General features: G+C 44.8%; 5 protein-coding genes, 1 long non-coding RNA gene and 1 pseudogene across 10 annotated transcripts; 4 read left to right on the forward strand and 3 right to left on the reverse strand.

Annotated features, from left to right (window-relative positions):
• Nucleotides 1-2,562: 2,562 nt before the first annotated feature.
• Nucleotides 2,563-6,010, reverse strand: LOC120658071 (atherin-like). Its single transcript, XM_039936280.1, has 2 exons — nt 5,602-6,010; nt 2,563-2,803 (listed from the first exon to the last, which is right to left on the reverse strand). The coding sequence occupies exons 1-2, from the start codon at nt 5,909-5,911 to the stop codon at nt 2,700-2,702; spliced, it is 414 nt and encodes a 137-aa protein (XP_039792214.1). The 5' UTR covers nt 5,912-6,010; the 3' UTR covers nt 2,563-2,699.
• On the forward strand, nt 5,976-8,579 carry LOC120662430 (pentatricopeptide repeat-containing protein At1g71490-like; the record flags this gene model as incomplete). The annotated part of the gene is made up of 2 exons (XM_039941577.1): nt 5,976-6,697; nt 6,781-8,579. Coding segments are annotated over 2 exons (2,034 nt in total), but the record flags the coding sequence as incomplete, so codon positions are not given.
• A 3,566-nt stretch (nt 8,580-12,145) lies between these two features.
• LOC120658069 (uncharacterized protein At4g15970-like) lies at nt 12,146-14,952 on the forward strand. 2 transcript variants are annotated; one of them, XM_039936277.1, is made up of 2 exons: nt 12,146-12,901; nt 13,898-14,952. In XM_039936277.1, exons 1-2 carry the CDS (start codon nt 12,458-12,460, stop codon nt 14,768-14,770), a joined length of 1,317 nt encoding a protein of 438 aa, XP_039792211.1. In that variant the 5' UTR covers nt 12,146-12,457; the 3' UTR covers nt 14,771-14,952. The 2 variants fall into 2 exon arrangements, with proteins under 2 accessions (XP_039792211.1, XP_039792212.1); XM_039936278.1 differs by having other exon boundaries at nt 12,205-12,901; nt 13,901-14,952.
• An 82-nt stretch (nt 14,953-15,034) lies between these two features.
• Nucleotides 15,035-19,272, reverse strand: LOC120658070 (nuclear pore complex protein NUP54-like). The gene is made up of 9 exons (XM_039936279.1): nt 18,678-19,272; nt 18,536-18,589; nt 18,380-18,439; nt 18,163-18,273; nt 16,255-16,320; nt 16,093-16,179; nt 15,876-15,977; nt 15,652-15,792; nt 15,035-15,578 (listed from the first exon to the last, which is right to left on the reverse strand). The coding sequence occupies exons 1-9, from the start codon at nt 19,167-19,169 to the stop codon at nt 15,441-15,443; spliced, it is 1,251 nt and encodes a 416-aa protein (XP_039792213.1). The 5' UTR covers nt 19,170-19,272; the 3' UTR covers nt 15,035-15,440.
• Nucleotides 19,273-42,735: 23,463 nt separating this feature from the next.
• LOC120658072 lies at nt 42,736-45,918 on the forward strand (annotated as a pseudogene).
• A 2,003-nt stretch (nt 45,919-47,921) lies between these two features.
• Nucleotides 47,922-51,766, forward strand: LOC120658073 (UPF0235 protein At5g63440). Of its 4 annotated transcripts, none has more exons than XM_039936281.1 (7): nt 47,922-48,341; nt 49,179-49,293; nt 50,232-50,385; nt 50,471-50,567; nt 50,763-50,851; nt 51,172-51,309; nt 51,395-51,766. In XM_039936281.1, the coding sequence occupies exons 1-7, from the start codon at nt 48,227-48,229 to the stop codon at nt 51,452-51,454; spliced, it is 768 nt and encodes a 255-aa protein (XP_039792215.1). In that variant the 5' UTR covers nt 47,922-48,226; the 3' UTR covers nt 51,455-51,766. The 4 variants fall into 4 exon arrangements, with proteins under 4 accessions (XP_039792215.1, XP_039792216.1, XP_039792217.1 ...); XM_039936282.1 differs by having other exon boundaries at nt 47,925-48,341; nt 51,172-51,240; XM_039936283.1 differs by having other exon boundaries at nt 47,930-48,341; nt 49,193-49,293.
• An 8,821-nt stretch (nt 51,767-60,587) lies between these two features.
• Nucleotides 60,588-62,264, reverse strand: LOC120658075. Its single transcript, XR_005668499.1, has 3 exons — nt 61,455-62,264; nt 61,037-61,365; nt 60,588-60,960 (listed from the first exon to the last, which is right to left on the reverse strand). It is a non-coding gene; the product is annotated as an uncharacterized LOC120658075 (long non-coding RNA).
• Between the last annotated feature and the right edge of the window lie 8,473 nt (nt 62,265-70,737).

Genomic DNA, 70,737 nt, shown 5'->3' on the forward strand with positions numbered 1-70,737 from the left:
CTTGCCTCTCCGGGGAAGAGCAGCCATGGTGACCGGCCTCGCGTTGGGCCTTGCTCAAGCAGAGGCAAGGATACAAGTAGCCTGGCTCAGGGAACGGCCCATCAGTGTTTTATGCGCCCGTCGCATTCACATTTTCGGTAGGAATTGGAATCCATGCACGCAACTGCCCACCGTCTCTGACCACTTCCTGTGTCGGGCCAAATTTGTAGGCGGTTGAATCTATACTATAAAAGTTAAAATAATTGAAAATATTTTTTACTAAAATTAGGCCCACCTTACCTCTCATGGAAGACCTACTTGTCAGATCCGGAGTTTTGACGAAAGAGGGTGAAGACCTATTTTTTTATAGAAGCAAAATGTTTCTACCAAAATCTTAATACTTTTTACACCACACTCTTGTACCCACTTATTACTTTCCATTATTTGTATACCAGACGACAATAATATTTTGGTAACACTTATTACTTTCCATTGTTTGTATACCAGTTGACAATGATATTTTGGTAAAACTTGTTCGACATCCTAAAATCTCTCTATTTCTTTCCTTTTGGTTGTGAGGTGATGACCTTTTATGTTTGACATCCTTTCAATATTTGCCTCATCAATTAAGGAAACATATTAGCAAGGGATTGGCTGGCTATGTAGGGATAAGAGATCGGATTTGTGTTAACTTTCCAATATTTATCCCATCAATTAAGGAAACAGATTAGCATTCATGTGTCATACATAGTGCAGGCGCATTTCTTTCAACTCCAAAAATTCTTGGTAGTAGTAGTAGAACATGGTTGCTGCCCTTGAGATGCCACATGATTCACGAGTCGGCTTGATCGTGGTTGTTGCTTCTATCGGCCGTGCGATCCCGAGGTGTTCGTTTGATCCATTCTTCACAAGAGAGATATATCTTATGGATTTCTAAGTTTGAATTTTAAATTTTTCTATGAATTATTATTGATTTGGGTATTAGGTATGTAAATAGTATTTTTTTTAAAAAATTGTATTATATTCCTACGCATTGTAACGGATTTTGACCAAACAATAGGTGCCAAACTCATTGATGCTGAACTCCGCAATAACTTCATGATGGTCATCGGAGTACTTGCCAATAGTGATAGAGGTGAATCAAATCATCACATTGCTGGCATTCAGTTCGTGTAATTTATATTTTATGAACTTTCCTTTAGCACACATATACTTTTTTTACACATAAATTGACCCATAATTCACGTCATTTTCTCTTCTGGAAGGATAATAATTGACATTATTGTTTATTAAAGGAAAATAAAGACGTGTATTAACGTATTACTTTCCTTTAGTATACACATAGTTTCCTTTGCACATGCGTTTACCCATAATTCACGATATTTTTTCTTTTACAAAGATAATAATTGTCATCATTGTTTATGGAAGGAAAAGAAAGACGTGTATTATTTTTAGAAGAAAAATAAATGGCATCATTGCTTGATGGTTTTGGAAGGATATTAATTGACATCATTGTTTTATAGAAGGAAAAAAGATGTGTATTATTTAAAAAAAATAATATTATTGCTTGATTGAAGAAAAATTAAATATGTGCCCGTGGCACGTACATCTTTCCTAGTTTAGCTAAAAAATAATTGTAAATGTTAATATTGGATAAATTTAGTCCTTAAGTGATTTTAAATATTGTTTTCTATTCTATCAAAATAAAAAATACTCAAATTCAAACTAAATATTTCTAAGTAATTTATTTTTAATTAGAAAAAATAGGTACCAACATTTTCTAAAGATGGATCCTAAATATTAGAATTATACTGGGCAGCTGAATAAAATTTTTCTATATTCCAAATATTTGTTTGTTTGTAGTTATATATATTATTTTAAATAAATAAATTCAAATACAGCATCAACATATAATATATATACTAAGATCTAAATAGTTTTATTATATTTTAAAAAATATAATATTATTTTTAAACCTATCCAAATAGTTCAATTCATTTTATTTCAACCGCTGGATAGTCTTTGTTATCCAATTTTGTAATTGATAGGTGAAATTGTACTATTATGCTAATTCAAAGGTGAATATTGGATTTTCCATTCCAAAAAAATACAAGCACAAATGACTCGAACCCTCGTGGGTAACAAACCACGCTTTGTTTGTGTTGAACAAATATTTTGTTTGTGAGGTATGCTAAGATAAATGAATGAATATTCTATATTTTATTTTTTGCATTCAGTTTTTCTATTTTTTGTTTATCCTTATAACTGTGTTCCACATCCTTATAAATACTTTAGTGCAGAAATGCTTTTAGTAAACTGTTTCCCACAATATCATGTAGTGTAATAATAATTTACGTCACTCGAAGCGATGCCCACCATCTGCTTCCCTCAGATGGAGTAATATTTGAGAAGAAAAATATTCGAAACAATTTTAGTCATTTCAGAATTTTTTCGTTTTTGAAATAAAACACTTGACCCTGTTTAGTTCCAAAAATTTTACTATAGCACCTATCACATCGAATCTTTAGACACATGCATGGAGTATTAAATGCAGTTAAAAAACAACTAATTACATAGTTTAACTGTAAATAACAAGACAAATTTTTTAAACTTAATTAATTCATAATTGAACATTAATTACTAAATAGCAACGAATATACTATAGTACCCATATCCAAAAATTTCCGCGAACTAAACAGCCATAGTCGGGTTCGGGCGTCTCACCAAGCAGGACCTGCAGTAATGTCCGTCGCCGCGTTGCTCTCACCACGGCCGCCGCCGCCGCTGAATCCTAGCGCCACCGACCGCGACGACTCTGTCAACTCTGTGACAGAACCGCCAAGTTAAATGGCTTAATTAAGCGTAATGGCCATCATTTGAACGCATCAGTCGCATTAGCTTAATTTAGTGTAACCTGACAGTCTATTTTCAACCCACAGGCCGATCGAAACACACCAGAAGTCTCGCGCGACGGCGAGCACAGACGGTACGAGCATAATATAATTTCACAAAAATAGATAATAACATAAATATTTACAAAACAACTTTAAATTTAGAATTTACATAAAATAAATGACAGCAGCGGAAGAGAATATGACCTGAGAGAAGTAAATTTGATTGAGAACCAATAAAACAAAACGATAACTATGAACACGTGAGGACGTCAAATCGAGCCCACTGATGCGAATCCTGGTTAGCTTCTATACCTGAAACAGGGTAAATAACAAACCCTGAGTATACTAATACTCAGCAAGACTTACCCGACTATGGGTATACATAGCCCACTATCTAGACATACACGACTTTTTGGCTGTGGGTTGTTTTGCGGAAAAGCATTTAAGAGTGAGTCTTTACTTTCAATATTTTAGCTCAAGATTAGGAATGAGTACCTATTTTCTATGGTTTGCATTTCTACACCAATCAGTGTGGAAAAACAATTGATTAGGTACAACCATATTGATCATTTCATTCCCTTCCATGTTCTTACTACGATGTGACTCGGAGATTAAGGTGCTCATGTCCGAGAGCGACTGACGGCGAATCGATCCGATTTAACCTTGCAAGGTGGACCTAACCAACACGGTATGTATTTGCCCCGTCGGACAATACGAACCAACCATTCCCCTCCCCGCCTCGAACTACAGAACCGCCCCACCTGCATATAGTCAACCGAGCCCTACGAGAGACCACCAAAAGTAAACATATGCATCCCAATTCTCCGCGGCCACTCGACTGCCCTAAGGGGTGGGTAGCAGTTCTGTACTTTCGAAACAAGGCAGTACTAGGCTTACCGGTTTCGACTACCTCCTACTCCCGGTATGCGGTTAGTACAATTCAAACATAATCAGCAGGGCCAACAACGGTACGGTCCTCAATCGACTCAGACAGAGCTAAGACACCCAGGAACCCTGTCCTGCTGCCATTCATATACATCATCATCATTCCCCGCTCGGTCTCATATTTTCATGTCAATTTCAACAACTCAGGTACTGTATATAAGTATATAACCTATATCTCGCGAGTAACCGGAAATTACTCGACTTCTAAATATCCTATATCTCGCGAGTGCAAAAAGTCACTCGACTTCTATCGATAAGTATTAAGCCTAGCATTTCTATCGTCCTATACATGCTAGTATAATTCAAGGAAACTTAAGGATCATGCAACTAGGGTTCCAACCAACTCCTGAAACGTAATGCACAAGTAATAAATACATATATAGGTGTCATAATTTCAAATAATGGGATGTGCACCGAGACTTGCCTGGGATTAACACTAAGTCAGTGTTAGTTAGATGATACTCGCTTGGCGAGCATCTTCCTTTGGTCATGCACATCGGGTTTCATCCATCCGTCTTCGGGATATATCCACCAACATCGTCTTCGGGTTTGGCTCCAGTAGCACGTCCTTCATATGGTTCATCTATCGTACTTAAATGAGATGCGACAATGCATATGTATGAATGCATGGAAGTGCAACACGCAAGGCATTCATAAAAGTACAACATACTAGCATAAACGCCTAGAGCTATTTAACTTAACCATCACTCAAGCATCTCATAGAAGATAACAAGCACATCAAGCATGCCACACAAATTAACTTAAATTAAACCACTGCAAGCATCCACCATTCAGGAAATTAGCCAAGCCTTCTAGCCAACAAAATTTAACATGATTCACCCAAAAATGACATACTTGATGTATCAAACCATGCAGAAAAGAATGGCTTAGCAATACTTTTGGAAAGTGAAAGATATAACTAGAAACTAAACAAATGTAAAAACTTAACTTGAGTACATGATCTAGCAACCAAAATTTACCAGCATGATGAGGTATTGATAAAGCATGCAACAATATTTTTCCAACATTTATTGACAACAGAAAATATTTAATTTAGCCCTAGCAAAACAAACAGAACAAAAATAGATTTACAAACATGCACATAGCTTCTGGTTCTGAAATTTTTACAGTGAACTAAACATTCAGAGAGTAAGCTACTGCATAAATTTCATAATTTTTAAACATCCAAAACTGCAGATATTAAATAGACAAGTGTAAACAAGCATTAACCATGATTAAATCAATACATCATGAAAACATTAAATAAACAGCATGTTAAATATTTTTCCTAAGTTCTACGTGCCAAATAAAAGTTAATCCAACTGGTTTTACATTTTTACCATTTTTCTACTATTTACTATGCATTTTCAAAACTTGCAACCACTTAAACTAACATTTAAACTTGAGCAAAAACTATTTAAAAACTGAAGATCAACCTGTAAGTAAAGTTGTAGATCTTAAGGCAAGGAATCCAACAAATTTTAGTTTGTATTTTTCTGATTTTTCTATGATTTTATACGAATTTTAGAAGTTAGCAGCTAATTTATGCATAAAAGAAAAGACTCCTTTACAGCAAGGCCCCTGAGTTTTTCTAGAATTGCGCAGCACTATTAAGAACTATTCAAATGAGTCACAGACTTTGCAAAGAAACCCCTGGAGTTACTCCTATTCTTGCGTGAGGCCCCTAGCATGGCCGGCGGCGGTTCTAGGCCGAAATCCGGCGAGCTCGCTCGCAGGCGGCGAGGATTAGGTGGGGGAGAAGCAAGAGGGAGCCACGGGCTACCTTGGGAGGTGCTCGGCGCGTCGGGAGATGGCCGGAGATGAGTTGTCCGCGGTGGCCGTGGTGGAGGCGGCGGTGGCGGCGTCGTTCTTGCCGTCGAGGCGAGGCGGCGGTGGGGCGGAGCGGCGCGGAGGTCAGCAGGGCCAGGGGCGGCCATAGCAGGTGACGGCGCAAGGCACGCGGGCAGGTGGCCGTGCGCGGGCTCGGCGCTGCAGCAGCAGCGCAGGCAGCAACAGCAGCGCAAGCGAGCGGCGCTCGCGCGTGAGAGAGACGAGGGAGAGAGAGGGCAGCGGTCGAGCAGCAGCAGCAGCATGTGACGCGCAGCGCGTCCCGCGCTCTGGCGGTGCCGTGGCTAAATTGGTGACGGTGTCCAAAAATATCAGGATGTTACAAACTCCCTCCTCGCCTCCCTCTCCGACCCGTCCGCCCTCCTCCTCCTCCCCGCCCCGCTCCTCGCGTTTTCCCGCCTCCGCCTCCTCCTGCCGCCCGCCGCCGCCGCCACCCACCTCCTCCTCCGGCCCGTCGCCTCCCTCCTCCACCTCCACCGCCCCGACCTCCGCCTCGGCCTCCAGCTCCACGCGCTCTCCCTCTCCCTCGGCCTCTCCCGCCACCCGCTCCTCCTGCCCCGCCTCGCCTCATTCTACTCCCACCACCCCTCCCTCCTCCCGGCCGCCTCCTCCCTCGCCGCCGGCTCCACGTGCCCCCAGCCCTACAATGTCCTCATCTCCGCCTGCCTCAGCCATGGCCTGCCGCGCCACGCGCTCGCCGCGTACCAGGAGATGGTGGGCAAGGACGCCGTGGCCCCGGACGCCTTCACGTACCCCTCCGTGCTCCGCGCCTGCGCCGAGGCCGGAGACCTCGCGCTCGGGCGGGCGGTGCACGTGCGTGCTGCGGACGCCGGCATGGACGGGCACTTGTTTTTCCAGAACGCGCTGGTGTCCATGTACGCCAAGTGCGGGGACCTCGTCGCCGCGCGCAGGGTGTTCGATGGAATGGGCCACAGGGATGTAGTGTCGTGGAACTCCATGATCTCTGGCTACGCTGCATCTGGGCTGTGGAGAGAGGCGGTAGAGCTGTTTAATCGGATGCGGGCAGATGCGTAGCATGGCTTCTTTTTTTTTTTGCGGGTTGAGCCAAACACAAACCTGCCGTGCCTTCTCGGAACTGGTCGTCCATGGCAAGGTTTGATTTCAACTCGGTGACATGGAACACAATTGCCGGTGGTTACATTCAGATGCGTGATTATAAGGCGGCAATTGGGTTGATTCGTGATATGGTAAGAGGTGGTGCTGGGGCCGACTTTGTGACTCTGGTGATTGGATTGAATGCTTGCTCACGAGCAGGATGGTTGAGGCTTGGAAAGGAGATACATGGGTTGGCAGTCCGCATGCACTGCGATGGAATTGAGAGCGTGAGCAATGCGGTGATCGCGATGTATGCCAGGTGCAAGGATATGGAGTGTGCTCTTATGTTGTTCAAAATGCTGAGGTGCCCAGGCCTGGTGACATGGAATACGATGATAGCTGGTTTTGCGTTGTCGGATGATGCAGAAGAGGCTTCTAGGCTTTTCCGTGAAATGGTATGCAGTGATGTGGAGCCTAATTATGTTACTGTTGTTACCTACCTTGCACTCTGTGCTCGAGTTGCTAATCTGCAACATGGGCGGGAGCTTCACACCCACATCGTTAAGCATGGGTTCAAAGGGTATCGTTTGTTGTGGAACTCTCTTATAGATATGTACTCAAAGTCAGGGAGGCTCTGGGTGGCACAAAATGTCTTTGATACCATGGATGACCGTGATATGATATCCTACACTTCAATGATCGCAGGATATGGAATGCAAGGAAAAGGGACAGTTGCCCTACGCCTTTTCAACCAGATGATTGACAGTGGGATCATGCCGGATGCCATCATCATGGTTACTGTACTCTCTGCTTGTAGCCACTCTGGGCTTGTGGATGAAGGAGAAGAGGTTTTTGATAAGATGGTCAATTCATTTGGTATAAAGCCCCAGATGGAGCACTATTCTTGCATGGTTGATCTATATGCACGTGCCGGATTATTGGAAAAGGCAGAGGAATTGCTTAATCAGATTCCCTTCCCTCCAACATCCACAATGTTGGCAGCATTAGTGGGAGCTTGCCATGATCAAGGTAACATAGTAATTGGTGAAAGATCAGCAAGGAGGCTCTTAGAGATGAAGACAGAGAATGCTGGGCACTATGTTCTGGTTGCCAACATGTATGCAGCTGCAGGTTGCTGGAATGAGCTAGCGACAGTCAGAAAACTGATGAGGGACCTGGGTGTTACAAAAGCTCCTGGGTTAGCATGGGCCGATCTTGGTAATGGGTTTACCCCCTTTCTTGTTGGGGATAGATCCAACCCCCTAGCTCCAGAAATCTATGAGGTTTTGGATGAACTAACTGAACAAATGAGGAATATGGATGATTGCAGTGATCTGGACATATTATCCACAGAGGAACTAATGGAGTAAAGTGGTTATTGCAGGACAAGAAGGAAAGGTTCCTGCTTTGGTGTGAAATGGAGTTCATTAATAAACTCTAGAATGAGATTGCACCATAAAGCATGGGGATTAAGGGGAAGGAGAAGGAAAAGAAAATGATGTCCTTAAATAAGCAGCCATGTAAGTGCTACTGTGCTAGAAGGTGGGATTGCTCAACAAGTCAATACACAAGCAAACACCAAGCGAAACAGATTTTTAACCGTCACATTTATTGCTGTGATTGATCTTGAGTTTCAAACCGTTGCACCAATTCCCTTGATTGGCAAATGCAAAGCAGTCAAAGTTCCTTCATGAGAGTTTTACTTTTATTGGCAAGTGATGGTTGTACATATCACTCACACCACACATATAATGCACCAATGCATTTACAGCCTAATTGGCTCCCTTTGATTACCTGTAAACCACGGTTACCATTTTCTGGCAACCATCATAAACGCCAAGCTTCCCTTGATCAGAGGTAAGCTCATCTTCTTGTGCATTACTATGTTTCCATTTACTCACTGGATTTAAGATATTCGACCATTGAATATTAATCATATCATATGTCATAAAAAATAAAAATTGGAAGTTGTTTAATATGAGCTTTTAAATAGAAGAATTGCTAGAACCAGTCTTTTTTGTCCCTTGAGTTATAAAACTGCACATCATTATTCATTACATTACAGCACATGTTTCTCGCCTGAAAGTTTGTACTATGCTTTGCTAGACCCAAACAAGAATTTTTTTATTTGCCGCTGACTAACTCTGGGTTGACTTCCTGGTCAAGTCCTAGTTTTGGAGTGTTCATGTCATGAGGATGTAATTTATATAGGGGGTTACAGCCCCTTCAAATCTGTAACATTTGGGGATAAAACCCCTTCCTTTTTCTTCTTAATATAATGATGCGCAGTTCTCCTGCGCGTTCGAGAAAAAAAAACTCTGGGTTGACTTGCCATCTAATAGCTGAACCTTCTTCACATAACTCTGAATGTGATGAAGGCAGGTTTGCAATGGATTATAGAAATATAATCTCAAATTAAAAAAAATTCTGATAAATTATGTGATGCTGAAGCCAATAGCCTTTTGGTGATGTTTTGTTTGCAAGGACACCAAGATAAAAAGGATTCAATTACCTTTTTACAGAATGTGAGTTACTTTTACTACTGCAGGATCATGGTCTAAACAGGCTTTAAGTCACAATGTAGAATTAGGCTTTCTTTCTAATTTACTCCAATTAGTTTAACTTATTCACATTGCAGCTTCTACAGTCTGCAAATTTAGTGTACTAATTTGTAGTTGATAAGGTAAACCAACTTCTTATGCTGTAATTTTACCCTTAACCTTTTTAGTAGAGATAACCAACCATTTTCTGTCTTCCAAAGTGCCACATCTGACCAACTTTGTAAATAAAATTCTCATGATCAGTGTTAACACCATTATATTCATCTCCCCTTCTTAAGATTTCTGGTTAATTGTATGTTGTGGATATGAATTTCTAAAAGACGCATTTTCGTAGGTGGGGGCTGGGTGCATTTTTTGTGTATAATCTGTAGTGTTATTAAGTTTTATATTCCCATCCCTCAATAACTTAGCTTATTTTGCAGTCTTAAGCTATTTTTGATGACTTTGCTTTTCGGAATTTGAATAGAATTACAAGAAAAAATAGAAAACATTCCTCACGAAACTGCGGAATAAATTATTTTGTATTTTGAATATGCATGTGCTAGCACGTACATTGCATGATCATTGAAAGCATCCTCAGGAACTCATGGAGATGTGTCTAGTTATGTAGACTCGCAAGATAAGGGGATGTGCGTATCCTATATACGATTGTACTTTGCACGAGTGTGATGAGCAGTTTTGCTGGCATATGTGAACTTGATATGCATTTTCTTTTAGAGCATACCATGTATATAATATGAAGCCGATTTGATACTGACGGTACGTAAGTAATGTGTTCTTTATTCTCTGCTGTTTCAGGTTGCTTGTTTGCTTCCAAGCGCAATGAAGCATCTGGGTGGCTGGAGCCTGGCTTACACCGGACCCTGGAATCGGAGGTGGCGAGTCTGGAGTGTGTCAGTCAAACGCATCAAATGCTCTAGAAGCCAGCCTGAACCTTTCGACATTTACATGTGTGATGCATTTCGAGATAGGAAGTGGGCAGAGGGGTTGGTATTACGGCGACACGGGGGACCGCCTAGAAGCCAGGTACATGCATACCTTTATACTGCCGTAAGGACGATGTGTCCCGGACATCACTAATCCAGTGCCACTGAGGTTTTGATTTTCAAGTGCCAGGTGGGGGCAAAGAAAAAAAAACTCTGCTCTGGTTTCTCATCAGAGAAGCGTAGGTTGGATTTCTTTTTACCCAAAAAAATAAAAGACATCGGAACAGTTGCAACCTGCAGCCACCTAATCGACTAGCCAACATACAGCATCAATCAAAATATCAAATTGCGTACCTTGCCTATCCTAATAAATAAATAAATTCACAATTATAAATAGACTAATGGTGAGAGAGCAACTCCAACAGATTGATTTTCCTCTTTCCCTTTTTCACTTTTTAGCCATAAAGGGGATTTAGGGGGAAAATTTAGCTCCAACAAATTGATTTTTTTTCCTCTTTCCCCTTTATTTCCCTCCCCTCTCTCTTTTTTAAAGGGGAATTTCACCTTCTCTCTTTCTATCCATTCTTTACTAGTCATAAGATCCACATGCATGAAAAGATTCTGACTACTCATGAATTAAAGGGGAAAGAGAAAAATATCTGCTGGAGCACATCTTTCCAATAAATTAAAATTGTGATGAAGCATTCCCTATAAGATGAGAGAAAAATCAATCTGTTCCATGAGACAAACAATGAGAACCGAACCATGCCTCGTTGCCAAACGGACAGGCCAAACCAGCCAACTTGGTTTTCGTAGGATGGGGGTTGAAAACGCGACGGGAAAATCCCGTCCGACCGGCACTGTATACCGATTTTCCTGTCCAAATACCGTTTCAACAGGAAATACAAGAAACCAGGAAAAAAATCAGGAACAGAATCAATTCATGGATTTTCCTGACCGTTTTGCCGGTTCCATATTTAACCGGGAATATTCCCACTGTATTTTCCCGTATTTACAAGCAAATTTTTATTTCAACCCATAAACCGAACTCTATTTGGCCCAGCCCACACCAGCCACAGGGGCACCCGACGGAGTGCACTTGCATACTGGGACTGGGAGTTATATAGCGCAGGGGTTGAATCCCTCCTAGCTGCCTAAGCCAGGTGGTACTAAAGCTGAGAGGTGCATGCAGTATGCCTGGCGTGGTGGCGCTTGCTTTGCTACTGCCGTGCGCAGTGGGCCGCATGGGCCATTCATTTTATGAGTTGCTGGCCACTACGCACCTCAAAAGACCAACCATTTATACATTTCTTTTTTGTTTAATTGTTTCTTCCTTTTCTTCTTTTGACTGTGCCTACATGAACCGGTCACCTTTTTTCTTGAACTCATTCATCCGAGCAAGCTGAGGTGTTAAGTTGAATGGCTCAACTGGTTATACGATGTTGGTGTTTCCGATTTGAATTATCGTTTCCCGACCGTTACCGACATGTTACCGATCGAAATGTATGGTTTTCGGAATCCCGTAATCCCGATTTCATTTTCCCGACCGGCATTCCCGTTCCCGTTCCCGCATAAAAAATATGGTAACGGAAGTGGTTAGAGGGTTTTCCCGACTGTTCCCGACCGTTTTCATCCCGACATGGGAAGGACTCGACGCCACTCTGCCATGGGTGACCCAAACTCATAGCCCGTTTGGTCGCGGCAACCGGCGGCGGTGGAGCGAAGGTCTGGTCCGGCCAAGAGAAGAGGAGGTGGCACGACAGGCCCGCCCAGTAGGCAGCCGGCTGGTGCGACGCTGGCTTGGACGGCCAGCATGGTAGCCCCGTCATGCCAGTGTATACTGTGTATATGCCGCGACAGCGACGGCCTGTCGTGCCAGCCAAAGGTCTAGAAATAAATTTTTGGTCCGAATTAGTTTTTTTTTAAAAAATAAAATAAACTTCCGCTTCTTCGCTACACACATCCTGATGTTCCATCGTCGTCACCTCCCCTACCGTGTAATCTTCCACGACGAGCTCCGTTCCCGCACGCATCCTCCTCCGGTCAGAATTGCCCTCCCAACCAACCCCGCGACGCGACCCATACCAGGCTCCTTCCTCCTCCCTCCCTCCGTCCCCGCGCGCGGCTCCGCCCCTCCCACCGGACAATCATTTCGCTTGTGGCTTCCAAGTTCCACCGCAGCAGCCGCCACCGCGCACATGCCGCCTGCTCCTGTCTCGTATAGTTTATAGCCGCGGGCGAGGCGGCGATGATCAGGCCGCAGGCCGGGCTGCTGCTGCGGTCGCTGGGAGCGGGAGGAGGCGCGCGCCCCGGCGCCATGAGGTCGGCCACCTCGCTCCTCCTCGGCGCCGCGCTCGCCACCGCCTTCTTCCTCCTCTACACCTCCCTCTGCCGCGACATCGGCGGCTCCCCCGGGACGCCGCCGCCGCGGTGGGAGCGGCGGGAGGCCGGTAAGGCCGTCGAGACGGGCGCCGCCGCTGTTGCCGATCGGGAGGTGCGGGACCTCAACCCCAAGCAACGAGAACATGTCGCCAGGGAGGAAGAGAGGAGGAAAGTGGAGGTGACGCACAGCGACGGCGACGGCGGCGGCGGACACGGCGCCAGAAAAGATGAGGAGAACGGCCGGGACAGCGAGCAGGAGCAGCCGCAGCAGATTGTGATGCCTTCTGCGACTTCGACTCCTACCGAGCAGGTGATCCATCTTCCTCTGCCACAGCTAGTAGATGATTACGAATCGGATTCCCAAAACAAAACAGCTGGTTCACCTTAGAGCCCTGAAAACGCGAGTGCTAATTGAGATGGGGGGTAATTCTTCGTTCCTAGCTTGTGTTTACTAGTATCAGTTCAATTGGTGTCTGAAACCAATCTTTTAGGAACTTGTCAATTTGTCATTATGTATGTGCAGACACGGCGCACAGATTGAGTATGCGTACAAGAGGATCGCCATTTGCTAGGCATTATAATTAGCTTGTTCTGATTCTGACAGACTCCATTTCTCCTACAAAGCTGCCTGAAGCTCATGGGCTCAAAATCAAGTCAACCTTTGTTCTCCATTGCTGTCACGAGCAAAAACTAAGAGCCAACTTTCTGTTTACCCCTATTATAAGTCGTATCATTCTGACAATACGGATGCCATCTGAATATGAAACGGGTACACACCAAACCAGTAACATGGCCTCCTAGTTACCGCTATTATTCTAAAGAACGATTCTGTCAGCGAGTGGATCAGTGTGCACAATTAGAGGGTGCTAATGTTAGTTGACGCTCAGAACCAATCACTCCAGTTCGTCCTTATGACCTTATCAACGTTTTTTTTTTGTTTTTTTTAGTATGCTCGTTACTCAGGAGCACTGAGGACTTTCCATGTGCCGGATTCAAAATACTTACTAGGAAGTAGACGGTACAATCCAACCAAGATGTCGCCGACAAGCAGCTGACATTTAAAAAATAAAAATCCGGGATGCTCAAGAGGCATTTTGAATGGACTCTTTTATGTTTTGATTGTTCAACTATATATACCGTACTAGCAAATAACAATTGGACATTGGAAAATTGAACTATTGAACTAGCAGTAGTCAATCAGAGTGCTTGCTTGGTTCAGAATTTATTTACTGCTCTTGTTTCAAATTCCATTGCATTCCAAGGTAAATGTAACGTTAACTCTACATCCCGTACCCATCATGAACAGCAGCAGCACCAGCAGGAGACCCCGTCCGAGGACGACCTGGCGGACCTGCTCCGGCGAGCGGCGACGTCGGACAAGACGGTGCTGATGACGGCGATCAACGAGGCGTGGGCGGCGCCGGGTTCGTTCCTGGACCTGTTCCTGGAGAGCTTCCGCCACGGCGAGGGCACGGGGGACCTGCCGCGGCACCTGCTCATCGTGGCCATGGACGGCAAGGCCTTCCAGCGGTGCCTCGCCGTGCACCCCTTCTGCTACTGGTTCCGCGTGGCCGGCATGGACTTCGCCGGCGAGCAGAAGTACATGAAGGGCGACTACCTGGAGATGATGTGGCGGCGGAACCGGCTCCAGCAGCGCGTCCTGGAGCTCGGCTACAGCTTCCTCTTCACGGACGTGGACATCCTGTGGTTCCGCTCCCCGTTCCCGCGCCTCCCCGCCGGCGCGCAGGTGGTGATGTCGTCGGACTTCTTCGTCGGCGACCCGGCCTCCCCGAACAACTACCCCAACGGCGGGCTGCTCTACGTCCGGTCGTCGCCGGCTGCCGTGGCGTTCTACGAGCACTGGCAGGCGTCGCGGGCGCGGTTCCCCGGGAAGCACGAGCAGTACGTGTTCGACATGATCGTCAAGGAGGGCGTGCCGGCAACCATCGGCGCCGCCGTGCGGTTCCTGGACACGGCTGTCTTCGGCGGCTTCTGCCAGCATGGCAAGGACCTGGGCAAGGTGGCCACAATGCACGCCAACTGCTGCATCGGGCTGGAGAACAAGCTCTTCGACCTCAAGAACGTGCTCGACGACTGGAAGGCGTACAGGGCGCGCGTCGCCGCTGGGGACGACGCGCGGGGATTCTCCTGGAGGGTGCCCGGGAGATGCATACACTGAGCTCCTCCCCATCCTTAGTAGCTATATTGTAGCTCACTTTTCTAATGAGTAGATATACATTTGCAAATATGTTTCTTTTTTTTCTGAGACATTGCTGTGTTCACTTGGCTTGTCAGCCAACCAGCCAACAGTACTGTTCTCTCATACTAAATCAGCACCAGCCATCAGCTACCAACCAGTCAGCAGTATTGTTCTCTCATAACAAATCAGCATCAACCATCAGCCACAGCCAAGCGAACACAGCGATGCACCAAGCAACCAACATCGAGGAGCAGGCATATGCATGAACCATTCAAGGCTACAGGCCACAGCCATGGTTGATCTACAGCATCCAGAATGTATTTTACAACAAGGATTACATCCACGCAAGGTCAAGGTTACATCCACGCATGGTCCATCTGCCGAAACCATCCATCCCCGGGGGAAGTTACCAGAGCTCAGCAGCCCAAGGCAAAGTTCCCACCATGACAACACTCAAAAATGTAGTTAGCGCAAGCACAACCTACCAGACAATGGTTAGCTTTGAAAAGAATGCAGAATCAAGCCAGATACACAGTAGATTTCTCTAGTTGATACTCCAAACCATTCGGAGGCTCGGATCCTTGTACGAGATGGATCTCCCTTTCAAACTCTGCTTATTGGTAGCTTTGATGAAGATCTTGCTTCAATCTTATATCTTCAATGCCCTTCTCCCAACGCTGTCTTCAGCCATATCTGTGTCATTTGACTGGATGATCTCCAGGTCCCTGATATCCCTCTTCAACACATTACCTAACTTGGCAATTGCCTCTGTTTGCTGCTGTAAGGTCTGTGATGCAAGTTTCAGGTCAGATTGACAAGGCCTGGTCTAACAAGGACAACGATAAAACTGCACTACTTACCTCAAGAAGATCTGTAACACTACGTTCATCAACTTTGGCCGAATTAGGAATATATACAGGGCCACCAGTTCTAGCCAGAAGATTTGATGTTGAAAGAAGTGTATTAACTCTCTTAGACAGATCAGCACCAGGTCCTTTTAGCTGCAAACAAAAGAGTAAAATTGATAACAAAAATCCTTGATCAGCCGAAAAGTAGGAATAATGCATCGGGAAAAAAAACTAACCTGCTTTAATATGGCAACCAATCTTTCACGTAAGTCAGCTTCCTCCTTCGTTAAAGGACTGCGGTAACCCCTATTCTCCAATGTCTCCACTATTCTAACAAACTTTTAGAAGTTCACAAAACAATAATAGTAGTAGTTACATACATCTGCAATGAACCATAATAAGGGAATTGGCACCCCCAATGTTTATTTGAAAATCTGGAGAAAAAATAATCACCCTTAAAAGACGTCTCTGAATAACCAGCTCTTGCTGCTTCAATCGCTGGATCCATGGACATGTGTGAGCTTGGAAATGCCTTTGCAGCTGTAATTAAAAATATGAGAAACAAAAGAAATGATCCGTGGAAGCACATATGAAAACATTAATATGAAGCCATACCTTTTTAACATTAGAGTTAGTCATGCTCAATCTGTCAGTATCCGAAACTATGACTTCATCTTGAAGCTGAAAAGGAAAAGAACAAGTAATGAGGCTTGGCTAAATTTTTAAAACCTTCAAGGAAGTTGGAAAATGGTAAAAATAATACCATCACAACTACTGAAAAAAAGTTGCAAAGTTAACTATAAGAACTTCAAAAATATTCAGGCCAAAATACAAGAAAGAAAAGCATGCTTCACCCAGAGCATTACAGAGAGTAAGACAAATAAGATAGATTAAAGATTTGAATATATGTCATGAATATAGAAGGCATATATGGATAACCTGCAGGTAGAGAGATATCTAATGCAAATGTGCAACTGCACTTTAACTGATTAATCAATGTGGGGGAGAATTTAGGACTATTGAGATTTTGCATCTTTATGAGTAGGCCAAGACAGCCGATAGATATGGGTACTGGGTGATGTGATTCTGTGAGGTTTTGCATCTTTGTAACTAGATCATGACAGCCGATAGACATGGGTAATGTGATTCTGTCACTGAATGTGAATGTGAACTGTGAAGGTTGAAAAGGAGATGCCCCCAACCCCAACCCCCACCCCCACCCCACCCCAACACAAACAAAACGACTGCACCTTTTTGAATTGCAAGGAGCACAAGTAAATGGAGATAGAGCTAAAAGCACAAAATAGGATGGACGAAAATAATATAAACTGGCAGACAGAAATGACGACATGAGACATCTGTATGATCGGCCAGAACATTAAGAAAGCAGATTAATTGGTTAATTTCTATCAAGAATGTATTCCGGCGGTTCCTAAAAAAAGAGCATTAAATGTTTTACATAGATTGATTCATTTTTTTCACTGTCATATTTTTACAAACGAAATAATTATAATTACAAGTATTGGCAGGACACAAGTCAATAACAGCTAACTGCATAGTCTGCATACATTATCTCATTATATTCATGTCGATTTCTGCAATTGAGCATACAAGTAGGAACAGGGGGCTTACAGAGTCAAATCAATTGGTCTATTGGGCAACCTCAGATTCCAGGCACTGCAATTTCATACTTTACCCAGATCCACAATACCAACGGACCACTTATTGTATGGTTTCATGCTTGACATGGTGCCCAGGTTAGGAATAAGTGAAGGCATACACTTGGTATCTATAACGAGATGCTTAATCATATGTCCTAGATAATTCTTTTAAGGTGACTAAAGGCAGATACAAAGAGGTCACAAAGATTAACTACAAAATTTGTTAATGCCATTTCCATTTACATTGGATCACTGTGAGCCAAATGACTATATTCCTGTATTATTCCGGATTATCAAAAGCAGGAATAATAACACGGTTTACAGCATGACAGATTACACCCTCTATTATTCTTTTGAGACAAATATCATCATAAATTTCTGACATTATACCTACATTAGAAAATAACTAAATTTATCATAAAATTAGGAGAACAATCAATTAGAAGTGCAAATACATTAAAAAAAAGTATAGGAATGTACAACATGACATGGTCGGTATTTTCTTACCTATATATTTGGACTACAAGCTACCTATCTGATTTCCTTTTTGGTTCTAACGCAGCCAGCAAGCCCAGTATGTCAAAGACAATGCATCGCCCAGCCAGAATGGTTGGAATTCAGAGAAATGGAGGCATGGACAACATTGATTGGGAAAAGATGTGGCACCTGTCAATATCACTGATAGAACACAATACTATTTCTTATAATAGTCAGAGAACACGCCAGTCCAAACTGATCTAGAATTTCATGTACCAGCATGCTTTTTAGAAGCTCATTTAGCAGCATGCTTGTATAGCACAAACAAAAAAGCAGTACTCTAGCTGTGTAGCAAAGAAAACAATTTCATATTGCCAACACTAACCTTAAGCCGGTGGGAAAGGTCTTTAAACCCCTGCACAAGCTGAGGCCACAGCCTCTCCCTATCTGCAGTGTCCATGCATTCAAGCTTCCCCATTGCTTCCGCCCACATAATCTGCATCCACAAAGCAAAAGCCACAGGAAAAGAAATTTAATCTGAGAGCAATGCAACAACACAAACAGCTAGCAAATTACTTAAACAAACTTATACAGCTGCTTACATCTGATGCTGCAACTGGCTTCACCCTTTGCGAAGGCTCTGTCACGCTGAACAACAGATGCTGCCGAGATCAAATCAGACAGAAACAGATCAACCAAATTGCATCAACCCAAATCTCGGGCAACAAAGACAATAACGTGACTAGAAGAAATCTCACCCTGAAAGCATACCGGGGGTTCCCGGGGTCCTCCTTGTACGCATCCACGATAGCCTGAATTGATTCAGAAGCAGCGCATCAATTTACCACTTGCTCCCTCAAAATTAAGGGGAATTTTGAGAGGGATTCCACCGTTGCGTACCTGGATGTCGCGGTCAGAGGGGGAGAGCGGCAGGGGAGCGACGGGGGCCATCTGGGTGGTGATTTGCCCGCCCCCTCCCCCGAGCAAACCGAACGGCGACGGGGACGGCGTCGCCTGCTGCTGGAACCCGAAGGGCGAGAGCGAAGGACTCGCGCCGAATGCCGGCGTCGAGGAGGGCGCGCCGAACGCCGAGGTCGACGAGGGCGTCCCGAAAGCCGACAGCCCGCCGAACGCTGGGGCCGAGGACGCGGCCCCGAACGCGGGAGTCGACGATGGCGCCCCGAACGCCGGGGTCGACGATGGGGTCCCGAACGCCGGGGTCGAAGACGGGGTCCCGAAGGCGGGCGTCGATGACGGGGTGCCGAAGGCCGGGGTGGACGGCGTCGCGCCGAATGCGGGGGTGGAGGAAGGCGTGCCGAAGGACGGGGTGGTGGAGGGGGTCCCGAAGGATGGGGCCCCGAAGAGGGGAGAGGAGGAAGGGGTCCCGAACATGGCGGCGGCGGCGGAGATCGCCGGCGGTGGGGTTTAGGGTTTTTTCGAGAGAGAGAAGGATTGGAGCGGCCGAGCGAGGGGAAGAAAGAAGGGAAAGGGCAAACCCGAAACTATGGGGGCCGATTCGAAATTCGAAATAGTTCGAGGGCAGATCGGGAATTCGGTTAAACGTGGCCCGGACAATTTTGCGTTTTTTTTTTCTTTTGAAGGGAGCAATTTTGCGTTGTCCATTTCCTTTTCTTTACGCATGTTAAAGAAAGGTTGTTCTTTGGATTCCTCCTAGAAGGATAACAAATTTTATGAAAGTATTATCTATCTTCTATCTATACTATAAAAGTTGAAATAATTAAAACTCTTTCTCACTAAAGATTAGGCCCACCGTACCTCTCACGGAGGTCCCACTTGTCAGACCAAAAAGTTTGAGAAAAGGGGGTGGAGACTCATTTTTTGATAGAAGGAAAATATTTCTACCAAAAAGCTAATATTTTTTACACCAAAAATTCTACCATACCCACCCACCCTACCCGCATAATGCTTTCCAATTATTTGGATGGGCAATTCCTCCCTTTTAGCAAGTTTTGATTGACCATCACGGCTTACACCTCTCTTCCATTTGTTTTGGATTGGCAATGACACCTCTTTCCATTCATTTGGATTGATTATTCCTTTTTCTTGGCAATCACCGCAGGAACCTCTTTTTATTTTACTATATTTTTCCCCGTGGATGAGAGGGTTCATCTTTACTCAATTTTATAAATGGAAGAGAGGTTAAATATATAGTGAGTTCAAAATATATAATGGTAGAACCACCGCTTCTTCCATCTGAATCAAAATCACGTACAAGATGTCACAATTTTATAAATAGATTTGAATGATCCTTGGACGTGTAGTTGTGGCTTCCGTTGGATCCTTAGACTTGAATGATTTTGATTCGTATAGTACAAGGGAGCTTTGCTTCGATTCAAGTAGGCAAAATTTACTATGCTGCATGCTTTGCTTTGGGATTTATTTGCACGCAAGGAATCATGCATGGTGTCATAGTACTTCATTTTATATAAGTGAATAAGTGATACTTATGTAAATTGGACCTTTTATATCCATAAATATAATATAAATATAAAAGTATAAATATATGCATGTCAGATACACCCAATGGATGCATAAAAAATACCAATCTTTCCTCTAAAACTCTCCATAAATATAATATAAATATAAAAGTATAAATATATGCATGTCAGATACACCCAATGGATGCATAAAAAATATACCAATCTTTCCTCCAAAACTCATGTTTTTTTCACCTAGCCTTCTACGTGTACCCACATAGCGTATGTGCCTTCTTGATGCACTTTGCGGTCCGTAATTAGTTTTTAGTAGAATTTAGTTGTTTTAGTAATCAATCGATGTAATACAACTTAACTTTGTTATATCATCAATTTTGAGTCTCATGTTATTTTTAAATATAATTACTCTTTAAACCTGTGCTATTTTTGTCGGTGTCCAGACCCGACGGCCTAGCACTAACTAGTAATCGATGCTGCGTGTCCCTAATTCTAGATGGTTGATGCAAGAGGTAATACAGTAACACAAGAGTTTATCCTGGTTCCGGCCGCGGGGCCATACGTCTAGCAGGGGTGTGCGAGTGCACTGTATTATCTTGCACCGGAGTGCCTGTAGTAGGGGAGTACAAGTAAGACGAGAGAGGGAGGGAAACTCCCAAGTCTCTGCTAAGTGATTGAGGCAAGTGCCAATACCGGGAGAGTGTGTGTGAGTGAGAGAGAGAGAGAGAGTGTGCGTGTGTGTGTGGATGAGCGAGTGAACGGATGGAAGGCGATGAGCGTGGAGGTGCCCGACTCCTCCTTTTATAGACACAAGGAGGGACGGAGTACATGTATGGGGAGATCAGAAGTCGTCGTCTTCTCCTCGAATCGGGGGTGTGCAGTGGACGATCACTGTTGGAAGTACACTGTGGAGTACTGGAGAGCGTGGCGCCGGGTGTGGCAGTTGTCCTGGGCAGCTCCTTGGTCTCGCGGAGACCGCGTCGGCGTCCTGGTGACTCCTGTGGGCGTCGTGGTGGTTGCTGTGCAAGGTACCGTCCTCCATGTTTGACTTGGCGGTGCGCCGAGGGTCCTGCTGGCGGGGGTCTTACTCTGGTCAAGGTTCGTACCTCGTCCGAGGGTTGCACCCACGCTTGCCGAGGGTTCTGCAGTAGAAGAAGTACAAAGGAGTAGGCAGCTCAGCAGAAAGAGCAGTGCCAGGCACGTCCGCACATGGTGTCGCAGGTTCCCACAGGGTCGGAACAGTGCCGGGAATGGCGGAACTGTGGCAGAACCGCCTAAATTATCCCGGCTCAAGTGCGTAAACCATCACCATAAAGGCAACATTAGCTTAAACGCACTTCAAACGGAACAATTTTTGGTCTGTCGGGTAACGTCCCGATACAACCACCGATTCTCGGATCGAACAAGCATACCTCGCACGAAGGCGAGTCCAGAGATATTACAACCACAAAATTTACAACGCAGGCAAGTTCAGTAGTGATTACAAAATAGTTCAAACCATTATTACAAAACCAACTTAAGTAAAACAGTTATACAAGCCATGATTATAAGTTCAGAGTCTAAACAGCGGAAGATGAAACACGATCTCTACAACACGTCGCCAAAAGTATACCAAGCTAGCCCAAGCCGGGTATCACTCGTCATAGTCATTGCCGGCCGAAGACGTATCCCATTCTACGGACCAGCCAGGAGGCAACGAGCAAGGATAGGTCAAGCTAGCGACCTGATCCTCAAAAGTCATACCTGAAAAAGGGTTTCAACAGCAAGGCTGAGTATTCTAATACTCAGCAAGACTTAACCGACAACGGGTATAAGTAGCCCACCTTAGCTAGACTATGCAAGGCTTTGTAAGGCTCTGGTTTTCCCTTGCTGAAAAGCAATAAAGAGTAGGTCCTTACTTTCAAGTTTTAGCTGCAAGATTCTAGTTGATTAACCATTCTATGTAAGCATCTACTAACCATTCATGGTGAAACTTCTAAGCAAACATCAAGATTAATAAGAATATTGTTGCTCTTATTACTCTGTGTGGCAAAGAGATCAAGCAGTCTCATTTCATCGTGAGAGGCGGACGATTCTGAATCGAAATTCAACCTTGCAAGGGTAACCTAGCACACACGTCTGGAATACCGTCGGGTCATTCCCAAACAACCGTTAACCTTTCTTTCCGGCTTGTGGATAGTGCCACTCTCCCCGACTACAGGGCTCCAAGGCCGAACCTTGTCCCTAGAAGTCGTAGTGTTGCGCAACATAAAATAAAACCTATCCCTACTGAGAGAGTGGGAGGTATATCCACTCCCCGGTCCAATCGGCTACTAGGCTTGCCGCATACCATATTTACGGCATGTGACTAGTACTTTCAAAAACTTAACCAGCACTACCACACACCGCGACCTTAGCAAGTTCATCAACACAGACGGGGTCTCACATAGGACATGATATCGAACACAACCCCGTCCGTCGTCCTTATATTGTTAACAGAACGTAAACAAGCAATTCCTATAAAGCTCGCGAGTGACAGGCAATCACTCGACTTTTACCGTTCCTATAAGCTTAGCAGATAGTCGAACTCAGGTCTAGTGTTCAGTACATAGGTTCCTAGGATCATGCATCTAGGGTTTCAATTCAAATCCTAAGAACTGTAAATGCACAAGTAAGTAATAACAGTAAATGATAATAATTTGAAATATAGGTTATGTCCGGGGCTTGCCTTCTCGGTAATTGCTAACTATTTCAGCGCTAGGCTCTTCCGAACTTTGGTTCGGGGCTTCAGTTAGTTCCGCAGTGTTCACTTGAGCTTCGAGATCACCTCCGTCAGACTCCGGAATCAACTCGTACGTCCCGTCTGACAAAGTAGTCGTATCTATATGTAATGCAAGAACAACATTATAAACAAACATGGGCAATCGTTTATAGAGTAGTTAAATAACAAATTTAACTACACAAGGCATCATGATCAAAAGCACAAAAGAAGTTAACTAACTTCATAAAAAGAGTGGTGGCGATTTCCTATACAAATAAGTCATGGTTTGTAAATAAATCAACAAATCAAAGTACAAACAGTAATAAAATCTATCAAAATTACTCTAAACAGAACATGAATAAAGTAATCTACCCTACAAAAATCATGCCAAGACATGTAATCATTTAATCACAATAAATCATTTACTCAGATAACATCTAGAACAAGCAAGAATTACACAGGTCAAACTAAAGAAGATCAGAAGCTCAAAATTTAACATGAGATCTAAACAGGGATGATCTAGCTGCTGTGAATTTTTCATGATTTTATCTGCACGGAATTAATTCAGAAAAATTAAACTAAACAGACATCAGTTTAGCAAGATTTAATTTTTGCTCCTGTTCTAGACATGAACTAAAGCTCAAACTTCCTGGACAAGCTAACATACTCCAGAAGAACACTCATGAATATTTTCAGTATTTGTTAAGAACAGAAACTATTTACCATGAATAAAGTCTATTAAATAAAGATTAAATCAAATAAAAAGCTACAACAAAGAACTGATCATGAAATTTTTATAGCAAAGCTAGTGTAACATGAGTAAACTATCACCAAAATTTCAAAGCAAAACAAGCTTTCAAGCATCAGATAAGAAAAAGATTAAAGAACAAGTAGTTATACACCTAGTAACACAAAACAACATCTACAGCAAAAACTTGCAACTAAAGCCTAACATATTCTGGTTCTACTGCATAGAGCTCTTTAAGAGGATTCCAAAACATCAAGATTTGCTATTTTACGAATTTTCTACGAATTGATCTAGAATTTCAAAGTTCACTGAAAATATTACAAAGCAGCCCCTACTGGCACTATTCATCTGAGTCTAGGCCTATGCAAATAACCCCCTGGGTTTTCTTTCCTTTCAACCCGAGGTCCCTGGGCCGGGTCAGAGAGGGGAGGCGGCGGTTGACCGGCCGTTTCCCGGCGAGGGGCTCACCGGCGGCGAGAGTGGAGGGGTGCGTGAGCTTCACGGGTGCAAGGCGCACCTCTGGGTGGCCTAGGGTTGCGCGGAGGGGCTCGGAAGCGGCGGCTCGGCGGAGCAGGGCGGGTCGGCGGCGGAGGCAAGCGACGGCGAGGGTGCTCCGGTGAGGTTCAGGCGAGGGGAAGTGGCCTGGGAGCTGCGCGAGGTCGAGGCGGTGCTAAAGGTGGGGGATGTAGGGGTGGAGCGGGCCTGGGTTGGCGGCTCCGCGGTGGAGTGGAGCTCACCGGCGTTCGGGGTGAGCGGCGGCGGCGTTCTGGGGCGTGGGGTTAGGGAACTGGCGAAACGAGGAGGGGAATAGAGCGCGGGGCTTCTGGTAGTGCTCAGGCGCGCGAAAGATCGAGAGCTGGGCCTCTGGTTTGGGCTCTCCACGGCGGCGGCGAGGTGGCAGCCGGCGGGGAGGTTCTGGGCGCGGCGGGGCGGCGTGGCGAGGGGTGGAGGCGCCAGCGCGAGGCAACAGGCGGGGGAGGAGCTCGTCCGCGACGCGTGGGCGCCAGCGCACGGCGAATTGATGGCCGGGAAGGCCGGGAAATCGTCGGCGGGCGGCGCTGTCGGTGGCCGGCGGCGAGAAGCAGAGCAGGGTGGGGAGATGGTCATAAGGACGATTTTGCAATTTCCAAAAGTTCCAGGGACCTTTCTGTAAACAAGCAATAACTTTTGAACTAAAGCTCAAATGAAAAAGTGCCCAACATGAAAGTTGTTCAACTTTTCAAGATCTACAACTTTGATGTTGTGCAAAAATTTATTTGACCAAAGATTCAAGAGCTAAAATTAAAATCATTGAAGGGATTTTGAAATCTAGGAAATTTGTCTTTTTCAGCGTAAATTCACTACAAACATAGACTTACAAGCAAAATTGGTTGCCATGCAATAAATGCACTGAAATTTTGCACAAACACCCTCCATAAAAGCTATAAACACAATTAACTATATAAAGGACCTTGCATAAAATCATAATTACAGATATAACCTTTCATAATTACAAAAAGATCCTTTTTAAGTAATTGAAGCACATGATGCATAGCAAACCTACACCATTACTGTGCAGGCACCAAAATAAAATACTGTGTAAACACCCGGGGTGTTACAGCCTTCCCCCCTAAAAGGAATCTCGTCCCGAGATTATAGAAAGAAAAGGGTGCAACGATTTGGTACCTGGATTGGTTCTAAGAAAGTCGGGAAAGTTTCTTTGGAGAAAATTTTCAGTTTCCCAAGTAGCTTCTTCTACAGTATGCTGATTCCACTGGATTTTGTACATTTTAACTTTCTCCCTTCTAGTACTTCTTTCTTTTGTGTCAAGAATCTTGATTGGATACTCCGTATAAGATAGATCGGATTCAATTTCGATATCTTGTGGTTCAAGGATTTCAGTAGGTACCCTGGTGCACTTCCGAAGTTGTGAGACATGGAAGACATCATGAACGGCGGCCAATTGAGATGAAAGACGGAGTCGGTAGGCAACGGGTCCACAAGTTTCGATAATTTCAAATGGTCCGATATATCGGGGTGCTAATTTCCCTTTTAAGCCAAAGCGTTGAACACCTTTAGTAGGAGATACTCGCAAATATACAAAGTCTCCTACCTCGAATTGTAAAGGATCTCTTCTTTTGTCTGCATAACTTTTCTGTCTTGATTGGGCTGCTTTAAGATTAACCTGGATAACTCTGACTTGCTCCTCTGCCTCAGAGACTAAATCTGGCCCAAAAATTTTGCGTTCCCCAGCTTGCGACCAATTCAAAGGAGTTCGACACCTTCGACCGTATAATGCTTCAAATGGGGCCATTTGCAAGCTAGATTGATAACTGTTATTGTATGAAAACTCTGCCAGTGCTAAGCACTTAACCCAATTCTTGCCATATTGAATAACACATGCCCTCAACATGTCTTCAAGGATTTGATTGATTCGTTCAGTTTGCCCATCTGTTTGTGGATGATAAGCTGAACTACGAATCAGTTTTGTTCCAAGGGATTCTTGCATTTGCTCCCAGAAACGTGCTATAAACTGAGGCCCACGATCAGAAATAATCGTCTTTGGAATGCCATGTAAACGAACAATCTGATCGAGATAAATTTCTGCGTACTTCTTGGCAGAATAAGTGGTGTGTACTGGAATAAAATGAGCGGTCTTGGTGAGTCTATCAACGATTACCCAAACAGAATCATGCTTATGAGGAGTAGTGGGTAAACCAACGATAAAATCCATACTGATGTCCTCCCATTTCCAGGATGGAATAGATAAAGGTTGGAGAGTACCAGCTACTTTCAAATGACTAGCTTTAACTCTTTGACAGACATCACACTCAGAAACATATCTGGCGATCTCTCTTTTCATTCGAGTCCACCAGAAATTTTGTTTGAGATCATGGTACATCTTGGTACCACCGGGATGAATTGAAAATTTCGAAAGATGTGCTTCATCAAGGATTTGCTTTCTAAGCTCATGATTCTTGGGTACAACTAGTCGAGATTCAAACCATAAAACTCCTCTATGATCCACTCTGAAACATTTATACTTTGCTTCACCTTGTGATAACTTTTCCTTGATGACCTTGATACCCTCATCATGTAATTGCCCCATGATGATGCTATCATGAATTGTAGGCTCAAGGGATATATGGTTCAAACTTCCTTGAGGTACCATTTCTAGGTTTAACTTCATCATTTCCTGGCATAGAGTTTCATTGAATGGTTCTACAGATAGACAATGACATTGTGACTTGCGGCTGAGTGCATCCGCAACCACATTAGCCTTTCCTGGATGATAGTGCACTTCTAAATCATAATCCTTTATCAACTCTAGCCAGCGTCTCTGCCTCATGTTGAGATCAGCTTGAGTAAAGATATATTTGAGGCTCTTATGGTCAGTGTAAATATTACAGTGAGTTCCCATAAGATGATGTCTCCAAATCTTAAGAGCGTGAATGACAGCTGCTAATTCCAGATCATGGGTTGGATAATTCTTCTCATGATCCCGGAGAGCTCTTGATGCATAAGAGATAACCCGGTTGTCCTGCATAAGCACACAACCAAGTCCCGTACCTGAAGCATCACAATAGACGTCAAAAGGTTTGGTACTGTCCGGTGTAGACAATACTGGAGCGGTAGTTAATCTTGCTTTGAGGGTTTGGAAAGCTTCTTCACACTTATCATTCCAAACAAACTTTACTCCCTTCTTCAATAACTCCGTCATAGGCTTGGCTATTCTGGAGAAATCAGTAATGAATCGACGATAATATCCAGCTAAACCAAGAAAACTGCGAATTTGATGAACTGAAATAGGAGATTCCCAATCCATCACTTCTTGTACTTTAGTTGGATCAACAGATATACCATCACTGGAGATAGTGTGACCTAAGAATTTCACACTGTCCAACCAAAATTCACACTTGGAGAATTTGGCATAAAGATGATGATCTCGTAATCGTTGGAGAACGATACGCAAATGTTCAGCATGATCTTCTTCATTCTTGGAGTAGATTAAGATATCGTCAATGAAAACCACGACGAATTTATCCAGCTCCGGCATGAAGACTGAATTCATCAAGTACATAAAATATGCTGGGGCGTTGGTAAGACCAAAAGACATAACCAAATATTCATATAGTCCATATCTGGTAGAGAAAGCAGTCTTTGGAATATCACAAGGCTTGATCTTTATTTGATGGTAGCCAGAACGAAGATCAATCTTAGAGAAAACCTTAGCTCCAGCTAACTGATCAAACAGAATATCAATGCGGGGAAGAGGATACTTGTTTTTAATAGTGACCGCATTGAGTGGTAGATAATCAACACATAGCCTCAAACTATCGTCTTTCTTCTTCACAAACAGGGCTGGACATCCCCAGGGTGAAGAACTTGGACGTATAAAACCTTTGTCAAGAAGGTCTTGGAGTTGGACTTTCAATTCTGCTAATTCATTTGGAGGCATTCGGTACGACCTCTTAGAAATAGGGGCGGTACCGGGTTGAAGTTCGATAACAAACTCGATGTCTCTATCAGGAGGCATTCCAGGTAAATCATCTGGAAATACATCCGCATACTCCCACACGATAGGGATATCTTCAAGTTTAATTTCTTTTGTGGCATAAGCACAAGAGTTAATGCACTCTCGTTGCGGCAGATAGAGTATGGTGGCTCCTTGATGTGGTGAATCCATCTCGATAGCTCGGGAAGAGATATCTAGTAGTACTTTATGTGTAGTCATCCAATTCACACCTAGAATAACATCCATGCCTTCTAAATTCAGCAAGATCAAGTCTGTCTTTATCAATTTGCTACCCAGCTTAATTGGCACACATCTAGTGATTTGATTGGAAGCTATCTTCCCACCAGGGGTTGTTATCATAAAAGATCCCTTAGTATGACAAAAATCCAATCCTAATCTTGCTCCAAATTTGGCACTTATAAAACTATGCGTTGCACCAGAATCAAATAATATGACTGCGGGTTTATTGTGGATAGAGAAAGTACCCGTCATTACTGGTGCTCCTGCTGGAAGGTCTGCAAGAGTAGTGAAATTAACTCGCCCTTGCCGGACTTGCACCATTTGCCTCTTGCCCTTGCCCTTGTTGTTGTTGTTGTTGTTCTGATTAGAGTTTTGCCCTGGATTATTCCTTCTGGGTTGTGGACAATTCTTGGCAAAATGAGAAGCACTGCCGCAGTTGAAGCATCGATTATTACTATTCCCACTATTGATCTGTGGGGCATTCGACCTTGGGCTAAACTGCTGCTGTTGCTGTTGCTGGGGCACTGGAGGTCTGAATCCTCCTTGTTGCTGAGGCGGCCTAAAGACAAACCTACCCACTGGGACATTTCTTTGTGGAGGCCTTGGTGGAGTATTTTGCACCAGGCGATACCTTGGTGGCTGGGCACTCGAGGGTCCCGTTGGCGCCTTCCGCTTTTTCTCAGCACGATGTGCAGCAATACAATCTTCCTGTGTAATGGCCATATTCACCAGCTCATTATAGGTATGGGGCTGAACCAAGTTTAAACGTTCCTTGAGCTTAGTATTGAGGCCACGACGGAAACGATCACGTTTCTTGGCATCAGTATCAGCATGATGGCCCGCATATTGGCACAGATGATTGAAGGTCTGTGCATATTGAAGAACAGTGCGGGTTCCCTGATCTAGAGCCAAGAATTCATTCAACTTTCTCTCCATCAGTCCATCCGGAATATGATGTGATCTGAATGCAGTTCTGAATTCCTCCCAAGATATGATATGTTCAGCAGGCTGCATTTCACAATAATTATCCCACCATAAACGTGCAGGACCGCGAAGCTGTTGGGCGGCAAAGGGGGCCTTGTTCGCATCAATACATGGTACCGCTAACAAAGCAAACTTGGAATTGATTGTACGAAGCCAAGCATCGGCATCCAATGGGTCATCAGCTTTGCTGAAAAGTGGAGGTTGGGTACCAAAGAATTCCTGGTAACCCGCTGGTTGTGCCTCCCTTCCTCCATACTGTTGGCGTGGCTGATTTTGTTGCCCATGGACTAGCTGGCGAAGCAGTTCTGTTTGCATGGCCATTAACTCGGCCAGATTTGACGGGGGTGGCGGTGGTTGCTGAGATCCACTGCCATTTTCACAACCGAAGCCATCAGGAGTTCCGCGTGTATGACCAACCATCTGTAATCATGGAAGATATCCATTAGATACATATTTCTCGCTTCCAAAATCAATGGTACGTATAATGATCATACATTTGGATAAAACAAAATCAGCAAAAATGTGACTAGATGCGGTGTAGCACAATGTGCACAACACATAAATGTGCAACCCACAAAAATTCAAAACTGGTCAGCGGCTAGATAGCTTCATGCTTCATCGTATAGAGACTCCATGCTGAGAGCAAAGAGTAAAGAAAAATAATCTATCAATTTGCTCTTCATCGCTATGTACTATGTTGCTAAACAACAGAGATCATAGAAGGGGTTGGACTAAAATTTAGTCTCACAGATTCAATATGCTAACATTTGATGAGCACATATGCCACAAAATTTGCAACCTCTTGTATTCATCAAACGGCGTGAAGATGCACAAATAAAAAGATTTGCTAAGTAGAAAGATTATGATTTCCAAACTGGTAGTCGCTACTTATATTACATCAAAGCAGCCTTGTTCTTACAACCTAACATCGCTTAACCTTACCACATATAATACAGCAAGTGGTACTCCTCCCTAAGGCTATTTTACAATAACATCTTCCCTATATACATATGATACAACAAGAGAACACAACTATCTAGGACAAGTCTAAGACGCCTAAAAGTCGTCGAGGTTGCCCACAGAAGAGGCACTGCCGGAAGAAGAGTCGTCCGGCTGAGGGTTAGGCTCAGCAAGTGCGTGCTCTGAATCTAAGTCAGATACTCCCTCAATCTCCTCTGGGTCCTCCTCTGCTGCTGCCGGCTCAGCTGGGGCATCTAGTTGCTCCTGGAGCATACCAACATGTGCTAAAGCATCAGCCCAATCTGCTTGCAGCTCATTCACCTGCGCCTGAAGAAAACCGATAACTGTGTTGCGCTGCTCTATCTCAGCACCATACTCCATAGCCTGATGCTCAAACTGTGCAATAGCAGTGTCCCTCCCAGCAACGGCATCCTGAAGTCCCCCAATCTGAATATCCTTCAGACGAAGACCTCGCTGAAAACTCTGGGCCAAGTCTATCACCTGGTCCATGTGTCGCTGCTGAAGTATCTGGTAGTGAGACTGGGCATTCATATATCTGACTACTGCCTCGATAGTCTCATCCGCTACATCTCCAATCAAGTGCCCAAAGTGTGTGACCCTGAACAGCCACTCTGCATCGCCAGTACGGACTGCTGGAAACAAACCAATAGGATATGCTGCTACCTCCTCGGGGTGGTGCTCACAAAAAGTGGTGATAGCGTTGAGAGCTGCTTTCTCAAACGCATCCACAAGACGATACCCAATCACCTCGATCTCAATCGGTGGCCACTCCAAGGTGGGGTGCTGAGGAATGGTCATCTTAACTCTGTTCTTCTTAATTCCATCCTCCGAGAACTGGCGTCCCGTGTACTGGGGTGGATCTGGGTAGTGGAAGATACGAAGTGAATCCCAAAGAATCCTCGGAAAACCCTCCCAGTACAGACAATCGGTATGAGCATTTCCCTCCTCATCCCAAAAGATCTGGGAACAAGTCGCCATCTGAATAAAAAAGGATTCAAATGTGAGTAATACAATTATCTCAAGACTTCTCAAATAAAGCTTTAAGAAGACTGCGGTAAAACAAATGTGATTCTAATTCACAAGATGATATGATTCCAAACTCAAAGAATAATAAACCACAATCGGTACTGGTTCATCATTTGAGATTCTAAGGAATGAAAAGATCCTTATAACAACAAGATGGGGCTTAGGAGGAAGGCATGACTCGAAACCATATTTTTTTTATCTAAGGAAAATCTAAGCATCGTAACAAGCATGCTACTAAAATCAGAGTTTCACTCACTCATGTTTTAAGCACACTAACACTTATCTTATAAGGATTCATACTAGAAATTCCTTAAAAAGCTCATGTAGCAACTTTAAATATCATGAACCAATCAAACATCAACCAGATATGTATGCACGTCCTGACCGTCCTCACAAGATAAACAATTGCCAACTATCGTTGGGCTTACGTGGTTAGCACGGTGGTATACATAAATACGGCTCTCCCTATATAGCTATTCGATACATTCTAACCGTTCTTAGCTTATCGAATCGCGGTTAGTGTACCTGCATAAGATTGACAGAACATATATATATATCCAATGAACCTTTCATGCCAGCATTCATGAAAGCGTTCCCAAACATTACCGCTCACTATAGAAGCGGCAGCCATACAATTTCCGCCGTATGGCCAACGTTAGCATACGCTACTCAGAGGCGTATTCACAAATTTCTTTACTCCCAATATAGTCGACCGAGGTCGGTATATTGGCAGCAGCTCAAGTAGGTCACTGCTTGAGCGCAGCGTTCGGTTCGCATCACCGACGGGAAGGTCAGACTCCCTCAGCTGACTGAGCACACTTTACTTCCAATATAGTCAACTAATCGTTGGTATATTGGGAGCACCTCAAGTAAGCCACTGCTTGAGGGCAGCGTTCGGCTCGCATCACCGACGGGAAGGTCAGACTCTCTCAGCTGACTGAGGATCCTTACCATCTTACCTCACGTAGGTGCGTCGTTACAATAATAAGAGTTGCTTGTGAGTATGGTTTGACAAAATGTAAAGTGCTGGAAGTCAGATAACATAAACCATACAGAAATAACCACCTAGTAATTCCCATAAATTCCCTAGGACTTTACGTTCTAAGCACAACTCTTAACGAATCCAACGTAGTTTTCCGAAATTCTTTATGGTTCCAATTTTATATGGAAATCGATTTTTAAGGTTCCAACACCTCTGGTATATGCTTGTAGCTCTGATGCCAGCTGTGGCAGAACCGCCTAAATTATCCCGACTCAAGTGCGTAAACCATCACCATAAAGGCAACATTAGCTTAAACGCACTTCAAACGGAACAATTTTTGGTCTGTCGGGTAACGTCCCGATACAACCACCGATTCTCGGATCGAACAAGCATACCTCGCACGAAGGCGAGTCCAGAGATATTACAACCACAAAATTTACAACGCAGGCAAGTTCAGTAGTGATTACAAAATAGTTCAAACCATTATTACAAAACCAACTTAAGTAAAACAGTTATACAAGCCATGATTATAAGTTCAGAGTCTAAACAGCGGAAGATGAAACACGATCTCTACAACACGTCGCCAAAAGTATACCAAGCTAGCCCAAGCCGGGTATCACTCGTCATAGTCATTGCCGGCCGAAGACGTATCCCATTCTACGGACCAGCCAGGAGGCAACGAGCAAGGATAGGTCAAGCTAGCGACCTGATCCTCAAAAGTCATACCTGAAAAAGGGTTTCAACAGCAAGGCTGAGTATTCTAATACTCAGCAAGACTTAACCGACAACGGGTATAAGTAGCCCACCTTAGCTAGACTATGCAAGGCTTTGTAAGGCTCTGGTTTTCCCTTGCTGAAAAGCAATAAAGAGTAGGTCCTTACTTTCAAGTTTTAGCTGCAAGATTCTAGTTGATTAACCATTCTATGTAAGCATCTACTAACCATTCATGGTGAAACTTCTAAGCAAACATCAAGATTAATAAGAATATTGTTGCTCTTATTACTCTGTGTGGCAAAGAGATCAAGCAGTCTCATTTCATCGTGAGAGGCGGACGATTCTGAATCGAAATTCAACCTTGCAAGGGTAACCTAGCACACACGTCTGGAATACCGTCGGGTCATTCCCAAACAACCGTTAACCTTTCTTTCCGGCTTGTGGATAGTGTCACTCTCCCCGACTACAGGGCTCCAAGGCCGAACCTTGTCCCTAGAAGTCGTAGTGTTGCGCAACATAAAATAAAACCTATCCCTACTGAGAGAGTGGGAGGTATATCCACTCCCCGGTCCAATCGGCTACTAGGCTTGCCGCGTACCATATTTACGGCATGTGACTAGTACTTTCAAAAACTTAACCAGCACTACCACACACCGCGACCTTAGCAAGTTCATCAACACAGACGGGGTCTCACATAGGACATGATATCGAACACAACCCCGTCCGTCGTCCTTATATTGTTAACAGAACGTAAACAAGCAATTCCTATAAAGCTCGCGAGTGACAGGCAATCACTCGACTTTTACCGTTCCTATAAGCTTAGCAGATAGTCGAACTCAGGTCTAGTGTTCAGTACATAGGTTCCTAGGATCATGCATCTAGGGTTTCAATTCAAATCCTAAGAACTGTAAATGCACAAGTAAGTAATAACAGTAAATGATAATAATTTGAAATATAGGTTATGTCCGGGGCTTGCCTTCTCGGTAATTGCTAACTATTTCAGCGCTAGGCTCTTCCGAACTTTGGTTCGGGGCTTCAGTTAGTTCCGCAGTGTTCACTTGAGCTTCGAGATCACCTCCGTCAGACTCCGGAATCAACTCGTACGTCCCGTCTGACAAAGTAGTCGTATCTATATGTAATGCAAGAACAACATTATAAACAAACATGGGCAATCGTTTATAGAGTAGTTAAATAACAAATTTAACTACACAAGGCATCATGATCAAAAGCACAAAAGAAGTTAACTAACTTCATAAAAAGAGTGGTGGCGATTTCCTATACAAATAAGTCATGGTTTGTAAATAAATCAACAAATCAAAGTACAAACAGTAATAAAATCTATCAAAATTACTCTAAACAGAACATGAATAAAGTAATCTACCCTACAAAAATCATGCCAAGACATGTAATCATTTAATCACAATAAATCATTTACTCAGATAACATCTAGAACAAGCAAGAATTACACAGGTCAAACTAAAGAAGATCAGAAGCTCAAAATTTAACATGAGATCTAAACAGGGATGATCTAGCTGCTGTGAATTTTTCATGATTTTATCTGCACGGAATTAATTCAGAAAAATTAAACTAAACAGACATCAGTTTAGCAAGATTTAATTTTTGCTCCTGTTCTAGACATGAACTAAAGCTCAAACTTCCTGGACAAGCTAACATACTCCAGAAGAACACTCATGAATATTTTCAGTATTTGTTAAGAACAGAAACTATTTACCATGAATAAAGTCTATTAAATAAAGATTAAATCAAATAAAAAGCTACAACAAAGAACTGATCATGAAATTTTTATAGCAAAGCTAGTGTAACATGAGTAAACTATCACCAAAATTTCAAAGCAAAACAAGCTTTCAAGCATCAGATAAGAAAAAGATTAAAGAACAAGTAGTTATACACCTAGTAACACAAAACAACATCTACAGCAAAAACTTGCAACTAAAGCCTAACATATTCTGGTTCTACTGCATAGAGCTCTTTAAGAGGATTCCAAAACATCAAGATTTGCTATTTTACGAATTTTCTACGAATTGATCTAGAATTTCAAAGTTCACTGAAAATATTACAAAGCAGCCCCTACTGGCACTATTCATCTGAGTCTAGGCCTATGCAAATAACCCCCTGGGTTTTCTTTCCTTTCAACCCGAGGTCCCTGGGCCGGGTCAGAGAGGGGAGGCGGCGGTTGACCGGCCGTTTCCCGGCGAGGGGCTCACCGGCGGCGAGAGTGGAGGGGTGCGTGAGCTTCACGGGTGCAAGGCGCACCTCTGGGTGGCCTAGGGTTGCGCGGAGGGGCTCGGAAGCGGCGGCTCGGCGGAGCAGGGCGGGTCGGCGGCGGAGGCAAGCGATGGCGAGGGTGCTCCGGTGAGGTTCAGGCGAGGGGAAGTGGCCTGGGAGCTGCGCGAGGTCGAGGCGGTGCTAAAGGTGGGGGATGTAGGGGTGGAGCGGGCCTGGGTTGGCGGCTCCGCGGTGGAGTGGAGCTCACCGGCGTTCGGGGTGAGCGGCGGCGGCGTTCTGGGGCGTGGGGTTAGGGAACTGGCGAAACGAGGAGGGGAATAGAGCGCGGGGCTTCTGGTAGTGCTCAGGCGCGCGAAAGATCGAGAGCTGGGCCTCTGGTTTGGGCTCTCCACGGCGGCGGCGAGGTGGCAGCCGGCGGGGAGGTTCTGGGCGCGGTGGGGCGGCGTGGCGAGGGGTGGAGGCGCCAGCGCGAGGCAACAGGCGGGGGAGGAGCTCGTCCGCGACGCGTGGGCGCCAGCGCACGGCGAATTGATGGCCGGGAAGGCCGGGAAATCGTCGGCGGGCGGCGCTGTCGGTGGCCGGCGGCGAGAAGCAGAGCAGGGTGGGGAGATGGTCATAAGGATGATTTTGCAATTTCCAAAAGTTCCAGGGACCTTTCTGTAAACAAGCAATAACTTTTGAACTAAAGCTCAAATGAAAAAGTGCCCAACATGAAAGTTGTTCAACTTTTCAAGATCTACAACTTTGATGTTGTGCAAAAATTTATTTGACCAAAGATTCAAGAGCTAAAATTAAAATCATTGAAGGGATTTTGAAATCTAGGAAATTTGTCTTTTTCAGCGTAAATTCACTACAAACATAGACTTACAAGCAAAATTGGTTGCCATGCAATAAATGCACTGAAATTTTGCACAAACACCCTCCATAAAAGCTATAAACACAATTAACTATATAAAGGACCTTGCATAAAATCATAATTACACATATAACCTTTCATAATTACAAAAAGATCCTTTTTAAGTAATTGAAGCACATGATGCATAGCAAACCTACACCATTACTGTGCAGGCACCAAAATAAAATACTGTGTAAACACCCGGGGTGTTACAGGAACAGTGACCGGAGTTGGCGGACGGGAATCCGGTCACAGCTGCTATGCGGTATAGTGGCCTGACGCCGTCTGACTCCGCACTCTGAGGTGGAGTGATTGGCATTTAATGCCTCCGTCAGTCGGGTGGGTGAGCAGATGAGTTGCTTGTTCCGTCTGTCGAGGGTGGCCTCGAGCGAGGCGGAGTTTCCCCATGAGCCGAGGCCCGCGGAGGGCTCGGCCGAGGGGGTCTCGAGCGAGGCGGAGTTGGTCTGTTTCCGAGGGTAGGTCCTCTACCCTCGAGCGAGGCGGAGACGGAGCGCACTGCTGGAGGCATCGGCGGGGAGGCCTCGAGCGAGGCGGAGATCGTTCCGCGGGTTCGAGAGGGGGCCTCGGATGGGCCGTACCGCGGAACTGGGCTGTGGGCTGAGTGAGCCTTGGGCCTCTTGGGAGTCTGGAGAGGGTATGGATGTTGTAGGAGGACTGCAGATGCTCCGTGGTATCCGGGTGCAGAGTGACGACGGAGTTGCCGTCATTGGCGGCTTCTTCCTCTCCAGGATCGCCGTCGAGTAGTCCTTCTTCCCCTTCGGATCGGAGGAAGACGGCTTGCCTTGGTTCGCCGTGATTGCAGAGTCTGACAAGGTGGTTGGCACTGTGGGCCCGATTGCTTAATTGTGTTTTGTGTTTTTTAGGGTGTTTTAGTCCCTAGGTTAGGGTGCCTCCGATTGTGGTACCCGACAATTTTTAATATAATTGTTCTTTAAACACGTGACTGTGGCACGTGCACCTCTACTAGTGGTTTCAAAAAGTTCAAGCAATCCTCAATTTTGTAACTGTGATGTTTACAAGATTCTCAAGATGTTGTGTATTGATAGGTTAATTTAATTTAGCACATTCCCGACACACATTTTGTAATGTCTTATTGTAGATCGATATCCTTTAGTCCAATGTAGCTAAAATTTAGTCATGAAAAGATATATAAAAACAAATACAATTATAGTTCTATAAACAAATAAAGAGAAGGATAAGTAGCTATAAACCTCTACACTGGATACTATTTGTGATATATTTATCCCTATAGATCTATATAAATAGTTACGTTGATAGAAGAAATATGAAGACTCTTGAATTTGCCAAATTAAGATTGCACTAATCTTTACCTACTTAACTTACCTACGTATAAAGAGCGCACCGTTTCTAAGGTATATTAACTTTTAGTAGGTCGTTAGTTATTAACAAGTGGATCCAATCAACACCACGTGCAAGCCGTCCATTCATAGAAAGATCAGCTGCACGCACGACATGTTCCACCTTAGTTCTTGGCAAATTTAACAAAGAACTGAACCGAAAACCAAGAACCAAAATTGAAAGGATCGGAACTGAAAAATTCAGTTCCTTGTTCGGTTCCTGTTTCTCATAACCAAATTTACTCGGTTATATCGGCTAGGTTCTTGGTTAACCATGAGAACCAAACATAGTAACATTCAGTCCATTAAGCCCTTGTTTAGTTGCAAAATTCAAAATTCCAAATCTATCACATCGAAAGAGAATCTTACATGCATGCATGAACTATTAAATCTAGATGAAATAAAAAAACAAATTGCATAGTTTGCTTGTAAATTGCGAGACGAATCTAATGAGTCTAATTAGACTATAATTAGACACTAAATTGCTACAGTAATTTCTGCAGTATACATGTTCTAATGATGAATTAATTAAACTCATTAGATTCGTCTCCTTGTTTACAGAAAATTCTGTAATTAATTTTATAATTAGTCTATGTTTAATACTTCAAATGTTTACGGGCACAACTAAACGAGGCCTAACTCTTAGGCCCAGTAATGCTTCGTAATCCGCCTCGACTTGTGATGCCCGGTCAGTGCACGATTTCCCAAGTTAAGCGGTTGTGACCTACCCAACAGTGGGGATGAAAACGGACGGGAACGGTCGGGAAAACCCCTCAACCATTTTTCTTTCCATTTTTTTATTACAGGAAATGGGAGCGGAAGCGGAATAGCCAGGTACGGAAATGGGATATAACGATTACGGAAACGGGCGGGAACCAGAAAATCTACCGGAATGCATTATTGTTTAATCACCATTCACTTTGCATGAATATAACACTAGACACTCCTTTACACAATCTATTTTTTTAAAAATATTATCAATGTTTCTTGATTCTTTTTTTAAAATATGATCAATGTTTCTTGATTCCTATGATTAAACTGTGAAGTACTTGTATTGATGTTGAGGAACATGAGATGATATATGGTGTGGCTATTATTCTTTCTTCGGATTTTATAAATATGGAACTAATACGGGATTATCCCGACTAAAAACGGGATCCCGCAAATACAGGTTGGATACACCCAAATATGGAAACGGGCGGGATAAATATAGAAATACGGACGGACGGGACGGGAATTTTTCCGTCCGTTTTCTTCCTGCGAACAGTTCTGACGCTTGTTCTATGCCCATGTTACTGTGATACTTCATGAACACCATTGCATGCACTTTAATCTCTATCTCTATAACACGAAAGCGCGTCCAGCCTCGAGCGATTCCCTGGCTCGTCGTTGTGCCACGTCGCCCGGAAAAGCAGCGGCCGTCCGATCGGTCCATCCAACGGCCACGGGAACGAGCGCGCCTCCGCCGCTGCCCCGCAGCGCCGCAGGTCCACCGCCGCGCAGGCCCGCCTCCGCCACCGCCGCGTAGGGCCGCCGCGCCGTCGAGGCCGCCCGCCGCTAGATAGAGAGGGAGGGAGAGAGTGAGAGGAAGGGGACCAAGCCGCCACGCCTGCCACGCGCCGGAGTCAGCGCGCTCGCCCCCCCCCCCCCCCCACTCGCAGTGTGAGGGCCTCCACCGCCGCGCCCCGTGAGGGCCTCGGCCGCGCCATCATGGCCCCGCCGTGGCCAAGCTCAAGGCCACGGCGCCGCCCGCGCAAGGCCCCGCGCTGCCGTCCACCCTTGCTTCGCCTGCCTCACCTCCGCCGGGAGCTGGCCGCAGCGAGGCCCGTTCGCGCCTGTCACACCCTGAAATTTTTGGATTTCAGGATGTGATTAAAATTAAAAATAAAACAACAATTTTCTCACAATTTTAAAATTTTCTCAACATTTATTTTTCTTCACAGAGAATTTGGTGTAAAAGAAAATAAATATTGGTTGTTTTTGAAATTAAATGATGTTGTTCTTCTGGTGATGCATTCATGTCACATGCATAGTGTTGTTGAGTGTGAAAACCTTTCAAAACGTGTTCTATCATCAAAAGTTCTTCTCGGGAATTTTCCGGATTTTTCTGGATTCTTTTCCCATTTTCCCTAGAGCAAACTCTAATTTTTAGAGGCTCTTCCAAATCTTCTCATGAGCTCCAAATATTTTATTTGATTTCGTTAGGTCCCAATATATTTCTAGGATTTTTCCTAGAATTTTCGGGCCATTTGGAATATTTTTCGGACTTTAAATATGAATTCTAGATTTTTTTTCTAGAATTATTTTACTTTCGAAAATAATTAATTCCGAATTTTAAATGGGCTAAGTCTATCAAAAGTACATAAATCTCTAATGGACCTCAAGGGCCCATTCGTGTGTTCCCTAATGGGTTAAAGGCACGTAAAGCCCATTAGCATGGGGGAGGTTTAGTTCCACATTGCTAGTTGACGTGGGATGATGAGACTTTTCTCCCTATATATTAAACCAACCTCTCATGGCAACTCCACACAAAAATATAGACTACCCATAAGGAGGCTTCTTGTTTGGGAATCCCTAAAATAATCTTTTCCCCAGAATCCCACCATCCTCCGCATCCGTGCATCTCCGGTGAAATCCGACACCACCCTAGTGCTCAGCTCGTCGTCCTCTTCGTCGTGGTGTCTTCCTTCTCGCGAGTCGTCGCCATTTCGCCGTCGACCCGTGCCTTCTGCTCGACAAGTTCACCGCCCCAGAGTTTCGCAAGGTAGCAAGGGAGCTCTCCGACCTTTCTTTTTTCCCCTCTCCTTCTTGCTCCTGCGCACGCACCCGCGCCCGCCGGCTCTGCTCCGCCGCCGCTTGCCACAGAGCCGCCTCCTACCGCGCGCAAAACCCTATCCTCCGCCACCGCACCGATTGGAGCTCGGAGCCGCCGCCGCGTGGCCGTTCTGTCGCGCCCCCGCCGTCTTCGAACCATCTCGGAGTTTCGCGTCGAGGTAGAGGAACTCGCCAACCCGTTCTTCCTCGCGCTCTCGCTTTTCTCCCCGCGGTTTTGCTTGCCGGCGTTGCCGCTCCGCCGCTCGCCGACGTGAGCTCTGTCCGCGCGCCAATACACCGTGCAGATGCCCTAGGTCAATCGCCCCCGCGCGCGCTCGTGCTCCCCGTTCTAGCCTCGCTCAAAAACGAGCCCCGGACGGCCGTTTTGGCCTACGCCGGCGACCCCGACGCCGCACAACTCCGCCAGCCTCGCCGCCGGCAGCTCAGCGCCACCGCCAGCTCGCCCTGAGCCTCCCCAGCCATCCGATCTAGATCGAGTGGCCCAGATTAGATCCATCTTGAGTCAAACCAATCAAATACCGGTCAGCCATGGTGTTTTTGCAAAAGAGACCCTAGGTTTTGAGGAAATCAACCCGCCGTCCATCGCAGTTCAAAACTATTTCTGTTTTAGTCCAAATCTTTACAGAAAACACCCCGAGGTTTTCTAAAATCGAGCCCGCCATCCAAAGCTTTAGAGTTTTGCACGCTAGCCCCTATAGTTTAGGTTTAATCTCGTTTTAGCCCCTGAGCTTTTCTAAAATAGAACCCGCCGTCCTTAGCCTATAGTTTTTCAAGCTAACCCCTAAAGTTTAGGTTTAATTATGTTTAGGCCCCTGGTTTCTTCAGATCTAGCCCCTGGAAGCTCTGTTTCTTCATAAATAAGCCCCTGAAACCCTGTTTTAGCCATAACTTCTTCGTTTTAGCTCCGTTTTCATCGATTCTTGCGCTCACGTGATCCTTGTGACGTGTGTCTTACAAATCTTTTCTGTTAGTCCTTAACCCTTTAGTTAATCGCGACTAGATCCCTGAAGCACCGTTTAGTCTATAGAATCGCCGTTTTAGTTCCGTTTTCCGCATTTCTTGCGCTCTCGTAACCGTAGTAGCGAGCTCTATCCTTTAGTATGCTCTTTTAAAGCCTTTCTTTTGTTCTGGTGTATTGTTCTTAGATGTATCTTGTTGTTTGCTTTGTATGTTTGCTCGATGATTGCTCCGAGTAGAAGTATCGCCATTCGAAGAATGAAGATCAAGAGTTCCAAGTGAGCAAAAGCTGAAGAGCAGTAAGAGTACCTTTTTCGTTGGAAAAAGGCAAGTTACCCTAACCATACTTCTATCTATGCTTTATTTACAAGATGATATGATTTAATTGGAACATGGAGAACCACCCAAGAAAATAGTACAACCACAATACTATATGGCTCTGGTCTTGGCTGATTAATTAGAGACTCTAGCTTGTGACAATCTTACCGAAAGGGCAAGAGGGGATGCATCAATGGGGTATAGCTCGGTCCTCTTGGGGCAATTGGTATTGTTTAATAGTCCTTTGGCAAGGTACCACCTCATTAGGACAGTGTTATGACCGCTTTGACTTGAAACCTTAGTGGATTGTCATAGGTTAGGGAATCTTTGTAAAGGCCTCGTAGCGTCCCTATGCAATCACACCTCAGAAGTGTGGTATTGTGCCTAGCCAGCACATTGTGTGGTTGGGTTCAAAGTTCTTCGGAACTTTTACGCGAATTGTGGTGAAAGTGTACAACCTCTGCAGAGTGTAAAACTGATATATCAGCCGTGCTCACGGTCAAGAGCGGCTTGGACCCTCACATGATTAATAAACTTAAAGATGGATATAAATCACATTCTGGTTATTTCTTGTGGCCTTGCTGAGTACCAACCATAAGTGTACTCACCCTTGCTTACTGCTGCTCAGAAGGAGAAAGTTGTGAAGTCTTTTGAAGATGTTGCTGAGTTCTAGGCGTGCGCAACCCCCAGTCGATTGCCTGTGAAGTTTGGAGCCTTCATTTACAGGATAAGCTGTATAACTCTGATAATCTTCTATTTGTTGTAATTCTCTTTTACGTGATACTGTTACTGATTATTCACTTATGATGTCTCTATATGTATGAAACTTGATCCTGACATATATATATATATATATGCATTCGGTTTTGTTCTTAAAACCGGGTGTGACAGCGCCGCACAGCTCCGCGGCTCCAGGGAGGGAGGAGGGGAGGGGCGTCATGGCCGGGGTGGCGCGGTAGGGGAGGGAGGAGCTGAGGGGCGGCACGGCCGGGGAGGGAGGAGGAGAGCAGCGGCGCTGCCCGTGGAGCAAGCAGGGGAGGTCTGTTGCTTCGTCAACCAAGGCATCAGCCGCAGCTCCATGCCCCCGAACAAATCCTATTAGTGAGTTTCAGCTCCCGATCTCCTCCTCCCACAGATCCAATTCCCCTTGAATTGCAGTGGTTATAAAGATCGGCGTGGGACGATTTGGTTCTGTAGATAGGATTGCTTGCTCTGGTCCCCTTGAGATTCAGAACCATACATGGGGGGTCTACTGGACGACAGCAGCTGCATGTAGCTTTCGATGAGAAAAATTCCACGTTTCAGTTGATTCCTGGCATAAAAGCTTTCATGAGAAAATGAGCGATGGGGAAAAAGGCGGGGAATATCTTCCAGCACACGTTGGTGTGTTCGAGAAGTCAAAATGGGCGCTGGTTCTGAATATTTGATCTCTGAAACGTGTTTCTCATCTCTGGCAGGATGGTGATCATGACAAAGAACGCCTTGGCCTTGATGGATCATTTGGGATGGAAGAAGGTCTTTGGCCACTCTATGGGTTAGTCCTCCTTGGTCTGCTGCGCCTTTCAATTTTGGGAGCCTGTTTCTCAAATATGTGATCTATAGGCATTAACCCTACTGTTCTTGCAACCAGGTGCGATGATTTATTACAAGCTAGCGGTGATAGTGCCTCACAGGCTGTGTTCACTGGCATTGCTTAATGTTACCTAGGGTGGCTTTCAGTGTTTCCCAAAGGTATTGAAACTCTGATATCCTTCTGCATATATGTGGAACTGAATGTAACTTTGATATCCTCATGCATATGTGTGGAACTGAATATGCCCAATGTTGCGAGATACAAAGGATACTGTGAGAGGCACAGATGACAATTTTCAACTATTCATGCCACAAGCTAAAGGAGCCGATGGGCAGATGCTATCTCTTGCATTCTGTTTCTTAAGGGTGAAAACTTGAGAGGAAAGAGCGCTTCTGGATTTGGAAACCCATTATACGAAGGTGAGGAACTAACAAGGCATCTATTATGATTCCCTGTTTGATGAAAAATAAGCTTTTAGTTTCAGAGTCTTCTCCTGTTTCATAATTGATATACTTTGATTTAACAATGCTCCTATGCAGGAATACCTTGAGGAGACTGTCAGGTCATGCACTAGAAGAATGATCCTTCATCGAGTGGTATCACTTTGCAGATGATGGTTTGTAACACAGTCCTTGGTGAAACATTGATCTTGGTCTTTCAAATGAGACGTGTTGCTTTTATTCATTGAATGCTTGCTTCGATAATTCTTTAACTGTCACATACAATGGGATTATGCTATTTTGACTACATCTTCTTTTGTTATGAAAATAACATACTTTTGATAACTTATTCTTATTCGTGGAAGACTCATCTGTAGTTCTGTACTGTGTCTATTAAGAGCACATATGCACAGCAAGTGTTCGCTATTTTGCCTCTATGAGATGATTGCCCAGTTTCAACCCGAAACATAGGTGCAGATGACTGCTATTATGTTCGTCACCAACTAACGGATATGGACCATTGCTGCCATGGCACTTGATTGCCATCTTCGACCTTGACCTGGGAATAATTACATTTTCAGATGAATCTTGGGATTGTAGGATATAGTTACCATTATCTCAAATGATAGATACATTGTGTGTATTATATTGTCCACTCATAAATACTTTTAATCTCCAACTCTAGTGTCCACAACTTTGGATTATTTATTATCTGGGCTGATCATTTTACTTTTAGAAGCATTGAGGGTATGACACAGCTGAAAATTAACTGAACAATGATTAGTTTGATATTTTGATCTCAACTGAACAAAGATTAATTTGATGTCCAGATGGTAAACCGCAATGGGCTCCTTCCAAAAGTCATACCACGTACGTAAAGGACGGTATACATTCGCAGCCTTATGATTCGGATACACCATGTTTTATATCATCTGTGCATTATACTGGTCGAGATTATTTCTACGGCAGCTCTACAACCCAGGGTTAAAAAAACCGCCCGGAACCGGTCCGGTTACCGCGGTTACCGGTCTAACCGGCCCGGACCGGTTCCGGTTCCGGCCGGTTTCAAACCGGGCCAAATTCAAATTTTAAATTTGAATTCCAAAAAATGGAAAAATTCCAAAAAATTCTTAAAAATACTTTAAATTGCGATGAATCTAATGGTGTCAAATTTTTTCAAATATTCGTTCATTTAGTATACTTTGCGAGCATTTGAAATTAAACAAAAAAAACGTGCATACAAAAGTATACAAATACAATGTAAAAGTAGTACAAAAGAGGATTGGATGGTTCATTTAGACTAAAACATATTATACAAACATTCATTTAGTATACTTTGCGGGCATTTGAATTTAAACTAAAAAAGAAAAAAATTTGAATTTAACCTAAACCGACCGGTTACCGGTCAAACCGACCGATAACCGGTCAAACCGGACCGGTAAACCGGACTAACCGGACGGTTAGCCGTTCGAAACCGGTATAATTGCGGGTTTTGAATTCAAATTTGAGTTTGACCGGTTTTTACCGGTAACTGGTCAAACCGGACCGGTTAACCGGAACCGGTGGCCGGCGGTTCGGTGGAATCGGTCGGATAAAAAAACCTTGCTACAACCAAGAAAACGACTGAATCCTCCACTGACGTAAGAATTACTGAACCTACAAATAGAACTCTTCCTTGTAATTTGTAGTTCACAGTTTTTTAGATTATCATGAATTACTCTGCTCTCCTACAAGGCTTTGAATTTAACGGGTGTGTTTTCAGTACAAAGGGAACAAGAAAGATGCAGACACTGATTCTCATGGCGACTGGTGCCAAGGTAAATCATTATTTTAATATTGAAACAGATATCATAACTATTTGTTCAACCTTCTGATCGTCAACTCTGTTTTTTTCTTTTCCGGGGCTCATAGGCTCATTTTATTGCTAAGAGAACCTGGTGGTCTCCTTGGAAAACAAGATAAACAGGATGATCCTATTACTGTTAAAGCTACCAAGTTTGTTGCTATACTCTGCATATGCTATCCATCTCACATTTAATTAGGGACCTAGGTGCAAAGCATTTGGCCTATTAAGTTTTTCCTTTTCGTTTATGTTTTAATCAGCCCAGGAACACCCTTTTATGCCAATGCCAAATATTTGTTCTACTATAGAGGTTATCCTAGCAGGAGCACAGCAAGTGCAGCAAAGACCTCCAAAGAAAAACAGTTGAAATATACAAATTAACATACTACGTTCCAATCCTAAAAAAACCAAACAGTGTATCAAACTAAGTATATTCTTATTCCACACATGAAATAAAGTTTCACCGAATGCAATAAAATAGTCAAAAACCGGCCTTACGCGGCAATGCCGCGTGGCCTTTCTAGTTTTCCAACGAAATGCAGGTGAAGGGCTGCTGCTTTTTGCAATTGGACTGAGACGTGCTAGCTGCACGGTGTAATTAGATGCTACCGAACAAACCAGCTTTGATTTATTTTGTTGTACGAACCATCTTAGTTGTATGAATTTTATTTAAAAAAATTGTATGAATTCTAACCGTTATATACTATTGACATATAACCATTGGAATCGGAAAAAACAAACTTAACTGGTCCATTTTGTAAGGTTTTCAGGCCCAATTTATCTATAAATAGAGCCAATTCTCTTCTTATTAATATATGACAAACCGCAAGATTCAGCATCAACAAAAAAATATAAGTTTGTAGGGGTATGCAGAAATATAGAATGGATCTTACGAAGTGGACTTGCAAACAAAGATATAGATAGTATAAACTGACGACTCTGCTAGAGATTATCTAAGATGAGCAAACATAAAAATACCGAACATTCAATTTCAATGTTTATCTTTTCCACATTTTTTTTCAACTTATCGGCATCAGATAAAAGAGAGAGTACAAATCACATCAAATCGTTGTTGCCAAAGGATGTCGGACCAGTTGGTCACGGCAGTCCGGCGGCACCCCGCAGGTTGTGGGTTCGATCTCTGGTCGGGACGAATTTCCGCCTGCGGGTAAAAAAACCCCTCGCCTGCCTCATGTCCAAAGCACTGTGGAGCCCGGCCTAACTCACAAGGCGACGGGGGCATTTCCGCCTGCGGGTAAAAAAACCCCCTCGCCTGCCTCATGTCCCAATAACTGTGGAGCCCGTCCTAACTCACAAGGCGACGGGCCCCCGTGTACGGGTGGAGCAGGGGTTTGGGGGGTTTCTTGGCCTGCTGTGAGAATGTCATTCTACCTCTCAAACAATGCCGTGGGGGCGGTCTTACCCCCGCAGGTCAAGTTTTTTTTTTTCAAATCGTTGTTTCGATTAAGGGTGCTTTCCTTTCAAAGTACAAAAGAAAATATCATTTTGCTTTGGACCGTTCAGTTGTGTCATTCCGATCCTAAACTTGATTTTGAATCTCATCTAAGTCAAAACAATATGTTCTATAAACTCTATATCAAAAATAATTCTTAACTTTATCATATAAACTCGAATGAAGACAAACTTTATATCAAAGTTGTAGCTGAAAAGTTGGTAAGTCCATAAATTTGAAATTTCAAATTGGAAATTAAATTTTGGGACACTAAACGAATTCAAATAAAAAAACTTTTCATCTACAAAGTTGTAGATTGTATCGAGAGATATAGTTTTGACATAAATTTTATCTTCATTTGAGTTCAAAATTATAAATTATTCTTTAATATAGAGTTTTCATATCATCTAATTTTGACACAGATGAGACTCAAAACCAAATTTAAAGACTGAGATACACAACTGAACAAGTTCAAGGACCTAAATGAGTGATTTTTATGTTTAGGGACCGAAATAACACAACCGAACAAGTCTGATTTATGAATTTAGGAACCGAGATGAAACATCCGAATAAGTTTAGGGATTGATGATAGACTTTACTCTATTTTGTTTAATCAAATTTCACTTTGCGAAATCATTACCAAACACTTTTGGAACCTGAAGTACACCCTTCTGTTTAACTACCATATTTGTTTTTCTTATTATAAAAAGAGAAGATGTAATTAGTTAAGTAAAGTTCCTCTTACTCAAACTTTGTAATTTCACCTATTTTTTCTCCCAATTTCTTGATAAGGCCCAACATTGCACTTCTTTTATCAGCCAATTTGGATCACGATATTCCCAGGTCAAAAAAGGGTCAGCACGGCAGTTCAACCCGTGTGCCGATTGAGCGCACGCTTCCTCATCGTCCACCAGTCCACCTCGCCGCCGCCGCCGCCGCCGCCGCCGCCGCGGCGCTTTCCTCCGCCTCCTCTTCCCCGCGAAGCGCCGCCGCTCCTTTCTATCCCCGAAGGCGACGGCTCGGATCCCTCTTTAAGGCGCAGGGGTCGCCCCATCTCGAGCTTGAGTACCCCCTCTGCCCCCTAAAGGCCCGGCCTTGGAGGCCGTTCGCCTCTTGATTCCGGCGGCGGTGGAGAGGGAGGGGGCGATGCCTAAGCGGACGACGCACACGTACTCGAGCGAGGACGCGCTGCCGGAGGGGCCCGAGTCCGACCTCTTCGTCTACTACTGCAAGCACTGCGCGTCCCACGTTCTCATCACCGGTCAGCTCCTCCTCCCCACTCGCCTAACTTTGTCAGATCTGTGTAGCCTGCTAGTGAGGTCTTCGATTCCAGCGAAAGAATTAGTTCGGAACTGTTTGAGTGGGCGGGGGGCAGTTTTGATCTAATCCCTGCTTAGCTGCAAGTTTCAGGCCACGCGACAGCATTTATCTGCATACTAGAAATTTTCTTCCTCATTTTTTGTTTTAGCTCTGGATCATAGTGCTGTGGAACTAAGCTACGTTTGTCAGTGAGCAGGAGAAAGTGAATTTATAGGGAATGTGGAGAGAAAGTGCTGTAGTCTGATTTTGGTTGCTAGCTACCAAAAGGTTTTTCAAAATGTCATCCTAATGAACTGAGAACTGCTTCATCGTTACCATTCTGTAAGATGCGATCATGCTGTATGAGCATTTCAAGGTACCACTATAAAAGATGCGTCATTGGGTTCTCAAGTTCTGAGGTTTCACTCTTAGTCATGTTCTTTTTCTATATTCTTGTGTTATCATATATTCGGGGCACTTATGTTTACTGGTATGCTTGCTCAAAGAAATTTTAGGTCGCAAATTATAATTACAGTGGCATGCCTTTTAGAAACACCAATGCATACATCGTGGGCCATGATTTATACTTTCAAATAGGCTAACAACTAGGTAGACTAATTTAGTACTTATTTCGAGTTGATCCAATGTGTTATTGAAGTATATTTTATCATCATTAGCAGATTTTTCTTAATTTCTTGCAAATAGGATTTGTTACTGTTTGTCTGCTTTTGTAGTAACTAGTTGAATGATTCAAGAATGAAATTTGTGTATATTCAAGTCTGATATGTTTGTTCTGAAGATACCCAATTGCAGAAAATGCCCAAGCGAAAGACTGACAGAGCACATGTTTTAGACAAGGCTAAGCATCTCTCAAGGCTAAATGTGAAGGAGTCAGGAAAAGTAATGTTGAAACGGTATAATACCCATCTCTCATATATCTTACTGAAGCACATCACCTGCACTTCTTATTGTAGTTATACAACAACAACAACAACAACATAGCCTTTTTTCCCAAGCAAGTTGGGGTAGGCTAGAGATGAAACCCGAAAGAAATAAGTTCAAGGTTCAGGCACATTGATAGCTAGTCTCCAAGCGCTCCTATCCAAAGCTATCTCTTTAGAGATATTCCAATTTTTAAGGTCTCTCTTAACCGACTCATCCCACGTCAGTTTAGGTCTACCTCTACCCCTCTTTACATTGTCGACCCGCTCAAGAACCCCATTACGCACCGGCGCCTCAGGAGGCCTTCGTTGGACATGTCCAAACCATCTCAGCCGATGCTGGGTAAGTTTCTCCTCAATTGGTGCCACTCCGACCCTATCCCGAATAACTTCGTTCCGGACTCTATCCCTGCTTGTGTGCCCGCAAAACCACCGCAACATCCGCATCTCTGCTACACTCAGTTGCTGGACATGTCGCCTTTTTGTAGGCCAACATTCAGCACCGTATAGCATCGCCGGACGAAGTTATCTTCTGATTAAATCTAAAGTCTGGCTGTTATATGTTCTTCTCTAATTCTAAATACTGGTGAATATCTTCCGGTTGTCAGATAGCATGTAACTAAGGAATTGGGTGCTATTTTTGCCACATGTGTGCGCAGTTGTCTTCTTGGGGGGGGGGAGGGGGTATTTCTTGGTGTCCTTATCAATACAGTGTGTGTTTACACATGTTTCAATTGCATAACAGTATTATTACACAATATGCAATGTTCTGAATTGTGTTTATATAACATGATCCACATTTCTTATGTGCATATTCCTTCAAAACAGTCCACCTCAGGGTTATTATGCCAAAGTGATCACCAGATTGTACTTCAGATTGTGGTGATTATGTAGTTGTATCTTTGATGCAGTGGTGAAGGAAAGCTTGAAAAGCAGTTCCGCATGAGCTGTGTAGGATGTGACCTTTTTGTCTGTTACCGTTCAGAAGAGGATCTGGAGCATGCCCCTTTTATATATGTTGTTGATGGAGCACTGAGTTCAGTTGCAGCTGAGACAAATCCACATGTATATACCACCCTCAACTGAAATGTCCTTTTGATATATTCAGCATGTTTCTCTTCTCTAAGCTTAATGATCGTGGAAACTATAGGATGCTCCTGTACCCCCTTGCATCACACAACTGGAAGGTGGACTTGTCCAAGTAGCCATTGAAGTGGAAGACCGGGCACAGCGTTCAGCAATAACAAGTATGTAACATTGTAGTAAATTAATTTTTTGAGACTACAACATGCAATGTTTATGTAAAAGTTATGCATGGATGCACCAACAGTTTCATGTGGAACATAGTAGATCAGAGTATTAGACATGGGAGAATGCGTTTACACTATTCTTTCAGTTCACTGGTGCATACAATGTGGTGACAAAATTGTTTGTACTTTCAGGAGTGAATGCTGATGATGTTCGAGTAACAGTAGCTGCCCCTGCTGCACGAGGGGAAGCTAACAGTGAGTTGTTAGAATTTATGGGCAAGGTGATTTTCTCCAATGGCACTCTATTATCTTATAGTGTACTTTCAGCCTTGTAAAAAGTGGAATTCTAAATGCTCCATCCAGTAAAAGATAAATTCCATTGCAATATGTATTGCTCAACTTTTCTAAACATGTTGTTAATGAATGTATGCAAATTGGACAAATAAGTATGCCTTTGGTTGTACAAATATATCAATATAGTTGATGCTCTAAATTAGTTGACAGCCCTATATCCAAGAAATATGCCTTTGACAATAAGCCAATTTCAACTTTCAACCTTTAGTTATGTGAAGATGTCCATGCTGATGGTTTGTGAAATCAGGTTCTTGGCCTAAGATTGACTCAGATGACCCTTCAAAGAGGATGGAATAATAAATCGAAGCTTCTGATTGTGAGTTCTCACTTGTTACTGCTGATTACATGGACTGTGGATATTGATATCATTAGTAAATCTTCTCATGTACTATACTATTTTTCTTTCCTTCAATATTTTCCATGTGCTGGTTTTTTTCTCGTCTAAAAATATACTTGGGCTTTGTTACAAGGTTGAGGATTTGTCCGCAAGGCAAGTGTACGAGAAGCTTCTTGAAGCTGTACAGCCTTAGAAAATGGACCAGTCTGGCGCATTTGGATACATTTTCTTTTGTGGTCACAAGAGGAAGTTCCCACTCATTGTGCGCTGGAAGAGCAGAACGTGCTTTTTTTTTGAGATAGAAGAGCAGAACGTGCTGAAACTACATTGAAAACTCTGGAGCCAAGCTGTACTTCAGTATCCCATTCATTGTCTTTGTTGTGGCAATCAGGAAACCTTCTCTATTGGTTATCTCCTTAACATTGATGCAAAGTGTTGTGCATCTTGTAAAGATTGTTACACAATATTAAGTGCTGACTCTGAGCTTGTGGATGATTTCTCCTAATTCGTCGCCTCACCTGTCCTACCTGGCGCCATTGAGTGCCAGGCCTGCCTACGGATGCGAGACAGATGATAGAGGTGGAGAGGAAAATACACCATGGCAAGAAAGTACTGAGTGTTTGGAACACTGATACCTAGGCTAACAACACATCCGGAATTTTCTTTCTTGTTTGCAAGGTAACAACTAGGCACTATTAGTCCAAACTACAAATAGAATGCGATTCATTTTGCTAAAGCCTGAACAACATATTAGCGCTGAACATTTGCAGCTCCATCGGCTAAGCCCAGGAATCGAGAATCGATGATTCTTGGAAGTAGTCTGAACATATTGTTAAAAGTAGACCAGTCCAGCCCAAGCTGCCCAAAACAGCCGTAGGAGAACTCAAAGTACTACAACGGGTTTGGCTCCTATTATACTACTAATGGATTATAACGGTAAGATTGTGTACAATGCGTGAGATATATTGCTTGAGCCCTTTGAGCTGATTATATAGAAGTATATAGCTTGGAGAGCAAGTAGCCTCTCCTAGAGATATAGAAAGTTATCCCAAGATTACAATCAATCCTAAACTAACCATAGATTGTGTATAATGCGTGAGATGTATTGCTTAAGCCCTTTGGGATGATTATATAGGAGTACATGGTTTGGAGGGCTAGTAGCCTCTCCTAAAGATAAGAAAGATTATTCCGGGATTACAATCAATTCTAAACTATATTCGGAGTTGCCTAATACTCTAACAATAACACCGCTGAAAGTACACCTTGAATTCTATATAAAAAAAGTAAGAGTGGATATAATTTGTCATCGTCTACTGTCGTACAAAATTGAAAATTTAGGTTGAGCAAATACTTGTGTAAGGAGGAAGAAAAGAAGAAATCAGCTTATAAATAATTAGCATCATAGATTTACACTTAACATTTGCAACTATTTATATGTTGATTCTTTTTTTTGCACATGTTTTTGTAGGGGTGGTAATGGTCCATGGTCCTAATGCTCTTTTCACAATCCTACTTGGCACTTAATATTTTTAGCTCAAAATTGTATAAAATTAGAGCTCCATCTTTTAGGGTCCAGCTCTTAGATTATTTAGGCTAAAAATTAAAGCTCTTTACCACCCCTAGGTTCTTGTTCAATCCCAAATTTTGTGTAATTACAATGATGATATAATCGGATTTTTCTTATGCACGTCTAGATGATGTCCATGGACGGTAGTACGGTGTAATACCATCTGAGATTTCTTTCCCACCATCGTGTGTCTTGGAATTTTTTAAATAATATTATTTTAATAGTTAATTGCAAAAATAAACACCTAAATGAAAAAATCGCAAATCTAGGTGTCTGTCTGCTGTTCCAAAGCCGATAGGGGTCTTGTCGGCTCTTCGACAACCGACATGTCTGCTGTTCCAAAGCCGATAGGGGTCTTGTCAGCTCTTCGACAACCGACAGGCTACGTGACATCTGACCTGGCATACGTGGCTCTCGCGGATGCGTCATGTCGGCGCCAAAAGCACTAGTCGGCTTTTCAATAACCGACAGGACCTAATTGGACCGACTGGGCTGTCGGCCCATGGCCGACTACAGCCCAGTTAATCGAAATAGGTGTGTCGGCTCCTCAAGGGCCGACAAAGACTAGTCGGCCACCCAAGGGCCGACAGGCACTAGTCGGCCTCCAAAGGGCCGACGAGAACTACTCGGTCGCCCAACAGCCGACAGGTCTCCCACAAGCACCCCTTTTGCCTATATATACACCTCGCTTGAAGCCACTCAGAACCCTAATTTTGCTGGCACATAATGGCTAGTGGGGGATCGTCTAGTGGGAAGGGTTTCGGCTTCGGGAGAGGAAAGGGGGGTAGAAAAGGACCACCGATAGTGCGGGAGGATTCCATTGGCCCTGATTTTTTTTCGGAAGTAGTGTATGAGTTTCCAGTTGAGAGCACGAGTGATTTCACCAAGGAGACATCTTTGTAAGGATATGAAAACCGCAGATAACATTGGCCAAAATGCATGCATGGTGAGGACTGCTTAGTGCAGATGTACGCCGAGGGAACGAATGGAAGTCGTCGTTTCTTCAAGTGCCCCGAGCATGGGTAATTTTGGGTACTAATGGTGTGTTGGATATGTTTAAGGCTTCGTTTGGATGTAGGCATTCAGCTGGAGGAATTGAATTGGGCTTGAATACCAAATCCAAGCTGCATTGGAAATGGTCTGCAATGCCAATGTTGTTGTTTCGATGTGCTTGTAATTAATAGCTAGAATCAAAGCCTGGAATGCAATTACAATTCTTGTTTGGATGTACAACATATGGAATTGTGAATGTTGAAAGGTTTGAACATTATAAAATTTGTTCCTATATGAGACCATATTATCGACAAGTACGTAGTATATATAAACACAAAAGAAGCAAGAAAAATAATTTTCATGTTCCGAAAATATTCTGAAAAATGTCATAATATCAGCAATATTCTAAAAAATACGTGAAAACAACAAGAATATTTAAAAATAAGATGACACTAGTAGCATAAATATTGATAACAAGAGCCATTTTTGAGGCAATAACATGACATCAATATTTTTCATGTCTCTTACAAGTAGTAGCAACAGATTCAACCATAGTAATAGAAGATAATAGGACAAATTCCAACTTTGTGTCCATCATAACAGCAACAAACTAATTAGGATAGCAAATCTAGGCATTACATAACAACCATGCAGAACCGCACTCAGTTAGAATTCTTCTCATTCAACATCAAGAGCCATTCCTTCCTCATGTCCATGGGGAGTTCCATAAGCGCTTGGAACAAGCGCTCATTAAGGATCAACTTTCCATAAGATTTGAGCATGTTACATCTATCCAAATCTGGTATCATTTGAAGTGCAGCAAGGATTTCAGCAGGAGGAGTTACTTGGGGCATTGGTAATGGCTCAGTGGACTTCAAAGCATCATTAACGAGGTTTTCATATCTCCAAGCATGCAAAGAATTGCGTCACCAGTTCGCTGCCTCTTTGGGGGCAAATCTGGGGATGCATCACCATCTTGTTCAGGTGAATCTTGAGCATCCTCAGCACCTGTCCTGGCACCTTGACCATTGGCATGATCAGTTGAGTAAATGGTGCAGATTGCATCCCAATTCTTCACTACTTTGGTCTTGTAACAAATTGCTGCCTTGTTGCCCTGCATAACATACACCTCAAACTCAGTCAAGTTGTTATACTTTTTAATAGAAAGTAATCATGGTTTAGACGTGCATGTACTTACCTCCACATATCTATTATAAACGTCATCACTATCCATTGACAGCTTATTATTGTCCCAATCCCAATCAAATCCACTCTGAGAAAGGATCTTGCTAATGATCTCATAGTGCTTGTCAAAAGCTTTGCACCTTGATGTTATGTTATCCTTTGTGATCTCCACATTACACTTGTCACGCACATTCTTTATAGCAGCATTGTAGACATGTGGCTTCTATCCATTTTGGGCATGATCACCATTGTTGTGATGCTCCACAAGGACAGCCAACAATGCACTGTCCATCTCATCTGTCCAGGTGAGGTAAACTCTCTTCCCCTTTGGTGAAGACATGATGCTATCCAAAAAAATACCACAAATAATTTACAGAAGTTAGTTAAGATAATATCATATAATATTGATTTTTTTCCAAGATGATGCATGTACAAAAGCTAACAAAAGGCACCACCAACTAGCTGTCCCACACAGCAAAGAAAAGGCAGCTATGCTATCACACATCAACCTATTCCAAGGCAAGTTCACCATGCCTCAAAAGGTACTCAGCAAACATATCATTAGCTAGCTCCTCCCTAAAGGCATTCCATTCAGGACTGACTTCAACACTTGTAATTGAGTTAGCATCATCTACTGGCTCAATTGGCATAGCTGCTAGTTCAGCGTCGACTTCTTGCAATAATAGATCATCCATCTGATGTTGTCTATCCCTTGCAAAGTTGTGTAACACACAGCAAGCATTAATAATTCGAATCTGCAATAATATTAGTTAGCTGTCAGCAATTGCCATTCAAATTGATTTTATTCGACAACATATGCCCATATGTACACATGTTACCTGATCATGTATTCTAAAGAAACTTTGTGTACATAGGACATCCCATTTTTTCTTCCACAAACCAAAAGTTCTCTCTACAACATTTCTAGCACGAGAATGACGCAAGTTATACTACTCTTTGGGAGTTTTGGGTTGTTGTTGACTTGAAACCCATTCTTTCAAGTGGTACCGAGTGGATCTGAATGGAGCTAGAAATCCAGGTCCATTTGTGTAACCAGCATCCACTAAATAATATTTTCCTATTGTCAAGTAACTGAGTTACTCCCTCCTTCCCCGTTTATAAGGCATGGTGAAACATGACACGGTCTTCTAAACAACACTTTGACCATTTATTTATCATATATTATATCACTTTTGATTATAAACTTATAATCATTGTAAAATATATTTGATTATGAATCCGATCATATGAAATTTGCATTATAAAAATAAAAATTTAATAGTCAAATTATTGGTCAAAGATGACAAGGTTTGAATCTTGATATACGTGTATGCCTTATAAACAGGGAAGGAGGGAGTAGTTAACAAGCAAATAAAGAAAGTAATTGCCAAGACAAAGAGTCGTACCCTGAGGTACAACAAATGCATCTTGGCAACTCATTGCGTCGCGTAGAACTCTGGAGTCATACAAACACCATGCCATACAATGAAAACACATCCATTAGTAGGGATCGTATACCTTCAATTGGCCTCAACAGCAACCAAAACAAGAGAAGCAACCTGAAAAAACAACACAAAATAGAGGATTAGGCTAGAAATCCCAGCAAAATCCGGTGGCTGCCCGCTCGCAGCTCGGGCCCCGTGCCCTCTCCGGTGCATCGCCTGCTCTCCTGCTTGCCTGGCCCCACCTGTTCGCATGCTTGCCACAGCCCGCGCGCCGCAGCACCGCACTGCCTCCCAGGCCCGCGCACCACGGCCCGCGCGCCGCAGCACCGCGTGTCGAGCGGCCGGCCTCTGGTGGCGTCGAGTGGCCGGGGGCGGCAGGATCTGCGGAGGGGAGCAGATGCCTCTGCAGCGCCACAGGATCTAGGGAGGGGAGCAGGCGCCTCTACAGGTGCCTCAGCAGTGCCTCTGCAGCGCCACGAGAGGACGGGGAGGATGGCCGGAGATGCCAGAGGACAAGGAGGAGGGAGGGGAGGGAGGAACCTGCAGCGCGGCCGCCGTCGACTTGCTCCAGTCGTCCCTTCCGTTTCCCTCGAGAGGCAGTAGCTTTTGTTTTTCACGAGCGCGAACGAAGGGGTACGCGCGGCGGGAGGGGGAAAGACTCGATTCCAGCCAAATTCGGAGCGGGAAGGCTCGGTATTGTAGGCGGGCTCCCGCAAGGGTGGCCAAATGTCTCGTGGCATTGTTGTCCGATTCCAAGGGCTGATATCGAGACCATCCAAACAGCCGAATTCGAGCCCATCTAATGCCAATGCCTGATTCTGGACCTCAATGTCAACATCCAAACACTACCTAATATGTATTGTATCACTTACACTAGAGTTTCTGTTTCAAGCATCCAATGCTCCAGAGAACTGCGGGTTCGTTAGATGGGTCGATCCTCCCCCAATTCATCATCACGCGGAATACATCTATTATCTGCAAAATCATATTTTCAATTTAGAAATGAAAGTGAGCAGCGGCAACACCGACGAGGAGGATGATAACAACAAAGATGCCAGTTCACCGAAGGAACCTTACATTAATCCATATTGCAACTCCCCGTGTCACAAGAACCCTCCTGTTCCACCGGCACCACCAGCACCTCCTGCCACTGGAGGTTACTATGGAGACGGTTCAACACAATTTGCGAAGTGGGAAAACTACTAGGAGTACCATATCGTGTTTGCACGATGTCGTATTAGTGTTTGTTGTTTGTTAGAATTACCTAAGGCATGTTAGGTTTAGTCCATGATCTCGTTAGCATTATTTTCAACAGGTTCTCACATGCCATCTCATGTGTTGTGAGTGTTCAATTATGTAATGCACTACTTTGTTCATCTTCAATGTGTTGAGTTTGCTTATTCGTTGGATTTTGATTTGCAAAATTGAGAAGAATAATGTAGTGAACAAATAAATTGTATACGGGTTGTACTAGACGTCGTGGCCGACATATGACTCATAGAGTTGTCACATCCTGCTGCAAAGCTGTGTTCGCTACAGTATTCACGAACGTCACGTCGGTCTGAAAAGTTTACTTGTAGATCACTAGTTCTGAAAAGTCTAGTTATAGCTCACATGTTCTGAAAAGGCTACTTGTAGATCGCTAGTTCTGAAAAGTCTATAAGTACCTTGGAAGTCATTAAAAACTTTCAACTAGCGGACAAATCACATATTGCAGAACAAAATACAGATGCTCATTAAGTAGACATTGAAATTAGAAAACAAATTGCAGTGGCATGTGCATGGAACACGCTAACTTCGTGTTCGAACTACACCTAACATGCCTTAGGGAATATGAAATGCGGAGATTAAACGGTGCTGATCTACTGAGTGCACCGAGGATACTTCCGCTTCCTAATAGCCTCGGGTCGCACCTCCTTCGCACGGCGGGCCTTCTCTCGCTTCCTCTCCCTATTAGCTTCACGCTCCTCCGCCTCCCGATGTTCCACATCTGCAAACCTCTTTTGGATCTCTTCCTTATCTTTCTTGCGCTTCTCCTCCATTTTTTCCTCGTGCAGCATTCGCTGTCACCTTTCCCCAGCCCTCCTTGCTTCGCGCTCAACGTGTTGCTTAGCTTCCGGCGATTGCTCCGTGTCCAGCCACTGTATAAAATCACAAAGAGGTGGTGGACTCTATTTCCAAACTGAGTTAGATCTGACTTAGAAAACTCTGAATGCTCAAACCAGATAGTTGGAGGTGCTACCTTGGGTTTGTCATTGCCGTAGCGCCTTGGCGGGTCATACTCGTAGTTGTCACACATGAAGAACCCCATGCCGTAGTTGTCACCCAAAACCATGGACTCCATCAGCTTGCACAACGAACCGCAGAAGCACATTGGAACCTGCACCCCTTGAGGTATAGGTTCTCTAATTTTGTTCCACGGAATATAGGTGGAACCAGAGGAAGACATGGTGGTAATGCGGGTATGTGGAGTGGTTCCCTGTGTGATATGGTGATGTCCCTATTTGTAGATGGAGGTAGATGGTCTATAGACATGGTTCACGCAACCTGAAAAGCGCGGAGCAATCAATTGACGTACGAGCATTGTTGACGGTCGTTAAGTGCAAAATATGACCGTCAACTATATTCATAAAAGAAGGAAAACTATACCTCTTACTCGCATATTTGTATCACTAACCTAGCTCCACAGTTGTTTTCGAAGATTTATGATTTCAGGAGCACAAGTCCGTAATACAAAAAAAACACGACGAATACACAGACAGAAGTCACAGACGATCGCGTCCTGCGTAACACAAGCAAAGGAGGCACACAAACCAGACCAAACCGACCAACCAAGCCCCGGTACTGACCATCTGACATCAGGACCCACCAGGCAGTGTACCAGAGAAGGACGGTGGCCAGAGGCGGCACAGGGGGTCGGCCGACCCCACCTGGCAGCCAAACAGGCTGAGTTTTGGTGGGAAGCTTGATCTTATCCTCTAGAGGTCGGTTAGGCAGGTTTCTATGTATAGAATTGGCGGGAACCGACCTCAAGCACTATATAAGGGGCCTCCCACCACTCTCACCACACACACCACTTGAAGGCCTCTCTCTCACTCTCATTTGTGACTTGTACCCCTTAGGGTAGTGGAGTTAGGATAGTACTTCATCTCCTTAGCGAATCCAGTCGTCTTCGGGGTCGGCGAGCAATCCTCGGCCTCTGGTATGGCTTTGTATTCCGACTTTTTTTATGCTATTCATATCAAGTTTGTTCTTGGTTATCTTTCTATGTTCGTAGCTTGCTTAGCCTTGATCAGTGCTTTATCAAGTTATTCTAGTTGCTTGCTTAGACCAGATGATCTGGGTAAGGATATCGGTTCGTTGTGCTTTCGGGCTTGCCTTAGCATCTTACCTGTCCATCCGAAGGGTGGGGGACCCGGGGTGCTAGGGTAGTGACTTCATACGCAGGCATGGTGCCTGGGTATGCGGGATCCTTCGGATATGACGGTGCTCCACGGTGTGACTGGGGTAGACCGCAGGTGGTGACAGCCCCGTCTGTCCGCCGGGAAGCTGCTTTTCGGTTAGCGTACTCCCCGACGTTTGAGTATCGTGTAGGAGTTCATGCAAAGATGAAACGGGACTGGATGTTCTCTAGTGCGGGTCATTCTCCCCGATGTTCCTAATTTCCCGGCACCTGTAGTTCTAAGCATGTGGCTAACATAACTTATCTGCTAACATGAATAGTATACTAGGATCTGTGCCTATGCTCCCACTAACCTTAGGATTGCTTGTTTATTCTTTATTCATGAGAGTTGACTGTTTTGTGTGTGTCACATTATCCCTGATTATCCATTATTTATCACTTACCCCTGTATAGTCAGTGGTCTTCATCTTACTTCATACGTGTCATGGTTATGAAATTAGTAAATAAACTTTACACAACCTAGCCATCCCTTGGGAAAATATAAATAACGATACCCTGAATACTTCCGGGTGAAATGCTACAACGGTATATCCGTGCGCTTGCGGATCTTTCTATAAATGTTAAGACATACCAACACCAGCATTTCTGGCGGCGTTGGTAGGAACTAACCCCTCCTAGTGGCGACGCTAAGAAATGCCAACAAGCACATGCACATACAGTGAATGAGTGGGGGTGCAGAAGAATCCGATGCAACCTGACATGTCATTCAGGAATGTCACGGCGTGGGATACACAATCATCATACACAATGATTGAGAAGGAAAATAAGACAACTACAACATAATATAGAGTGAACCTGCAATGTCCTAAACCTACTTCTTCGCCCTCTTTTTGATAAGCTGATCAGAAGGAAACATGAAACGGTTCGCTGCATGGTGAGTACGTGGCGGGGGTGAAGTGGAGTGGACTCGGCTGGGTCGTCCTGGGTCAGCTGTGTCGGCGTGGGGGCTCCAGGTATCTGCTAGGCGTCGAGTAGGTCCTCCCGAGGCCAGATGTCTTGATCCGGCACGTCGAAACTGTCTAGGCTGTCTGAAGTTGTCTCGACCGCTGCGAAAATAATAAATATAAATAAGACATAGATTAATTAAATACAACTTACTATAGGAGCAAGGTTAGTCCATACTTGCTGACCTGGTAGGCGTAGCGGCCCCCATGGAGTCGACGGCTGAATGTCCTGCTGCGGTGGACGGCGCACAAGCGGTCGACGGACCAGGAGCACGGAGCACGTGCCGGTGAAGTCATGCGGGTGCCGCGCACTAGAGTCGACCTGTGCTCGGGAATAGCCACCTCTGGCATCCCTCTGCACGTCGCACGCCTATGTCCCTCAATGCAGCGCTGTGCGAGGCGTCGTAGGCCACTCGCTAACTCCATCCTGGCCACACGCGGCGGGTTCGCCTCAAGACGGCCCGCGAAGGACAGCAACTCTGCGCCGACATCGCTGCAAGTATCGGTCTGCAAAATTGAGCGTATGATGGTATCAATAATTCGTTCAATTAAGCACATAACCATTGGTTCCCATAACGTAAAGAAAAATCACTTACAAGAACGTGGAAGGCAGCAGGAGGCTCGGTGGTAACGTGGACCGCAGGCTGCGCAACCTGCTCCCCTGCAGTTGCATTTTCATGGGGCCAATCAGTTTCAGCCACAACCTCTGCTACTTGAACGATATGGCTCGTGCTACTCTCCCCATGAGTTACATTTGCCAGTTTTTGCTAAACAAGCACAACAAGAGGGAATTTCATTTTGTTCATAGCCATGTGGACAAATCCACGCCAACATTTCGAGTTCCTCATCTCATATAGTTCACAGCGCCAACCATGCTCACGCTGCCTTGGAACTACACCACTAACTTTGATCCTCCACTGCTTTGGATCCAGCTGCAGAAAATTATGCATCCAACCTAATAAATCCGCATGTTGCATGTGTAACGGATTGTTCACAATTGTATTAACATACTGAAACTGACTTAAATCTACCCCAGAGTCACAATAAACGATTAATCCATTGCTATGATGAACTCTGATATGTACTAGTTGTGAATCCATGCCTGCTATTGAATGACACGATATGAAATTAGCCATGCACCCGTACTAATGTCGCAAGATTATATTGTACAATATTTTTCTCAAATGTTCATAAATTATCTACTTACCAATACTAGTATTATATAGTACAATATTATGTAGTTTGTCATTAGTATAATCAATCAGCGCCGTCTAAAATCCTTCTATCACTAATCTATAACAGAACTACACTTAACAATCACTAAATTCAATATAAAAAAGACTACATGCTATTAATATAACTAAATGCTATTGAAAAAGACTAAGCAGCTCACCTTACTAGCGCCGCGTCCGCGAGGCCACAACGGCCCAGTCCGCGCCTGGGCTGTCGCGGCGGCGCCGCGCCTAGATCCAGCGCTGCTGAGGTCTGGGCGGCCGGAGCCTCGGCACCGCGCAGCCCCTGTCCTGAGGCGGTAGAGCCGGCGCGGGGAGCCCGGCGCGGCGAGGGGCGGCCCGGCGGTGGATGCGCGGCGGAGGTCAGCGGTCGCCAGGCAGCGCAGCGAAGGGGCGGTCAAAAAAATGACGGCAAGCGGCAGTGAATGGCCGGGCGAGGTGAATCGGGCGGGGTTAATGGCCGACAGGCCAGTCGGCCGGTGGGCTTCCTATCTATCTTGTGGAAGATAGATAAGCAATCTATCTTTAAAGCCCATTTGACCCAATTATTCTGTGTAAAATTATGCAATTATGTTCAATATTTTGGTACGATTAATTCAACATTTTTATTAAATAGATTCAACATTTGACGATTAAATGTTGAAATTGTGTAGACGAAATGTTGAAATTGGAAGAACAAAATGTTGGAATGTTGAACTGGAAATGTTGAACAGTGAAGTAATCCCGAAACTCTAGAAATCGTGAAGAATTTCTTCCATTTTGTTCAATATCGCGAATATAGTGGAAAAGCGCCCCCCCCCCTCTAGAACATTCCTTTGAATGGAATTGTTCATTAGGTTCGACTTGTTGTTCAAAAAAATCGAAAGCAGTCTCGTATGTTATTGTAAGGTGATTCATTCATAATATTTATTATGTGCGGTTTCAAGATGCAGCTACCGCCGCTACCCCTCCTCCCTGGACTGGGCTCGGCATGTCCCCCGCGGACGCGCCATTCTCCGCCACTGCCTTCCGCGGGAAGCAGATTGTCGCAGGAGCTGCTACGGCCGACGTTGCTCTCGCCGCGGCCCTCCTCGCCGCCAAGTCCGAGGCTACGCCGGCTCAGGAGTGGGTCCACGCGGCTGCCCTCGCTTGGGAGCGCGAACGCTTCGCGGCAGCACTACCTCCTCCTCTCCTCCGGCCAGCATCCCGTCGTGCCATTCGCCGAGCACGCCGCCTCTTCTTCCCACCGGGCTCCGCCTCGGGTTCTGGAACCTGGCTCGACCCGACCGATCCCATGGTCGCCCAGCTCCACCTTCAGGCCGCCGGTGTCCAGAACATCAAGGCCCTGGTCTCCGTCCTCCTCGACCTTACGTCCTCCTCCTACGGGCGCTTACGGGACCAAGTCCTCGCCCTCCGCCGCTACACTCTCGACGACCACGTCCTCCTCGACACGCTGGTTGAGGTGCGAGACGTGGTGTGGCTGCGCCTCGACAACGTTGCCCTGTCCTGGATCTTTGAGACCATCTCCCTAGATCTGCAGGACATCGTCAGGACTCACGGCGGCACCGCGCGACAGGCCTGGCTGGCGCTCGAGGGGTAGTTCCTCGGCAACGCCGAGTTCCGCGCTCTCCAGCTCGACGCCACCTTCCGCACCTTCGAGCAGGGGGACCTCTCCGTTGGTGAGTTCTGCAGGAGGATGAAGGGCACGGCCGATGCTCTTCACGACTTCGGGTGCCCGGTGCCCAACCGGATCTTGGTGCTCAATGTCCTGCGGGGTCTCAGCTCCACCTACGACCACATGCGGACATGGATCACCCGCCAGAGGCCCTTTCCCTCCTTCCTGCAGGTCCGGGATGACCTTATTCTCGAGGAGATCACCAAGGGTCCCGCGACCGGCTCATCCTCGTCCTCCTCCACCGCGCTCGTGGCTGCTCCACCGGCTTCCTCCGCCTCTCCAGCCACCTCCCTCCTTGGTGCTCCTCCCACCGGGCAGACCGGGGGTCAGGGGGGCCGTGGTGGACGTCGTCGGCAGGGGGGAGGGACGTGGTGGTGGTGGTATTGGTGGCCCTGCTACTGGTGCTGCTGGTAACGGTGGCGGCTCTGGAAGGGGCCCAGCTCCCGCTCCTGCCCCTGCCTCTGGAGGTACGCCCTGGCCATTTTTCAGCAACCCATGGTCAGGGCGCATCTCGATGTAGCCATTCCAGGGTCGGGGGGGGGCTCTCGCCCACAGCAGCCGGCGGCCTTGTTCACCAGTGCTGCTCCCCTGTTTCGCGCCGTCCTGGACTCCACCCGCTCAGCCCAGCCAGCCACCCACCTGGCCTGGGGGGTGGGACCAGGCCGCACTGGCGCAGTCCTTCAGCACCATGGGGCTGACACCGCCGGTCAGCACTGAGTGGATCGCCGACTCGGGTGCCTCCTTCCACACCACCCCAGATGCCGGTATCCTCTCTTCTGTCCGACCCCCACATCTCTCTTGTCCTTCTTCCATCATGGTTGGCGATGGGTCCTGTCTTCCTGTCACCGCCGTGGGTTCTGCTCCTGGTTCTTTTCGCCTTCCTAATGTTCTTGTTGCTCCTCAGATGATTCATAATCTTCTTTCCATTCGCTAGTTTATTACTGAAAATTTTTGTTCTATCGAATTTGACTCCTCTGGTCTTACTGTGAAGGATTCGGCTTCCCGGCGTCCGCTCCTCCGATGTGACAGCTCGGGGCCCCTTTACACCCTTCGTCTTTCTGCTTCCGCTGCTTCGCCTTCGACTTCCTCTTCGTCTGCTGCCTTTGCCACGATGCAGTCTTTCACCACCTGGCACCGCCGGCTTGGTCACCCCGGATGCGACATTTTGGCTCAGCTTAGTCGTAGTACTGATGTTTCTTGTACTAGGGCTCATGCTGAGCACCCCTGTCATGCGTACCAGCTTGGTTGTCATGTTAGACTTTCTTTTTCTTCTTCTTCTTCGCATGCGACACATGCTTTTGATCTTGTTCATTGTGACATGTGGACTTCTCCTGTACCCAGCATTTCTGGTTATAAATACTATCTGGTGGTGGTTGATGATTTCTCTCATTACTCTTGGACTTTTCCTTTGCGCAAAGTTTGAGACCTTTCCCAACCTCCTCCACTTCTTTGCCTGGGTGTCCACTCAGTTCGGCCTCACCATTAAGGCCGTCCAGTGTGACAACGGGCGTGAGTTCGACAACTCAACCTCCCATTTTTTTCCTCTCTCGGGGTGTTCAGCTGCGCATATCTTGTCCGTATACCTCTCCTCAGAACGGCAAGGCTAAGCGGATGATTCGCACAATGAACGACGTCATGCGCACCCTTCTGATCCAGGCCTCTCTACCTCCCCGCTTCTGGGCTGAGAGTCTCCATACTGCCACCTACTTACTCAACCGCCTTCCGTCCACAGCTTCTCCTGCTCCCACTCCTCACCACGCTCTTTTCGGTACCCCTTCCAGCTACAACCACCATCGTGTCTTCGGGTGTGCATGTTATCCTAACATCTCCGCCACTGCTCCTCACAAGTTGGCACCCCGCTCGACTCGTTGTGTGTTTCTTGGTTACTCCTCTGACCACAAGGGGTACTAATGCTTTGACCTCTCCTCTCGCCGGGTCCTTATCTCCCGACACGTTGTGTTTGACGGGTCGGATTTTCCCTACTCCACCTCCTCTACACCTTCACCTGACCCCGAGTTGGAGTCCCTATTTTCGTCTGACCCGGTGGTTCAGCCACCTTTGTCTGTCTGTCCTTTCCCTGCAGGTCATCCTGGTACATCGGCACCACCTCCGGTGATATCTGCTGCGCCTCGCGAGGCCCCGGTACCTTCTGGCGCGCCACGCGCGGCCCCGGTGTCTCCTGTCGCGCCTCGGGCGGCCCCGGTGTCTCCTGCTGCGCCACGCGCGGCCCCGGTGCCTCCTCTGTAACACCCTGGGTGTCTGCACAGTAGTTGTGTATATTTTATATGCATCATGTGCTTGAATTGCTTGAAAAAGGACCTTTTTGTAATTATAAAAGGTTATATGTGTAATTATGATTTTATGCAAGGTCTTTTCTGCAGTTATGTTTGTTTTGGGTGTGCACTTATAGCTTTTGTGGAGGGTGTTTTTGCAAAATTCAATGCATTTATTGCATGGTAGCAAATTTTGCTTGTAAGTCTATTTTTGAAGTGAAATTGCTTTGAAAAAGACAAAATTCCTAGAATTCAAATTCCCTTCTATGTTTTCAAAATTAGCTCTCTATCCTTTGGTCAAATAAATTTTTGCACAACATTTATTGCATGGCAGCAAATTTCGCTAGTTTATAGACTAGTCCCTGGAATTTTTGGAAATTGCGTTTGGGTCCTTTTCCCCTTCCCCCAGCTCCCTGCTCTGTTTCTCGCCGCCGCCGTGCAGAGCACCGACGCCGGTGCTGTGGAGAGCCTTCCCGGCCACCCCTTTGCTTCGCGCTGTCACCCACGCGTCGAGTTGCTCCTCCTCCACCACCCTTGGCCTCGCGCTGGAGCTCCCTCCCTTCGCCACGCCGCCCAGAACCATCTCGCGGCCGCCACCTCGCCGTCGCGGTGGCGAGCCCGCTGCAGAGGCCGCCGCCCTCCCCTAGCGCGCGCACGGGCACTATAAGAACCCCAGAACTCTATTTCACTCGCCCTTTCGCTTGCATCGCAGTTCCACGCCCCAAAACACGCCGCCGCTCCACCCGCAACGCCGGCGAGCTCCACGCCGCCGTCGACCCGCCACTGCAGCCATCCTCCGCCCGTGCTGACACCCTAGCGAGCCCCGCCGTGAGCCCGCGCAGCTCCTCGACCACCTCCCCTCGCCCAACCCTCACCAGAGCACCCTCGCCGTCGGTTGCCTCCACCGCCGACACGCCTGCTCCGTCGAGCCGCCGCCTTCGAGCCCCTCCCCGCACCCCTAGACCACCCAGAGGTGCGCCTTGAACCCGTGAAGCTCCCACACCCCTCCACCCTCGCCGCCGGTGAGCCCCTCGCCGGGATTTGGCCGGTCAAACGCCGCGCCCCTCTCTGACCCGGCCCAGGGACCTCGGGTTGAAAGGAAAGAAAACCCAGGGGGTTATTTGATTAGGCCTAGACTCAGTTGAATAGTGCCACCAAGGACTCCTTTGTAATTTTTGCAGTGAACTTTGAAATTCCATAGAAATTCGTAGAAAATTCGTAAAATAGCAAATCTTGATATTTTGGAATCCTTGAGAGTAGCTCCTTGCAGTAGAACCATAATATGGTAGGTGTTTGTTGCAAGTTTTTGCTGTGTAAATGGTTTTGTGTCACTAGGTAAATAAAGACTAGTTATTTAATCTTTTTCTTATCTGATGATTAAAAGCTTGTCTTGCTCTGAAATTTTTATGGTAGTTTGTTCTTGTAACACTAGTGTTGCTATAAATATTGTGTGGTCAGTTCTAATGTGTAGCTATTTATGTGATTTAATCCTTGTTTAGTAGACTTTAATTATGATAAATAGTTTGTGCTGAAGATAAATCATGAAAATGTTTCTGAGTTATCTTTTTGTATAGTATAGCTTGTACATGAAGTTTGAGCCCTAGTTCGTGATTAGAACAGGAGCTAAAAATGAATCTTGCTAATCTGTTGTTCTGTTTTGTTTTTTTTCTCATAATTATTTCTCTGTAGCTATAATCATGAAAAATTCACATTAGCTAAATCATCCCTGTATCGACCTCATGTTAAATTTTTAGCTTTTTATTTGCTATAGTTTGACCTGTATAATTCAAACTTGTTATAGGTGTTGTCTGAATGAATGATTTGTTGTGAATAAAAGACTACATATTTTGGCATGATTTTTACAGGGTAGCTTAATCTGTTCATGTTATATTTAGGGTAATTTTTGCTAAATTTATTACTATTTGTACTCTGAGTTGTTAATTTATTAGCAAACATTGGTTTGATTGCTATAGGAATCAACCACCACTTACTTTATGAAGTTAGTATAGATTTCTTGTGCTGTTGATCATGATGCCTTGTGTAGTTAGATTTGTTATTTAACTACTCTATAAACGATTGCCCATGTGTGTTTATAATGTTGTTCTTGCATTACATATAGATACGACTACTTTGTCGGACGGGACGTACGAGCTGATCCCGGAGTCTGACGGAGGTGATCCAGAAATCCAGGTGAACGCCGCTTAACTAACTGAAGCCCCGAACCAAAGTTCGGAAGAGCCTAGAGCTGAAATAGTTAGCGACTACCGAGAAGGCAAGCCCCGGACATAACCTATATTTCAAAATATTATCATTTACTGTTATTATTTACTTGTGCATTTACAGTTCTTAGGATTTGAATTGAAACCCTAGATGCATGATCCTAGGAACCTATGTACTGAACACTAGACTTGAGTTCGACTACTTGCTAAGCTTATAGCACCGGTAAAAGTCGAGTGATTGCCTGTCACTCGCGAGCTTTATAGGAATTGCATGTTTACTTTCTGTTATCAATATAAGGACGACAGACGGGGTCGTGTTCGATATCATGACCTTTGGTGAGACCCCGTCTGTGTTGATGAACTTGCTAAGGTCGCGGTGTGTGGTAGTGATGGTTAAGTTTTTGAAAGTACTAGCCACATGCCGTAAATATGGTACGCGGTAAGCCTAGTAACCGATTGGACCGAGGAGTGGATATACCTGACACTCTCTCTTAGGGATATGTTTTATTTTATGTTGCGCAACACTACGACCTCAAGGGACAGGGTTCGGCCTTAGAGCCCTATAGTCGGGGAGAGTGTTCCTATCCACAAGCCGGAAAGGAAGGCAAACAGTTGTTTGGAAATGACCCGACGGTGTTCCAAACGTGTGTGTTAGGTTTGCCTGGCCAGGTTGAATTTCGATTCAGAATCGTCCGCCTCTCACGATGAAATGAGACTGCTTGATCTCTTTGCCACACAGAGTAATAAGAGCAACAATATTATTTATCAATCTTGATGTTTGCTTAGTTTTCTACCATGATTGGATAGTAGTTGCTTACATATAATGGTTAATCAACTAGAATCTTGAAAGCTAAAACTTGAAAGTAAGGATCTACTCTTTATTGCTTTTCACCAAAAGGAAAACCAGAGCCTCACAAAACCTTGCATAGTCTAGCTAAAGTGGGCTACGTATACCCGTGGACGGTTAAGTCTTGCTGAGTATTAGAATACTCAGCCTTGCTGTTGAAACTCTTTTTCAGGTATGAGTTTTGAGGAACAGATCGCTAGCTTGACCTATCCATGCTCTTTGCCTCCTGGCTGGTCCGTAGAGTGGGATACGTCTTCGGCCGGCAATGACTTTGACGAGTGATACCATGCTTGGGCTAGCCTGGTAGACTTTGGCGACGTGTTGTAGCCGTCGTGTTTTTATCTTCCGCTGTTTAAACCCTGAAGCTTTACACTTATGGCTTGTATAACTGTTTTACCAAAGTTGGTTTTGTAATAATGGTTTGAACTAGTTTGTAATCATCATTATGCCTGTGTTGTAAAATTTGTGGTTGTAACATCTCTGGACTCGCCTTCGTGCGGGGTATGCTTGTTCGATCCGAGAACCGGTGGTTGTATCGGGACGTTACCCGACAGACCAAGAATTGTTCCGTTTGAAGTGCGTTTGAGCTAGTGTTGCCTTTATGGTGATGCCCTGCGCACTTGAGCCGGGATAATTCAGGTGGTTCTGCCATAGCTGGTATCAGAGCTGCAAGCGTACACCAGAGATGTTGGAACCTTAAAAATCGTTTTCCGTATAAAATTGGACCAACAAGGTATTTCGGAAAACTACGTTGGATTCGTTAAGGGTTATGCATCGAATGTAAAGTCCTAGGGAATTTACGGGAATTACTAGGTGGTTATTTATGTATGGTTTATGTTATCTGACTTCCAGCACTTTACATTTTGTTAAACCATACTCACAAGCAACTCTTAATTGTTGTAACGACGCACCTACGTTGAGGTAAAAAGGTAAGGATCCTCAGTCAGCTGAGGGAGTCTGACCTTCCCGTCGGTGATGCGAGCCGAACGCTGCCCTCAAGCAGTGGCTTACTTGAGGTGCTTCCAATATACCGACTATTAGTTGACTATATTGGAAGTAAAGTGTGCTCAGTCAGCTGAGGGAGTCTGACCTTCCCGTCGGCGATGCGAACCGAACGCTGCGCTCAAGCAGTGACCTACTTGAGCTGCTGCCAATATATCGATCTCGGTCGACTATATTGGGAGTAAAGGAACTTGTGAATACGCCACTGAGTAGCGTATGTTAACGTTGGCCATATGGCGGAAATTGTATGGCTGCCGCTTCTATAGTGAGCAGTAATGTTTGGGGACGCTTTCATGAGTGCTGGCATGAGAGGTTCATTGGATATATATGTTCTGTCAATCTTCTGCAGGTACACTAACCGCAATTCGATAAGTTAAGAATGGTTAGAATGTATCGACTAGCTATATAGGGAGAGCCGTATCTATGTATGCCACCATGCTAACCACGTAAGCCCGATGATAGTTGGCAATTGTTTATCTTGTGAGGACGGTCAGGACGTGCATGCATATTTGGTTAATGTTTGATTTGGTTCCTAGTGTTTGAAGTTGTTGCATGAGCTTTTTAAGGAATTTCTAGTATGAATCCTCATAGATAAATGTTAGTGTGCTTAAACCTTGAGTGAGTTAAATTTTGATTCTAGGAGCATGCTTGT

Source organism: Panicum virgatum, chromosome 2N (genome assembly GCF_016808335.1).
Source record: "Panicum virgatum strain AP13 chromosome 2N, P.virgatum_v5, whole genome shotgun sequence".
Taxonomy (NCBI): Eukaryota; Viridiplantae; Streptophyta; class Magnoliopsida; order Poales; family Poaceae; genus Panicum; species Panicum virgatum.

Excerpts from the sequence above, each read along its gene's own strand:
- LOC120658070 (XM_039936279.1), bottom strand. The coding sequence starts at position 19,169 with ATGTTCGGGACCCCTTCCTCCTCTCCCCTCTTCGGGGCCCCATCCTTC. Across the intron at positions 16,180-16,254 it reads CTAACTCTAATGTTAAAAAG|CTGCAAAGGCATTTCCAAGC; the intron begins GTATGGCTTCAT and ends TTTTAATTACAG. Across the intron at positions 15,793-15,875 it reads TGGTTGCCATATTAAAGCAG|CTAAAAGGACCTGGTGCTGA; the intron begins GTTAGTTTTTTT and ends TTTTGTTTGCAG.
- LOC120658069 (XM_039936277.1), top strand. The coding sequence starts at position 12,458 with ATGATCAGGCCGCAGGCCGGGCTGCTGCTGCGGTCGCTGGGAGCGGGA. Across the intron at positions 12,902-13,897 it reads CTTCGACTCCTACCGAGCAG|CAGCAGCACCAGCAGGAGAC; the intron begins GTGATCCATCTT and ends CATCATGAACAG.
- LOC120658073 (XM_039936281.1), top strand. The coding sequence starts at position 48,227 with ATGCCTAAGCGGACGACGCACACGTACTCGAGCGAGGACGCGCTGCCG. Across the intron at positions 48,342-49,178 it reads GTCCCACGTTCTCATCACCG|ATACCCAATTGCAGAAAATG; the intron begins GTCAGCTCCTCC and ends TTTGTTCTGAAG. Across the intron at positions 51,310-51,394 it reads TCATTAGTAAATCTTCTCAT|GTTGAGGATTTGTCCGCAAG; the intron begins GTACTATACTAT and ends CTTTGTTACAAG.
- LOC120658071 (XM_039936280.1), bottom strand. The coding sequence starts at position 5,911 with ATGCTGCTGCTGCTGCTCGACCGCTGCCCTCTCTCTCCCTCGTCTCTC. Across the intron at positions 2,804-5,601 it reads CGCGCCGAGCACCTCCCAAG|AGTTGACAGAGTCGTCGCGG; the intron begins GTAGCCCGTGGC and ends GTTCTGTCACAG.